The 72,089-nt window shown below is 41.6% G+C and overlaps 10 non-coding genes across 10 annotated transcripts; all 10 read left to right on the forward strand.

Annotated features, from left to right (window-relative positions):
- Window positions 1-8,658: 8,658 nt before the first annotated feature.
- On the forward strand, window positions 8,659-8,731 carry TRNAV-CAC (transfer RNA valine (anticodon CAC)). Its single transcript has one exon. It is a non-coding gene; the product is annotated as a tRNA-Val (tRNA).
- A 2,441-nt stretch (window positions 8,732-11,172) lies between these two features.
- Window positions 11,173-11,245, forward strand: TRNAI-AAU (transfer RNA isoleucine (anticodon AAU)). Its single transcript has one exon. It is a non-coding gene; the product is annotated as a tRNA-Ile (tRNA).
- Window positions 11,246-38,359: 27,114 nt separating this feature from the next.
- On the forward strand, window positions 38,360-38,432 carry TRNAV-AAC (transfer RNA valine (anticodon AAC)). The gene has a single exon. It is a non-coding gene; the product is annotated as a tRNA-Val (tRNA).
- Window positions 38,433-57,635: 19,203 nt separating this feature from the next.
- TRNAV-AAC (transfer RNA valine (anticodon AAC)) lies at window positions 57,636-57,708 on the forward strand. Its single transcript has one exon. It is a non-coding gene; the product is annotated as a tRNA-Val (tRNA).
- Window positions 57,709-58,605: 897 nt separating this feature from the next.
- Window positions 58,606-58,678, forward strand: TRNAV-UAC (transfer RNA valine (anticodon UAC)). The gene has a single exon. It is a non-coding gene; the product is annotated as a tRNA-Val (tRNA).
- A 1,780-nt stretch (window positions 58,679-60,458) lies between these two features.
- TRNAV-UAC (transfer RNA valine (anticodon UAC)) lies at window positions 60,459-60,531 on the forward strand. Its single transcript has one exon. It is a non-coding gene; the product is annotated as a tRNA-Val (tRNA).
- Window positions 60,532-60,947: 416 nt separating this feature from the next.
- TRNAV-AAC (transfer RNA valine (anticodon AAC)) lies at window positions 60,948-61,020 on the forward strand. The gene has a single exon. It is a non-coding gene; the product is annotated as a tRNA-Val (tRNA).
- Window positions 61,021-63,170: 2,150 nt separating this feature from the next.
- Window positions 63,171-63,243, forward strand: TRNAV-AAC (transfer RNA valine (anticodon AAC)). The gene has a single exon. It is a non-coding gene; the product is annotated as a tRNA-Val (tRNA).
- A 1,907-nt stretch (window positions 63,244-65,150) lies between these two features.
- On the forward strand, window positions 65,151-65,223 carry TRNAL-CAA (transfer RNA leucine (anticodon CAA)). Its single transcript has one exon. It is a non-coding gene; the product is annotated as a tRNA-Leu (tRNA).
- A 3,987-nt stretch (window positions 65,224-69,210) lies between these two features.
- TRNAL-CAA (transfer RNA leucine (anticodon CAA)) lies at window positions 69,211-69,283 on the forward strand. The gene has a single exon. It is a non-coding gene; the product is annotated as a tRNA-Leu (tRNA).
- The last annotated feature ends 2,806 nt before the right edge of the window (window positions 69,284-72,089 follow it).

The raw sequence follows: 72,089 nt of genomic DNA on the forward strand, positions 1-72,089 counted from the left end.
CAAAACATTGTTCCCATTGCAAAGGAGTGGGTCTCCTGTCGTTGTAATGCCCATTCTGAAAGAATGGTCGAAAAAATTTATCACTGGGGGTATACCTGAAACAACCGCCTAACTATTGTAACGGTCATCATGATGGCGCATGAGGAGAAGGAGGAGCAGTCCAGCGATTAGCCAAAGTCCAGAAGTGTGTTACCATGGGTGAGTGGAGGTACATGGCAAATTCCCGTTACAAACTTTAAATTTCGCTGTCATTTGCTGGTGGTGTGGTGAAGTCTTGCCCAATCCAACCCTTGTTCATCTTGATCAGAGTCAGCCTGTCAGCATTTACAGTTGACAGGCAGGTGCGTTTATCTGTAATGATTCCACCTGCGGCACTAAAAACACGCTCTGACAAAACGCTAGCGGCAGGGCAGGCCAGGACTTCCAAGGCGTAGAGAGCCAATTCATGCCACGTGTCCAGCTTGGATACCCATTAATTGTAAGGCACAGAGGAATGTCGGAGTACAGTTGTTTGATCTGCAAGGTACTCCTTGAGCATCTGGGCAAACTTAGGATTTTTTGTGGCACTACCCCGCACCTCAGGGGCTGTGGTATGTGAGGGCCTGAGAAAACTGTCCCACATCTTAAAGACTGTTCCCCTACCTCTGGCGGATTGGACTTGTGCCCCTCTCGGCTTTACGGCTTGGTTGTCCACTGATTCCTGACCTATGCCGCTAGCGTTTTTTGAGGGTAATGCTTTGCCTACTTCCGTGACTATGGCCTTCTGGAACTGCTGCATTTTGCCAGACCTCTTCACCTCGGGAATAAGAGACATAAAGTTCTCCTTGTAGCGTGGGTCTAACAGTGTTACCAACCAGTAATGATTGTCGGCAAAGATGTTCTTAACACGAGGGTCACGAGACAGGCAGCTTACCATAAAGTCAGCCATGTGTGCCAGACTCTTAACAGCCATCACTTCAGTATCCTGACCAACACGATGACTGAACATGCTGTCCTCCTCCTCCTCCTCCTCATCTACCCTGTCCTCTGGCCAGCCACGCTGAACCGAGGATATGACTGCATGTCATATCCTCAATTTGGCCAGAGAGTTGCTCCATGTCTTCATCCTCCTCCTCGTCATAGTCCTCCACTGCACGTTGTGATGAGACGAGGCTGGGCTGTGTGTTATCACCCACACCCACTACTGTTTCTTGCTCAAACTCATCGCGCTCCGCCTGCAATGCATCATGGTTGTTTCTTGAGCAGAGACCATTTTAGAAGGCAGAGAAGCGGTATGGTGACGCTAATAATGTCATCATCGCCGCTCACCATCTTGGTGGAGTCCTCAAACTTTTGGCGGATGGTACATAGGTCGGACATCCATCTCCACTTCTCAGGTGTTATGTGTGGAGTTTGACCCATTTCCCGACGGCTTAGGTGATGCAGGTACTCAACAACTGCCCTCTTCTGCTCACATATCATGACCAACATGTGCAGAGTTGAATTCCAACATGTGGGGACATCACACACCAGTCTGTGAGCCGGAAGATGCAAATGGCGCTGAAAGCCGGCAAGGCCGGCTGAAGCAGTAGGTGACTTTCGAAAATGTGCAGACAGGCGGCGAACGTTTACCAGCAGATCAGACAGCTCTGGGTATGACTTTAGAAACCGCTGAACCACGAGGTTGAGCACATGGGCCACGCATGGAACATGTGTCAGCTGGCCTCGCCTCAAAGCTGCCACCAGGTTCCGGCCATTGTCACACACAACCTTTCCTGGCTTTAGGTTCAGAGGTGTGAGCCAGTGATCTGCCTGCTGTTTCAGAGCTGTCCACACCTCTTCTGCATTGTGGGGTTTGTCACCTATGCAGATTAGCTTCAGCACAGCCTGTTGCCGCTTCGCCGAGGCAGTGCTGCAGTGCTTCTGTGTCGCCCTGGACAAGCCAGGGGCCACAGAGCACAACACTTACACACCCCACACTCCCTGCAGGCATATCATAGTCAAAACACCAAATCCTTGTTGCCTTCCCCAGGGGCTGTTGTCCACACCAGGGGGTGGAGCCAGGCAGTTGGTCTCCACCCACCAAGGAGGAGGGAAAACACAGGCAGTGAGAGTTAAGCTAAGGAAGTGGAAGGAGGAAAGTAGTAGAGAGGAGAAAAGTGACAGCAAAGAGCCTGAAGTTGGTCCGGGTGTGTGGCCCGGACAGGACAGCAAAGTTGGCAGGATGTGGTGACCGTCTGCAGTGGAGGCCGATTGGAGTCTGCCGTAAGGACCGTGGACGGGTGGTGACCCGGCCGTACCGGACCGGTATACAAAGAGAAGACAGCACCATTGGCAGGGGTCTTTCGGATCCCGGCAAGGCTTGGTGTCGCCGTGAATTTGCCAAATCCGTTAGTGAAGGGGACCTCAGGGTTTCCAAACAGCCAAGTCACGATAGAAGGCAACCGTCCAACCGTAAAGGGGAGACACCGCCACCGCCAAGGGCAACCGTCTCCCAGGGCCAGCGCCTGTGGGCAAAAGGGGCTCCTCCGGCCCATATCCAGGTCGGGGAGCGGGTTACCGGTGGGAAACCATCACTACCAACACTGAACTTAGGTGCAGGGAGAGACAGTCATCACTAACCTGCAGGGAGGAACATCCGCAGCCGTCCGAGGGACCCGTCCATCCAGCCACTTGTTTTACCGTGAACTGTGTCATCATCATTGGGCTGAGTGAGTACCTCCGTGCCGTGCGGCACAGCGCTGCCCCTGCGACCCTGCACCTCATCAGGCCCCGCAACCCGCCTGTCATCCATCTCTACCCCATCACCGGGCCCCGGGACAACCAACCCCCCTACCCACGGAGGGGAGAAATAACAACAAAGCTGCTCCCTGTCACAGGCTCCCGGGATCCACGTCCAGAGCAGCGGTGGTGTCCACACAATCACCACAACCGTGGGTGGCGTCACGGACAATATCCCCAAAACCCAAACCACCCCTTTTCAATCACGGGCGAGGAGCGCCGCTCGAGCCACCGGGATCCGGCCATCGCTCGAGCCACCGAGCAGCAGCAGCCGTAGAGCAGCGGCAGCCGGACCCGAGCTGTGAGAGAGCGCAGCGTCCCCTCCTCCGCCCGCGACACTTACAGCTTGGGACTGGTGTGGAGGGTAAAGTGGATGAGGATGCACAGGAGGAGGAGGAGGCTGAGGAGCATGACATTCCGGAGCTGTAGAGTGTGGGTGAAACCCTGACTGAGGTAGGGCCTGCAAAACTTGGTGTGTGAAGGACGTGTTCCGTCCCTCGCTCAGACTGGGTCCCAGCTTCCACAATATTAACCCAGTGTGACGTCAACGAGATGTAGCGGCCTTGCCCACATGCACTTGTCCACGTGCCTGTGGTTAGGTGGACTTTGGGTGAAACAGCGTTGTTCAGGGCACGTGTGATGTTTTGTGACACGTGGTTATGCAATGCGGGGACGGCACACCGGGAGAAATAGTGGCGGCTGGGGACCGAGTAACGTGGGACAGCTGCCACCATCAGGTCGCGGAATGCTTCTGTCTCAACCAGCCTAAAAGGCAACATTTCCAGCGCAAGCAGTCGCGAAATGTTAGCATTTAGAAGTGTGGCATGTGGGGCGTTGGCAGTGTATTTGCGCCTGCGTTCAAAGGTTTGCTGAATGGATAACTGAACGCTGCGCTGGGACAAGGACGTGCTTGATGATGGTGTTATTTCTGCGTGGGCAACTGCAGGTGCAGGGCCGGAGGAGGCTTGTTTGCGGGCAGCATGGACAGGGGATTGGCTCGCATGCACAACAAGTGAAGATGTAGCAGTGACATCAGCAAGCACTGCTCCTCGACTCCGTTGTACATCCCACAAAGTCGGGTGCTTGGCTGACATGTGCCTGATCATTCTGGTGGTGGTCAGGCTGCTAGTTTTGGTACCCCTGCTGATGCTGGCACGGCAGGTGTTGCAAATGGCCTTTTTAGAATCATCTGGAGCCAACTTAAAAAACTGCCAGACTCGGGAAGACCTAACATTTGTACAGGCACCTTGTGTCGTGTTGTTCCGGGGAACAGTTACCTGACGTCTGCCTGGGGCCACCACCCTGCTTCTTACTGCCTGTTGGGATGCTACGCCTCCCTCCCCCTGTGCACTGCTGTCCTCGCTCTGCATATCCTCCTGCCAGGTTGGGTCAGTTACTGGATCATCCACCACGTCGTCTTCCTCTTCCGCACCCTGCTCCTCCTGACTTCCTGACAATTGTGTCTCATCATCGTCCACCCCTTGTTGAGACACGTTGCCAACTTCGTGAGAAAATGGCTGCTCAAATATTTGGGCATCTGTACATACAATCTCGTCATGGCCCACTTCAACAGGAGCTGGCGAGAGGCCAGAATGTGTGAATGGAAACGTGAACGAACAGCTCTTCCGAGTGTCCAAGTGTGGGATCAGTAATGTCCGTGGACGTGTACTCGGCCTGGTGGTAGGAAGGAGGATCAGGTTCGAAAATGTGCGGTGCAGTATCACGGCTACTGACACTTGACCGTGTGGAAGACAGAGTGTTTGTGGTGGTGCCAATCTGACTGGAAGCATTATCCGCTATCCAACTAACAACCTGTTGACACTGGTCTTGGTTCAAGAGCGGTGTACTGCTGCGGTCCCCAAGAATTTGGGACAGGGCGTGCGAGCGAGTAGATGTGGCCCTTTGTTGTGGTGAAATTAGAGCTTGCACACGACCTCGGTCTCCGCCTGCACCACCATCACGTCCACTTCCTTGTTCGTTGCCAACGCCCTTGCGCATTTTGCAATGCTGTGCTGATGTGTATTCACTAGACTTGTGCGTTATATCCAAGTTTTTGCAAAACGCACACAAGTGCAGCGGAAAGCTGCCACCAACAGGCACACACGTGCGGTTTTTAAATGCAAGCACGGAGGCACTAAGAACCTAACAGGTCTCTATCCAGGGACAACGTGGAGCCTCCCAATTTTTGGCTGCCCTGCCAAAGGGCTATACTACAATAGACCCACTTCCTTACAATGGGCACTTCAGGTTTACAGGCCCTCATGCACGTCTCTATCTAGGGACAATGTGGCGCCTCCCAATTTTTGGCTGCCCTGCCAAAGGGCTATACTACAATAGACCCACTTTCTTACAATGGGCACTTCAGGTTTACAGGCCCTCATGCACGTCTCTATCTAGGGACAACGTGGCGCCTCCCAATTTTTGGCTGCCCTGCCAAAGGGCTATACTACAATAGACCCACTTCCTTACAATGGGCACTTCAGGTTTACAGGCCCTCATGCACGTCTCTATCTAGGGACAATGTGGCGCCTCCCAATTTTTGGCTGCCCTGCCAAAGGGCTATACTACAATAGACCCGCTTCCTTACAATGGGCACTTCAGGTTTACAGGCCCTCATGCACGTCTGTATGCAGGGGCATTGGTGAACCTCCCAATTTTTGGCTGCCCTGCCAAAGGAAAATACTACAAAGACTCACTTCCTCAAAATGGGCACATTAGACTCAAGAGGCCTTCATGTACGTCTCTTCTCAGGGACATCGGAGTGCCACACAATGTTTTACGTAAAATCTTTCATGTATTAATCTCAAAAAGTAACATACACCAGCTCTATCTCACTATTGGGTATGTGCCCTTAACATTTCTGCCATGAAAAATCATTTTGGGGTCATTTTGGAAGGTTTTCTGGTGAGTCCGTAAAAATGGCGTAAAACGCGGACAAAATTGTTCACAGCTGTTACTTTTGAGTGATAAATGCTTCAAGGGGTCTTCCCCATGCTGTTGCCATGTCATTTGAGCACTCTTCTGAGACTTTTGTGACATTTTTAGGGTTTCTCCATGCTGCCGGGGGTCATTTCACAAAAATACTCGGGTCTCCCATAGGATAACATTGGGCTCGTTGCTCGGGCCGAGTACACGAGTATCTTGGGATGCTCGGCCCGAGCCTCGAGCACCCGAGCTTTTTAGTACTCGCTCATCGCTAGTCATCACGTCTACTTCACATGCAGAAGGTTCTGGGCTCAATCCCCAGGAAAAACAAGCCGTTTTCGCTGTTGAAGTAATTTGCTATCAACCTGTAATATATGAAATTCTTGGTTTTGTTGCCAACTGATAATATATTTTGGCTTCCCTCACCAAGAGAACTACGATTTTAGGTTTCTTTTTTATTGACCATTTTAGCAGAAAACATAATCCCATATTATAAAAATCCTGTTTGTTTCCAAATATATAGTTCCTTTAAATACAAAAGCAAACAACTAAACTATGTGGAAAAAAGTAACACATTCAATGTAAGCTTCCTTTTAAGCAAAATCCCTTTGTAGGAATAAAACTGGTTAAATATGTAATAAAAATTGTAAATGTTTCATTAACCAAAAATACTTTCCTTCAGCAATAAAAAGGCCCCGTCAGTCACAATTGTGCTCTGCTAGCCAATACACAAAAACTTTCCATCGGATTTCATAGAGTTGTGGTCATCACGTCTGCTTAACACGCAGAAGGTCCTGCGTTCTATCCCCAGTAAAACCAATCTGTTCTTGGTGTTAAAATAATACTCAATTAAACTACAATATATGAAGTTCTTGGCTTTGTTGCTGAAGGATAGGATGTTTTGGCTTCCATCCCCAACAGAGCTACGAATTTGTTTTTTTTTTCCCTGGCGGTCAAAACTCGTCTCTAATTGCCATTACTTTGCAGGCTTTCAAAGGTTTCATAGTGTAGTGGAAATCACGTCTGCTTTACACACAGAAGGTCCTGGGTTCAATCCCCAGTGAAACCCATGTGTTCTTGTGTTGAAATAATCCCCTATCAACCTGCAGTATATAAAGTTCTTGGCTTTGTTGCCGAATAACTGGATGTTTTAGCTTCCATCACCAACAGAGCTACAAATTTGTTTTTTTTTCCCCTGGCGATCAAAACTCGTCTCTAATTGCCATTACTTTGCAGGATTTCAAAGGTTTCATAGTGTAGTGGCCATCACGTCTGCTTCACACGCAGAAGGTCCTGGGTTCAATCCCCAGTGAAACCAATTTGTTTTTGGTGTTGAAATAATTTCCTATCGACTTGTAATATGTGAAATTCTTGGTTTCGTTGCCAAATGACAATACATTTTGGCTTCCATCACAAAGAGAACTACGATTTTGGGTTTCTTTTTTATTGACCATTTTAGCAGAAAACATAATCCCATATTATAAAAATCCTATTTGTTTCAAAATATATAGTTCCCATAAATACAAAAGCAAAAGACCAAACTATGGAGAAAAAAGTAACACATTCAATATAAACTTCAATTTAAGCAAAATCCCTTTGTAGGAATAAAACTGGTAAAATATGTAATAATAATTGTAAATGTTTCATTAACCAAAAATACTTTCCTTCAGCAATAAAAAGGCCCCGCCAGTCACAATTCTGCTCTGCTAGCCAATACACAGTAACTTTTCGGCAGGTTTCATAGTGTAGTGGTCATCACGTCTGCTAAACACGCAGAAGGTCCTGGGTTCAATCCCCAGTGAAACCAATCTGTTCTTAGTGTTAAAATAATACGCTATCCAACTCCAATATATGAAGTTCTCGGCTTTGTTGCCGAATGACGGGATGTTTTGGCTTCCATCACAAACAGAACTACAAATTATTTTTTTTTTCCCCTGGCGGTCAAAACTCGTCTCTAAATGCCATTACTTTGCAGGATTTCACAGGTTTCATAGTGGAGTCGTCATCACGTCTACTTCACACGCAGAAGGTCCTGGGTTCAATCCCCAGTAAAATCAAGCCGTTTTCACTGTTGAAGTAATTTGCTATCAACCTCTAACATATGAAATTCTTTGTTTTGTTGCCAACTGATAATATATTTTGGCTTCCATCACCAAGAGAACTACGATTTTGGGTTTCTTTTTTATTGACCATTTTAGCAGAAAACATAATCCTATTTTAAAAAAATCCTGTTTGTTTCAAAATATATAGTTCCTTTAAATGCAAAAGCAAACAACTAAACTATGTGGAAAAAAGTAACACATTCAATGTAAACTTCCTTTTAAGCAAAATCCCCTTGTAGGAATAAAACTGGTAAAATATGTAATAAAAATTGTAAATGTTTCATTAACCAAAAATACTTTCCTTCAGCAATAAAAAGGCCCCGTCAGTCACAATTCTTCTCTGCTAGCCAATACACAGTAACTTTCCATCAGGTTTCATAGAGTAGTGGTCATCACGTCTGCTTAACACGCAGAAGGTCCTGCATTCAATCCCCAGTAAAACCAATCTGTTCTTGGTGTTGAAATAATACTCAATTAAACTACAATATATGAAGTTCTTGGCTTTGTTGCTGAATGATGGGATGTTTTGGCTTCCATCCCCAACAGAGCTACGAATTTGTTTTTTTTTTCCCCTGGCGGTCAAAACTCGTCTCTAATTGCCATTACTTTGCAGGCTTTCAAAGGTTTCATAGTGTAGTGGAAATCACGTCTGCTTTACACGCAGACGGTCCTCGGTTCAATCCCCAGTGAAACCCATGTGTTCTTGGTGTTGAAATAATCCTTTATCAACCTGCAGTATATAAAGTTCTTGGCTTTGTTGCCGAATAACGGGATGTTTTAGCTTCCATCACCAACAGAGCTACGAATTTGTTTTTTTTCCCCTGGCGGTTAAAACTCGTCTCTAATTGCCATTACTTTGCAGAATTTCAAAGGTTTCATAGTGTAGTGGTTATCACGTCTGCTTCACACGCAGAAGGTCCTGGGTTCAATCCCCAGTGAAACCAATCTGTTTTTGGTGTTGAAGTAATTTCCTATCGACTTGTAATATGTGAAATTCTTGGTTTCGTTGCCAAATGACAATACATTTTGGCTTCCATCACAAAGAGAACTACGATTTTGGGTTTCTTTTTTATTGACCATTTTAGCAGAAAACATAATCCCATATTATAAAAATCCTATTTGTTTCAAAATATTTAGTTCCCATAAATACAAAAGCAAAAGACCAAACTATGGAGAAAAAAGTAACACATTCAATATAAACTTCAATTTAAGCAAAATCCCTTTGTAGGAATAAAACTGGTAAAATGTGTAATAATAATTGTAAATGTTTCATTAACCAAAAATACTTTCCTTCAGCAATAAAAAGGCCCCGTCAGTCACAATTCTGCTCTGCTAGCCAATTCACAGCAACTTTTCATCAGGTTTCATAGTGTAGTGGTCATCATGTCTGCTTAACACGCAGAAGGTCCTGGGTTCAATCCCTAGTGAAACCAATCTGTTCTTAGTGTTGAAATAATACGCTATCCAACTACAATATATGAAGTTCTCGGCTTTGTTGCCATATGACGGGATGTTTTGGCTTCCATCACAAACAGAACTACAAATTATTATTTTTTTTCCCCTGGTGGTCAAAACTCGTCTCTAAATGCCATTACTTTGCAGGATTTTACAGGTTTCATAGTGAAGTCGTCATCACGTCTACTTCACACGCAGAAGGTCCTGTTTTCAATCCCCAGTAAAAACAAGCCGTTTTCGCTGTTGAAGTAATTTGCTATCAACCTGTAACATATGAAATTCTTTGTTTTGTTGCCAACTGATAATATATTTTGGCTTTTATCCCCAAGAGAACTACGATTTTGGGTTTCTTTTTTATTGACCATTTTAGCAGAAAACATAATCCCATATTATAAAAATCCTGTTTGTTTCAAAATATATAGTTCCTTTAAATACAAAAGCAAACAACTGAACTATGTGGAAAAAAGTAACACATTCAATGTAAACTTCCTTTTAAGCAAAATCCCTTTGTAGGAATAAAACTGGTAAAATTTGTAATAAAAATTGTAAATGTTTCAATAACAAAAAATACTTTCCTTCAGCAATAAAAAGGCCCCGTCAGTCACATTTCTGCTCTGCTAGCCAATACACAGTAACTTTCCATCAGGTTTCATAGAGTAGTGGTCATCACGTCCGCTTAACACGCAGAAAGACCTGCGTTCAATCCCCAGTTAAACCAATCTGTTCTTGGTGTTAAAACAATACTCAATTAAACTACAATATATGAAGTTCTTGGCTTTGTTGCCGAATGATGGGAAGTAATTTGCTATTAACCTATAACATATGAAATTCTTTCGTTTGTTGCCAACTGATAATATATTTTGGCTTCCATCACCAAGAGAACTACGATTTTGGGTTTCTTTTTTATTGACCATTGTAGCAGAAAACATAATCCCATATTATAAAAATCCTGTTTGCTTCAAAATATATAGTTCCTTTAAATACAAAATCAAACAACTAAACTATGTGGAAAAAAGTAACACATTCAATGTAAACTTCCTTTTAAGCAAAATCCCTTTGTAGGAATAAAACTGGTAAAATATGTAATAAAAATTGTAAATGTTTCATTAACCAAAAATACTTTCCTTCAGCAATAAAAAGGCCCCGTCAGTAACAATTCTGCTCTGCTAGCCAATACACAGTAACTTTCCATCAGGTTTCATAGAGTAGTGATCATCACGTCTGCTTAACACGCAGCAGGTCCTGAGTTCAATCCCCAGTGAAAGCCATGTGTTCTTGGTGTTGAAATAATCCCCTATCAACCTGCAGTATATAAAGTTCTTGGCTTTGTTGCCGAATAACGGGATGTTTTAGCTTCCATCACCAACAGAGCTACGAATTTGTTTTTTTCCCCTGGCGGTCAAAACTCGACTCTAATTGCCATTACTTTGCAGGATTTCAAAGGTTTCATAGTGTAGTGGTCATCATGTCTGCTTCACACGCTGAAGGTCCTGGGTTCAATCCCCAGTGAAACCAATCTGTTTTTGGTGTTGAAGTAATTTCCTATCGACTTGTAATATGTGAAATTCTTGGTTTCGTTGCCAAATGACAATACATTTTGGCTTCCATCACAAAGAGAACTACGATTTTGGGTTTCTTTTTTATTGACCATTTTAGCAGAAAACATAATCCCATATTATAAAAATCCTATTTGTTTCAAAATATTTAGTTCCCATAAATACAAAAGCAAAAGCCCAAACTATGGAGAAAAAGTAACACATTCAATATAAACTTCAATTTAAGCAAAATCCCTTTGTAGGAATAAAACTGGTAAAATGTGTAATAATAATTGTAAATGTTTCATTAACCAAAAATACTTTCCTTCAGCAATAAAAAGGCCCCGTCAGTCACAATTCTGCTCTGCTAGCCAATTCACAGCAACTTTTCATCAGGTTTCATAGTGTAGTGGTCATCATGTCTGCTTAATACGCAGAAAGTCCTGGGTTCAATCCCCAGTGAAACCAATCTGTTCTTAGTGTTGAAATAATATGCTATCCAACTACAATATATGAAGTTCTCGGCTTTGTTGCCGTATGACGGGATGTTTTGGCTTCCATCACAAACAGAACTACAAATTATTATTTTTTTTCCCCTGGTGGTCAAAACTCGTCTCTAAATGCCATTACGTTGCAGGATTTTACAGGTTTCATAGTGAAGTCGTCATCACGTCTACTTCACACGCAGAAGGTCCTGTTTTCAATCCCCAGTAAAAACAAGCCGTTTTCGCTGTTGAAGTAATTTGCTATCAACCTGTAACATATGAAATTCTTTGTTTTGTTGCCAACTGATTATATATTTTGGCTTTTATCCCCAAGAGAACTACGATTTTGGGTTTCTTTTTTATTGACCATTTTAGCAGAAAACATAATCCCATATTATAAAAATCCTGTTTGTTTCAAAATATATAGTTCCTTTAAATACAAAAGCAAACAACTAAACTATGTGGAAAAAAGTAACACATTCAATGTAAACTTCCTTTTAAGCAAAATCCCTTTGTAGGAATAAAACTGGTAAAATTTGTAATAAAAATTGTAAATGTTTCAATAACAAAAAATACTTTCCTTCAGCAATAAAAAGGCCCCGTAAGTCACATTTCTGCTCTGCTAGCCAATACACAGTAACTTTCCATCAGGTTTCATAGAGTAGTGGTCATCACGTCCGCTTAACACGCAGAAAGACCTGCGTTCAATCCCCAGTTAAACCAATCTGTTCTTGGTGTTAAAACAATACTCAATTAAACTACAATATATGAAGTTCTTGGCTTTGTTGCCGAATGATGGGAAGTAATTTGCTATTAACCTGTAACATATGAAATTCTTTCGTTTGTTGCCAACTGATGATATATTTTGGCTTCCATCACCAAGAGAACTACGATTTTGGGTTTCTTTTTTATTGACCATTTTAGCAGAAAACATAATCCCATATTATAAAAATCCTGTTTGCTTCAAAATATATAGTTCCTTTAAATACAAAATCAAACAACTAAACTATGTGGAAAAAAGTAACACATTCAATGTAAACTTCCTTTTAAGCAAAATCCCTTTGTAGGAATAAAACTGGTAAAATATGTAATAAAAATTGTAAATGTTTCATTAACCAAAAATACTTTCCTTCAGCAATAAAAAGGCCCCGTCAGTAACAATTCTGCTCTGCTAGCCAATACACAGTAACTTTCCATCAGGTTTCATAGAGTAGTGGTCATCACGTCTGCTTAACACGCAGAAGGTCCTGGGTTCAATCCCCAGTGAAACCCATGTGTTCTTGGTGTTGAAATAATCCCCTATCAACCTGCAGTATATAAAGATCTTGGCTTTGTTGCCGAATAACGGGATGTTTTAGCTTCCATCACCAACAGAGCTACGAATTTGTTTTTTTCCCCTGGCGGTCAAAACTCGACTCTAATTGCCATTACTTTGCAGGATTTCAAAGGTTTCATAGTGTAGTGGTCATCACGTCTGCTTCACACGCAGAAGGTCATGGGTTCAATCCCCAGTGAAACCAATCTGTTTTTGGTGTTGAAGTAATTTCCTATCGACTTGTAATATGTGAAATTCTTGGTTTCGTTGCCAAATGACAATACATTTTGGCTTCCATCACAAAGAGAACTACGATTTTGGGTTTCTTTTTTATTGACCATTTTAGCAGAAAACATAATCCCATATTATAAAAATCCTATATGTTTCAAAATATATAGTTCCCATAAATACAAAAGCAAAAGTCCAAATTATGGAGAAAAAAGTAACACATTCAATATAAACTTCAATTTAAGCAAAATCCGTTTGTAGGAATAAAACTGGTAAAATATGTAATAATAATTGTAAATGTTTCATTAACCAAAAATACTTTCCTTCAGCAATAAAAAGGCCCCGTCAGTCACAATTCTGCTCTGCTAGCCAATACACAGTAACTTTTCGTCAGGTATCATAGTGTAGTGGTCATCATTTCTGCTTAACACGCAGAAGGTCCTGGGTAGAGTTGAGCGCAGTTCGAGGTTCTCTAGTTCTAGGCTCGAGTGATTTTGGGGGCTGTTCGAGATTTAACTAGAACTCGAGCTTTTTGCAAAAGCTCGATAGCTCTAGATACGTTCGAGAACGGTTCTAGCAGCAAAAAGCAGGGCTTTTTACAGCTATAGTGTGCAGGAGCCATCGCTGGCAGCCTGCCACAAGCTGGTAACCAAGATATACATCGGGTATCCAACCAAAGCGCTTTGGTTAGTAACCCGATGTTTATCCTAGTTACGTGCAGGAAGCCCACACTTCCCCGCTCAGCTCGCTCCGCCCCCTCCTGCCCGCGGCATGTACACACGTACACACGTATACACACACACACACACACACACGGTCCTGCTCGGCTTACCTGCGGTCGGCCCGGGGGCAGCAGTCCTTGGCACTGGAAACTGTGGCTGCCGGCCCTTTAAGGCCCGCAGGCCACAGCGTTCACTGTGTTCTCCTGCATTGAGCATCATCTGTGGGCGGAGCTACCGCCCGGCGTCCTGCTCGGTCGCACAGATGAAGGAGTCACAGTGCCAGCCAGCGACCCCCAGCACATCGCTTCCCTCCGGCGCTGTGTGGGCCCCATCTGCACCGTGACCTGATCAGTATGTGGGACATCACTCCCTCCCCGCCCCTCCCTGTCCCCCCTTGCGTGTGTGGGCCCCGCAGAGCCGTGTGTGTGGCCCCCGGAGCCACGTGTGTGGGCCCCGCAGAGCAAGGTGTGTGTTTGTATGTATGCATGCAGCAGAGCAGTATGCGTGTCTATATGTATGTATATATGCAGCAGAGCAGTATGCGTGTATGTATGTATGTATGTATATATGCAGTAGAGCAGTATGCTTGTCTGTATGTATGTATATATGCAGCAGAGCAGTATGCGTGTCTGTATGTACGCATGTATATATGCAGCAGAGCACTTTACGTGTCTGTATGTATGTATATATATGCAGCAGAGCAGTATACGTGTCTGTATGTATGTATGTATATATGCAGCAGAGCAGTATGCGTGTCTGTATGTATGTATATATGCAGCAGAGCAGTATGCGTGTCTGTATGTATGTATGTATATATGTAGCAGAGTAGTATGCGTGTCTGTATGTATGTATATATATATATATATATGCAGCAGAGCAATATGCGTGTCTGTCTGTATGTATGCATGTATGTATGTATGCAGCAGAGCAGTATACGTGTCTGTATGTATGTATATATGTAGCAGAGTAGTATGCGTGTCTGTATGTATATATATGCAGCAGAGCAATATGCGTGTCTGTCTGTATGTATGCATGTATGTATGCAGCAGAGCAGTATGCGTATCTGTATGTATGTATGTATATATGCAGCAGAGCAGTATGCGTGTCTGTATGTATGTATATATGCAGCAGAGCAGTATGCGTGTCTGTATGTATGTATGTATGTATATATGTAGCAGAGTAGTATGCGTGTCTGTATGTATGTATATATATATGCAGCAGAGCAATATGCGTGTCTGTCTGTATGTATGCATGTATTTATGCAGCAGAGCAGTATACGTGTCTGTATGTATGTATATATGTAGCAGAGTAGTATGCGTGTCTGTATGTATATATATATGCAGCAGAGCAATATGCGTGTCTGTATGTATGCATGTATGTATGCAGCAGAGCGGTATACGTGTCTGTATGTATGTATATATGTAGCAGAGCAGTATGCATGTCTGTATGTATGTATGTATGTATATATGCAGCAGAGCAGTATGCGTGTATGTATGTATATATGCAGCAGAGCAGTATGCGTGTCTGTATGTATGTATGTATATATGTAGCAGAGTAGTATGCGTGTCTGTATGTATATATATATGCAGCAGAGCAATATGCGTGTCTGTCTGTATGTATGCATGTATGTATGCAGCAGAGCAGTATACGTTTCTGTATGTATGTATATATGTAGCAGAGCAGTATGCGTGCATGTATATATATATATGCAGCAGAGCAGTATGCGTGTCTGTATATATGTATGTATATATGTAGCAGAGTAGTATGCGTGTCTGTATGTATGTATATATATATGCAGCAGAGCAATATGCGTGACTGTCTGTATGTATGCATGTATGTATGCAGCAGAGCAGTATGCGTGTCTGTATGTATGCATGCAGAGCAGTATGCGTGTCTTTCTGTATGTATGTATGTATGCAGAAGAGCAGTATGCGTGTCTGTTTGTATGTATGTATGCATGTATGTATGCAGCAGAGCAGTATGCGTGTCTGTCTTTATGTATGTATGCAGCAGAGCAGTGTGTGTGTGTGTCTGTATGTATGTATGCAGCAGAGCAGTATGTGTGTGTCTGTCTATATGTATGTATGTAGCAGAGCAGTGTGTGTGTGTCTGTCTATATGTATGTATGCATGCAGAGCAGTATGTGTGTGTCTGTATGTATGTATATATGCAGCATAGAGAGAGGGGAGCCAGCACGATCTGAAAATGGCATGCATCATATAAAAAGTGCAAATTCACAGATTTATTCCAACTGTACTGTAATATAAATGAGATTTTTAGCAAATAATTGATCAATTCTTTGAGCCACCCCTGCCAACGTCACGGCAAATCTCAATAGGGGGGTCCTACTCTATATTCTGTATTTCATGTGCCATGCGGCCTCCTAGATAAAGTTAAAAGCAGAACCATAATGGAGCACACATACCTGTAACCTGTATATATAACCGCTTCTATGTTGCAAAAGAGGCAAGTGTGTATAGAGGCCAGCCCAGGTCCCAGCATGTGGAGCAAGCTCTACACATACCAGGACTATATCAGAACTGACCCTCCCAGTGCCAGAGAGCAACCATTGATAAAGGCGGACCAGATCCAAGTATGGTGCTTAATTAGCAATGCCTGTGGAAAGGGTGAGGCAACTGAATGTGTACAGCTACCAACAGGAGGAATATATTGCAAACCAAGATCAGGCGTGCATAGCATGGTGGTGACCAGCCACCAGACATTTGTAGCATAACTACAACCAAACAGAGAGAGAGGGGAGCCAGCACGATCTGAAAATGGCATGCATCATATAAAAAGTGCAAATTCACAGATTTATTCCAACTGTACTGTAATATAAATGAGATTTTTAGCAAATAATTGATCAATTCTTTGAGCCACCCCTGCCAACGTCACGGCAAATCTCAATAGGGGGGTCCTACTCTATATTCTGTATTTCATGTGCCATGCGGCCTCCTAGATAAAGTTAAAAGCAGAACCATAATGGAGCACACATACCTGTAACCTGTATATATAACCGCTTCTATGTTGCAAAAGAGGCAAGTGTGTATAGAGGCCAGCCCAGGTCCCAGCATGTGGAGCAAGCTCTACACATACCAGGACTATATCAGAACTGACCCTCCCAGTGCCAGAGAGCAACCATTGATAAAGGCGGACCAGATCCAAGTATGGTGCTTAATTAGCAATGCCTGTGGAAAGGGTGAGGCAACTGAATGTGTACAGCTACCAACAGGAGGAATATATTGCAAACCAAGATCAGGCGTGCATAGCATGGTGGTGACCAGCCACCAGACATTTGTAGCATAACTACAACCAAACAGAGAGAGAGGGGAGCCAGCACGATCTGAAAATGGCATGCATCATATAAAAAGTGCAAATTCACAGATTTATTCCAACTGTACTGTAATATAAATGAGATTTTTAGCAAATAATTGATCAATTCTTTGAGCCACCCCTGCCAACGTCACGGCAAATCTCAATAGGGGGGTCCTACTCTATATTCTTTATTTCATGTGCCATGCGGCCTCCTAGATAAAGTTAAAAGCAGAACCATAATGGAGCACACATACCTGTAACCTGTATATATAACCGCTTCTATGTTGCAAAAGAGGCAAGTGTGTATAGAGGCCAGCCCAGGTCCCAGCATGTGGAGCAAGCTCTACACATACCAGGACTATATCAGAACTGACCCTCCCAGTGCCAGAGAGCAACCATTGATAAAGGCGGACCAGATCCAAGTATGGTGCTTAATTAGCAATGCCTGTGGAAAGGGTGAGGCAACTGAATGTGTACAGCTACCAACAGGAGGAATATATTGCAAACCAAGATCAGGCATGCATAGCATGGTGGTGACCAGCCACCAGACATTTGTAGCATAACTACAACCAAACAGAGAGAGAGGGGAGCCAGCACGATCTGAAAATGGCATGCATCATATAAAAAGTGCAAATTCACAGATTTATTCCAACTGTACTGTAATATAAATGAGATTTTTAGCAAATAATTGATCAATTCTTTGAGCCACCCCTGCCAACGTCACGGCAAATCTCAATAGGGGGGTCCTACTCTATATTCTGTATTTCATGTGCCATGCGGCCTCCTAGATAAAGTTAAAAGCAGAACCATAATGGAGCACACATACCTGTAACCTGTATATATAACCGCTTCTATGTTGCAAAAGAGGCAAGTGTGTATAGAGGGCAGCCCAGGTCCCAGCATGTGGAGCAAGCTCTACACATACCAGGACTATATCAGAACTGACCCTCCCAGTGCCAGAGAGCAACCATTGATAAAGGCGGACCAGATCCAAGTATGGTGCTTAATTAGCAATGCCTGTGGAAAGGGTGAGGCAACTGAATGTGTACAGCTACCAACAGGAGGAATATATTGCAAACCAAGATCAGGCGTGCATAGCATGGTGGTGACCAGCCACCAGACATTTGTAGCATAACTACAACCAAACAGAGAGAGAGGGGAGCCAGCACGATCTGAAAATGGCATGCATCATATAAAAAGTGCAAATTCACAGATTTATTCCAACTGTACTGTAATATAAATGAGATTTTTAGCAAATAATTGATCAATTCTTTGAGCCACTCCTGCCAACGTCACGGCAAATCTCAATAGGGGGGTCCTACTCTATATTCTGTATTTCATGTGCCATGCGGCCTCCTAGATAAAGTTAAAAGCAGAACCATAATGGAGCACACATACCTGTAACCTGTATATATAACCGCTTCTATGTTGCAAAAGAGGCAAGTGTGTATAGAGGCCAGCCCAGGTCCCAGCATGTGGAGCAAGCTCTACACATACCAGGACTATATCAGAACTGACCCTCCCAGTGCCAGAGAGCAACCATTGATAAAGGCGGACCAGATCCAAGTATGGTGCTTAATTAGCAATGCCTGTGGAAAGGGTGAGGCAACTGAATGTGTACAGCTACCAACAGGAGGAATATATTGCAAACCAAGATCAGGCGTGCATAGCATGGTGGTGACCAGCCACCAGACATTTGTAGCATAACTACAACCAAACAGAGAGAGAGGGGAGCCAGCACGATCTGAAAATGGCATGCATCATATAAAAAGTGCAAATTCACAGATTTATTCCAACTGTACTGTAATATAAATGAGATTTTTAGCAAATAATTGATCAATTCTTTGAGCCACCCCTGCCAACGTCACGGCAAATCTCAATAGGGGGGTCCTACTCTATATTCTGTATTTCATGTGCCATGCGGCCTCCTAGATAAAGTTAAAAGCAGAACCATAATGGAGCACACATACCTGTAACCTGTATATATAACCGCTTCTATGTTGCAAAAGAGGCAAGTGTGTATAGAGGCCAGCCCAGGTCCCAGCATGTGGAGCAAGCTCTACACATACCAGGACTATATCAGAACTGACCCTCCCAGTGCCAGAGAGCAACCATTGATAAAGGCGGACCAGATCCAAGTATGGTGCTTAATTAGCAATGCCTGTGGAAAGGGTGAGGCAACTGAATGTGTACAGCTACCAACAGGAGGAATATATTGCAAACCAAGATCAGGCGTGCATAGCATGGTGGTGACCAGCCACCAGACATTTGTAGCATAACTACAACCAAACAGAGAGAGAGGGGAGCCAGCACGATCTGAAAATGGCATGCATCATATAAAAAGTGCAAATTCACAGATTTATTCCAACTGTACTGTAATATAAATGAGATTTTTAGCAAATAATTGATCAATTCTTTGAGCCACCCCTGCCAACGTCACGGCAAATCTCAATAGGGGGGTCCTACTCTATATTCTGTATTTCATGTGCCATGCGGCCTCCTAGATAAAGTTAAAAGCAGAACCATAATGGAGCACACATACCTGTAACCTGTATATATAACCGCTTCTATGTTGCAAAAGAGGCAAGTGTGTATAGAGGCCAGCCCAGGTCCCAGCATGTGGAGCAAGCTCTACACATACCAGGACTATATCAGAACTGACCCTCCCAGTGCCAGAGAGCAACCATTGATAAAGGCGGACCAGATCCAAGTATGGTGCTTAATTAGCAATGCCTGTGGAAAGGGTGAGGCAACTGAATGTGTACAGCTACCAACAGGAGGAATATATTGCAAACCAAGATCAGGCGTGCATAGCATGGTGGTGACCAGCCACCAGACATTTGTAGCATAACTACAACCAAACAGAGAGAGAGGGGAGCCAGCATGATCTGAAAATGGCATGCATCATATAAAAAGTGCAAATTCACAGATTTATTCCAACTGTACTGTAATATAAATGAGATTTTTAGCAAATAATTGATCAATTCTTTGAGCCACCCCTGCCAACGTCACGGCAAATCTCAATAGGGGGGTCCTACTCTATATTCTGTATTTCATGTGCCATGCGGCCTCCTAGATAAAGTTAAAAGCAGAACCATAATGGAGCACACATACCTGTAACCTGTATATGTAACCGCTTCTATGTTGCAAAAGAGGCAAGTGTGTATAGAGGCCAGCCCAGGTCCCAGCATGTGGAGCAAGCTCTACACATACCAGGACTATATCAGAACTGACCCTCCCAGTGCCAGAGAGCAACCATTGATAAAGGCGGACCAGATCCAAGTATGGTGCTTAATTAGCAATGCCTGTGGAAAGGGTGAGGCAACTGAATGTGTACAGCTACCAACAGGAGGAATATATTGCAAACCAAGATCAGGCGTGCATAGCATGGTGGTGACCAGCCACCAGACATTTGTAGCATAACTACAACCAAACAGAGAGAGAGGGGAGCCAGCACGATCTGAAAATGGCATGCATCATATAAAAAGTGCAAATTCACAGATTTATTCCAACTGTACTGTAATATAAATGAGATTTTTAGCAAATAATTGATCAATTCTTTGAGCCACCCCTGCCAACGTCACGGCAAATCTCAATAGGGGGGTCCTACTCTATATTCTGTATTTCATGTGCCATGCGGCCTCCTAGATAAAGTTAAAAGCAGAACCATAATGGAGCACACATACCTGTAACCTGTATATATAACCGCTTCTATGTTGCAAAAGAGGCAAGTGTGTATAGAGGCCAGCCCAGGTCCCAGCATGTGGAGCAAGCTCTACACATACCAGGACTATATCAGAACTGACCCTCCCAGTGCCAGAGAGCAACCATTGATAAAGGCGGACCAGATCCAAGTATGGTGCTTAATTAGCAATGCCTGTGGAAAGGGTGAGGCAACTGAATGTGTACAGCTACCAACAGGAGGAATATATTGCAAACCAAGATCAGGCGTGCATAGCATGGTGGTGACCAGCCACCAGACATTTGTAGCATAACTACAACCAAACAGAGAGAGAGGGGAGCCAGCACGATCTGAAAATGGCATGCATCATATAAAAAGTGCAAATTCACAGATTTATTCCAACTGTACTGTAATATAAATGAGATTTTTAGCAAATAATTGATCAATTCTTTGAGCCACCCCTGCCAACGTCACGGCAAATCTCAATAGGGGGGTCCTACTCTATATTCTGTATTTCATGTGCCATGCGGCCTCCTAGATAAAGTTAAAAGCAGAACCATAATGGAGCACACATACCTGTAACCTGTATATATAACCGCTTCTATGTTGCAAAAGAGGCAAGTGTGTATAGAGGCCAGCCCAGGTCCCAGCATGTGGAGCAAGCTCTACACATACCAGGACTATATCAGAACTGACCCTCCCAGTGCCAGAGAGCAACCATTGATAAAGGCGGACCAGATCCAAGTATGGTGCTTAATTAGCAATGCCTGTGGAAAGGGTGAGGCAACTGAATGTGTACAGCTACCAACAGGAGGAATATATTGCAAACCAAGATCAGGCGTGCATAGCATGGTGGTGACCAGCCACCAGACATTTGTAGCATAACTACAACCAAACAGAGAGAGAGGGGAGCCAGCACGATCTGAAAATGGCATGCATCATATAAAAAGTGCAAATTCACAGATTTATTCCAACTGTACTGTAATATAAATGAGATTTTTAGCAAATAATTGATCAATTCTTTGAGCCACCCCTGCCAACGTCACGGCAAATCTCAATAGGGGGGTCCTACTCTATATTCTGTATTTCATGTGCCATGCGGCCTCCTAGATAAAGTTAAAAGCAGAACCATAATGGAGCACACATACCTGTAACCTGTATATATAACCGCTTCTATGTTGCAAAAGAGGCAAGTGTGTATAGAGGCCAGCCCAGGTCCCAGCATGTGGAGCAAGCTCTACACATACCAGGACTATATCAGAACTGACCCTCCCAGTGCCAGAGAGCAACCATTGATAAAGGCGGACCAGATCCAAGTATGGTGCTTAATTAGCAATGCCTGTGGAAAGGGTGAGGCAACTGAATGTGTACAGCTACCAACAGGAGGAATATATTGCAAACCAAGATCAGGCGTGCATAGCATGGTGGTGACCAGCCACCAGACATTTGTAGCATAACTACAACCAAACAGAGAGAGAGGGGAGCCAGCATGATCTGAAAATGGCATGCATCATATAAAAAGTGCAAATTCACAGATTTATTCCAACTGTACTGTAATATAAATGAGATTTTTAGCAAATAATTGATCAATTCTTTGAGCCACCCCTGCCAACGTCACGGCAAATCTCAATAGGGGGGTCCTACTCTATATTCTGTATTTCATGTGCCATGCGGCCTCCTAGATAAAGTTAAAAGCAGAACCATAATGGAGCACACATACCTGTAACCTGTATATATAACCGCTTCTATGTTGCAAAAGAGGCAAGTGTGTATAGAGGCCAGCCCAGGTCCCAGCATGTGGAGCAAGCTCTACACATACCAGGACTATATCAGAACTGACCCTCCCAGTGCCAGAGAGCAACCATTGATAAAGGCGGACCAGATCCAAGTATGGTGCTTAATTAGCAATGCCTGTGGAAAGGGTGAGGCAACTGAATGTGTACAGCTACCAACAGGAGGAATATATTGCAAACCAAGATCAGGCGTGCATAGCATGGTGGTGACCAGCCACCAGACATTTGTAGCATAACTACAACCAAACAGAGAGAGAGGGGAGCCAGCACGATCTGAAAATGGCATGCATCATATAAAAAGTGCAAATTCACAGATTTATTCCAACTGTACTGTAATATAAATGAGATTTTTAGCAAATAATTGATCAATTCTTTGAGCCACCCCTGCCAACGTCACGGCAAATCTCAATAGGGGGGTCCTACTCTATATTCTGTATTTCATGTGCCATGCGGCCTCCTAGATAAAGTTAAAAGCAGAACCATAATGGAGCACACATACCTGTAACCTGTATATATAACCGCTTCTATGTTGCAAAAGAGGCAAGTGTTTATAGAGGCCAGCCCAGGTCCCAGCATGTGGAGCAAGCTCTACACATACCAGGACTATATCAGAACTGACCCTCCCAGTGCCAGAGAGCAACCATTGATAAAGGCGGACCAGATCCAAGTATGGTGCTTAATTAGCAATGCCTGTGGAAAGGGTGAGGCAACTGAATGTGTACAGCTACCAACAGGAGGAATATATTGCAAACCAAGATCAGGCGTGCATAGCATGGTGGTGACCAGCCACCAGACATTTGTAGCATAACTACAACCAAACAGAGAGAGAGGGGAGCCAGCACGATCTGAAAATGGCATGCATCATATAAAAAGTGCAAATTCACAGATTTATTCCAACTGTACTGTAATATAAATGAGATTTTTAGCAAATAATTGATCAATTCTTTGAGCCACCCCTGCCAACGTCACGGCAAATCTCAATAGGGGGGTCCTACTCTATATTCTGTATTTCATGTGCCATGCGGCCTCCTAGATAAAGTTAAAAGCAGAACCATAATGGAGCACACATACCTGTAACCTGTATATATAACCGCTTCTATGTTGCAAAAGAGGCAAGTGTGTATAGAGGCCAGCCCAGGTCCCAGCATGTGGAGCAAGCTCTACACATACCAGGACTATATCAGAACTGACCCTCCCAGTGCCAGAGAGCAACCATTGATAAAGGCGGACCAGATCCAAGTATGGTGCTTAATTAGCAATGCCTGTGGAAAGGGTGAGGCAACTGAATGTGTACAGCTACCAACAGGAGGAATATATTGCAAACCAAGATCAGGCGTGCATAGCATGGTGGTGACCAGCCACCAGACATTTGTAGCATAACTACAACCAAACAGAGAGAGAGGGGAGCCAGCACGATCTGAAAATGGCATGCATCATATAAAAAGTGCAAATTCACAGATTTATTCCAACTGTACTGTAATATAAATGAGATTTTTAGCAAATAATTGATCAATTCTTTGAGCCACCCCTGCCAACGTCACGGCAAATCTCAATAGGGGGGTCCTACTCTATATTCTGTATTTCATGTGCCATGCGGCCTCCTAGATAAAGTTAAAAGCAGAACCATAATGGAGCACACATACCTGTAACCTGTATATATAACCGCTTCTATGTTGCAAAAGAGGCAAGTGTGTATAGAGGCCAGCCCAGGTCCCAGCATGTGGAGCAAGCTCTACACATACCAGGACTATATCAGAACTGACCCTCCCAGTGCCAGAGAGCAACCATTGATAAAGGCGGACCAGATCCAAGTATGGTGCTTAATTAGCAATGCCTGTGGAAAGGGTGAGGCAACTGAATGTGTACAGCTACCAACAGGAGGAATATATTGCAAACCAAGATCAGGCGTGCATAGCATGGTGGTGACCAGCCACCAGACATTTGTAGCATAACTACAACCAAACAGAGAGAGAGGGGAGCCAGCACGATCTGAAAATGGCATGCATCATATAAAAAGTGCAAATTCACAGATTTATTCCAACTGTACTGTAATATAAATGAGATTTTTAGCAAATAATTGATCAATTCTTTGAGCCACCCCTGCCAACGTCACGGCAAATCTCAATAGGGGGGTCCTACTCTATATTCTGTATTTCATGTGCCATGCGGCCTCCTAGATAAAGTTAAAAGCAGAACCATAATGGAGCACACATACCTGTAACCTGTATATATAACCGCTTCTATGTTGCAAAAGAGGCAAGTGTGTATAGAGGCCAGCCCAGGTCCCAGCATGTGGAGCAAGCTCTACACATACCAGGACTATATCAGAACTGACCCTCCCAGTGCCAGAGAGCAACCATTGATAAAGGCGGACCAGATCCAAGTATGGTGCTTAATTAGCAATGCCTGTGGAAAGGGTGAGGCAACTGAATGTGTACAGCTACCAACAGGAGGAATATATTGCAAACCAAGATCAGGCGTGCATAGCATGGTGGTGACCAGCCACCAGACATTTGTAGCATAACTACAACCACGTTGGCAGGGGTGGCTCAAAAAATTGATCAATTATTTGCTAAAAATCTCATTTTTTTATTATAGTACAGTTGGAATAAATTTGTGAATTTTCACTTTTTATATGATGCATGCCAATTTCAGATCGTGCTGGTTCCCTTTTTTTTATATATGCAGCATAGCAGTGTGTGTCTCTGTATGTATGCATGTATGATGTGTATCTATGTATGTCAGTGTATATGACTGTATAGATTTGTCTGTTTATATGTGTTTTTGTGTGTTTGTCTTTAAATATGTATATGTACGTGTATGTATCTGTGTATGTGTGTGTGTCTGCGTGTTTATTGGGCCCACTGGGACTCTTCCGCCCGGGGCCCACAAAAACCTGGAGCCGGCCCTGCCTGCGGTGATGAAGTCCCGCCATCCCAACCTCAGCGCTGTCACTGTCCTTCATGGCCGCCGCTTGTCACATCACCTTCTCTCGCTTCCGACCCGAGACTGACTAGCGGTGACGTCACGGGCCTCTCGCGATTCTTGGCTGTGAAGGCGGCGGTCATTGAACTCAGTGACAGGGGCTGTCAGTGTGCTGGAGATCAGCGCAGGTAATGTACCTCGCTGACAGCAGCACTTGTCATCCCCTGCAGTGACCTGGGCTGACCCATTGATGTTAGCTCAGGTCACTGCACTGCTCTCCCAGCCAATGGGGAACATCCTGCTCTTCATTAACTGGGACAGTGTGGATCGTCATGGCAACCCCTTGGATTACACCAGACCTGGATTTGTTTTTCATTCTAATAAATTGGTTAAAGAGGGAATGTTTTGGGGAGTGTTTTTTCAAATAAAAATGTGTTTGTCGTCTATTTTTTTTTATTACTGACTGGGTTGGTGATGTCGGGTATCTGATAGACGCCTGACCTCACCAACCCCAGGGCTTAATGCCAGGTGACATTACACATCTGGTATTAACCCCATATATTACCCCGTTTGCCACCGCACCAGGGCGCGGGATGAGCTGGGGCGAAGCACCAGGATTGGCGCATCTAATGGATGCGCCACTTCTGGGGAGGCTGCGGCCTGCTATTTTTAGGCTGCGGAGAGTCCAATAACCATGGACCTCCCTAGTCTGAGAATATCAGGCCTCAGCTGTCTGCTTTACCTTGGCTGGTGATCCAATTTTGGGGGACCCCTACGTGTTTTTTTTTTTAATTATTTATTTAATTTAAAATAACAGCATGGGGTGCCTTCAGTTTTGGATTACCAGCCAAGGTGAGGTTGGCAGCTGTGGCCTGCAGGCTGCAGCCGTCTGCTTTACCCTAGCTGGCTACAAAACTAGGGGGAACCCTACGTCATTTTGTTTTCATTTTTTTGGCTAAATACAAAGCGAAGCACCCCTTAGTGCCACATGAAAGGCACCAAAGGGTGCTTCACTTTTTCTCCACTTTTTCTCCACTTCTTCTCCACTTCTTCTCCACTTCTTCTCCACTTTTTCTCCACTTTTTATCCATTTTTTTCTCCACTTTTTATCCATTTTTTTCTCCACTTTTTCTCCACTTTTTCTCCACTTTTTCTTCACTTTTTCTCCACTTTTTATCCATTTTTTCTCCACTTTTTCTCCACTTTTTCTCCATTCTTTTTCTATAATCGGTCTACCCATTAGCTCTGCCATGCATACTGTAGCTCTACACCTACTGCACATGTTACTTTATGATTGACATCTTTTTCGTACCAGAGCTGTCTAAGCCTACTCTGACCCCATATTTGTCATTACTATATTGTCCTTGTACTGTATTATGACATTTGTATCATGTGTTTCATTTCTTGCTGTGTTGCAATTTTTTTGCTACATCCCAATTGTACCTCTACATTGTTCGAGTTTATGTTATTGTTCTCTCACTCTTATGTGATACTGATTATTGTCATTTTTCATGATTACATGCAGATAAGTCCAATCTGACGAAGGCTCAGGCCGAAACGTGATTTGTAACTTGTTTTGGACAAAAACATATATGCTTATGAAAAATTTTTTTTTCTTAATACGGACCAATAAAGAGTGATTTTGCATTACTATCCGTTGTGACTTACTGACTTAGTCTGGGAGATTTAGAGTGCCGAGGCTACTCACTAATTTTATCTATTATTACCTCTGAGCACCTATATACCAGTGAGCAGAGCTTCTTCTACAGTAGTTCTCCTGATTAGGCATGCCCTTACCTCATGAGCAGGGCATTGCAGCTTTGGTAGCAACCATTACGACATGGACTCTGCTGCTGTGGACCCGGGGAGAGTGAGTGCAGATTCATCGCACCCACACTCCTCACAAGAAGGGTCCGCACTCCTAGAAAATGGGGGATACGTTCCCTGAGTGTCTCCCCCCCATATTCTAGACGGTCCAGAGTCGTCGTGGGACCCCTTTATTTTTTTTCTTACAATAAATTGGTGAAAGAGGAAATGTTTTGGGGACTGTTTTTTCAAATAAATTTCTTTTGTCGATTTTTTTTTTTTGTTAGTACTGACAGTTTATGATAACAAAACATAACTCACATAAAGAGCCATTAATTTATGGGCACCAAGCCTGCCAAAATTAAGCAGGGGAGATGCCAGCACTACTCATTATGAGAATAATAAACAGGAGAACAAGAGTAAAGTGCAAAAGGTACATAATTTTTATTGAATACACAACAAGAAAAAGGTTATAATTAAAATGGTACACTACCAATAATTCCTAGGGATATCAATAATTAGGACTAAACCAGTTTCAATAGCCTATCCAGTGGATCAAAAGATTAACTAGTAGTTATCTATATAAAAGGCGGCTATAGGCCTGGGAAGGTCCAGGTAGTTGGTATGAATATTCAGGAAATGGGGGGGCTGCTTTATAAGATATAAGGCATAGTCAGATCAAAACCATGGTTTCCCACCAGGTGTGGGTAGGAACTCGTGGTGATCCTGCTGGCAACGCTGTTGCTGAATACCAGTGCACAGCAGAATAGGAGATAACATACAATAACCATGTAACACAAGTGTGCAGGATAAGGGAATTCTCTTACCTAAGGTGCTGAAGTGCAATGCAAGCCAGTCCAGGGCAGCCAGCCACGATAAAAAGCAGTCCCAATGAGATTAGGAAAATATCCCTAAGAGAAGCCAAAGGTCTCCATCCGACGCGCGTTTCGCGAGGATAGCTTTATCAAGGTGGAAAACCGAGGTAATAACCCCATGACCTACATGCCTCCTATATATCCCCCTCCTAATGTGGAATCAAACAGCTGGGTGGCTGGGAGTGACGTAGAAACCGGAAGTGACCTATCACACCTTGACAACAAGCTTTGATTAACACCATACCTCAAGGTGGTTAAAACCTGTTCAGTCTAATCATCCATGGTGCGTCCAGGCTAATCTCTATTAAGCCGCTAGGTATTTAAGCCCAGAAGCCATAAACCAGATAAGCAGTATCGCTATCAGAGCTCCAGCCCGGTCTGTATGGTAACTACGGACGCACTTCCTGATAATAACAGGAAGTCATCATAAGTCCCTGGAGTGGCTTCTCACTAGCGCCGAATGATTGACGTACAGGTTAGCCAATAGCAATCAAGTTAAAGATTTGTGCGGATTACCATACAGAGGGAAGATTCCACATGAACGCTGTGGGCGCGTCAGCCCCACAGACACGCCTCACCAGTCCCGGTCGATAGGAATAAAACCAAAAGCCACAAAAATATTCGTGATGTATCATACCATATAGACCTAACCTACACGATCAGGGCTGCTAACGAAAATGCCACCCAATTAGCATGGTAACTAGGGACGCTATTTATAGGTAGGGCCGGAAGTAGTAATGAGATCTAGAACGTACTTCTCCCGAGATTTAAATGCTACACAATTCAATCACTGATGGTCCAAAAGGAAAAATATATATCATCATCGGCCTTCATACCTGATGGAAAGGTCCCACGTGATTACTGGGGACGCGTCAACCCCACAACCACGCCCCACCATTCCCAATCAGGACGACAGAACCAAAAGGGACCAGGAAACCCCCCGTTGCGTCCTGAGCCCTGTCCCCACCAGCCACCTGGTCCGAGGGACGCGTATCCCCGGAGACAGAGTGTGCATGTGTGTCAGACAGGTGCCAAAGAACGCCCTGGGGGAATAATATAAATCCGAGCAATTAAAGTAGTTCACGATACATATCACAATATTGTTATTGTACAATTGAAAAGTGCCAAAGCTCAGGTAGATAATACCACATAAAAAATGAGGATCAGATGGAAGAGTGGTACAATTAAAATTACTCAAAAAGCCACTTGAGGACGTGCAGATAATTCTTCGATTTTTCTGAATCTTGAACGCGAAAAAGACCACCGGGGCTTGAAGATCGTAAAATTTTCGCCATAAGAGGATGGAATGATGATTCTTCAGGTATCCCAAATATGATATGTCCGGCGGAATTCCAAGTCGTAGACCAGCCAAACAACAATTAATCACCCAAACAGCATAGAGGAGGGATAGGTCTAAAAAGTAATGTATCAATAATTAATATCAGGTCAGAGATCACTACAAGGGTGAGCAAGGCATTGCTCATAGTAGTGCAAGGATAAAAATATAGATGACAAAACAATTAAAAACAACACTCATGAAAAACACAAACGATAAGGTTAAAAATAGGAATTACAGAAAAGGGAGACGAGAGGAGATTATGACGCTAAAAAGATATCAAATTATAGGAAGGACACGAAGCTAATGTTCTCATTGAGTCCATTAGGGGCCAAGGTGTCCAAAGTGGAGATCCATCGAGCCTCAACCTGAGCTAATCGTTTTTTCAAATCACCGCCACGAGACCCACCACGAACATGATCGATGCCCCGTATCTTAAGTCCAGACGGGTTACTCCCATGGAACTTATAAAAATGCCTAGGGAGTGTTTTCAGCGTGGTAGGATCAATGGTATCCTTAGCAGCACTGATGTCCCGCACATGCTCCCTCGTGCGTACCCTTAACTCACGTGAAGTGAGACCGACATACACGAGGGAGCACGGACACGTGGCGTAGTAGATAACATATGTAGTAGCACACGTAATATAACACCTGATGTCGAATGTCCTAGTGCCATTGGATGACATAAATGTGGAAGTGCGGATGATATTCTGGCAGGCCAAACACCGACCACATGGGAAACACCCAACCAAGGGGCCACGGGTACTGAAAGGGTTACGAATAGGTGGTACGTAATGGCTCCTTACCAGAATATCTCGAAGGTTTTTAGAACGACGAGCCGTCATAAGAGGACCAGGAGGGAGGACATCAGCCAGGACAGGATCTGATCGAAGAACAGGCCAGTGCTTGCTTAAAATTTCTCGCATGGTCTGCCAGTGGTCGTTGTGAGTGCCTATAAAACGAATAGGGGGATCAGTTTTTTGAGATTTAGAAGTATACTGAAGCAACTGCTGACGGGGGGTCCGCTTAGCACGTAAATATCCCTTCCGGACACAGCGATTGCTGTATCCTCGATCCCTGAATCGACCTCTGAGGACGGCCGATTGTGACTCAAATGTCTCATCAGTGGAACAAATCCGCCTCGTTCTTAGGAACTGGCCAGTCGGGATGGCGCGTATTGTGGAAGATGTATGGGCAGATGATGCATGCAGCAGGGCATTGACTGAAGTGGATTTGCGATGGACACTAGTCTGAATCATCGACATAGGGTCCACCTCGATGTTAATATCCAAAAAGTCAATGCACCTGCTGCTATGCTTGTATGTTAATTTGATGTTAAATTTATTAGTATTCAAATGCCCCATAAATTCATCGAGCTGCTCCACTGTGCCCTGCCAAAAAAACAAAACGTCATCAATATATCTGAGCCAGCACTGCACATGGGAGCTAAGCCTGGTGCCACCCTCGCCGAACACCAACCTCTCCCACATGCCGAGGAAGAGGTTGGCATACGCGGGGGCACAGGCCGCCCCCATGGCAGTGCCGCGCTGCTGCAGATAAAATTGGTCCTTAAAAATAAAAAAATTATGTGTAAGGACAAAGTGGAGCAGCTCAAGGATAAATTTATTGAGTTCGCCATCCCGACTGCCCATCTCCAGAAAAAGGCGGGTGGCCTCCAAACCATCAAGGTGGGAAATGCAAGTGTACAGGCTCTCCACATCAGCCGTAACAATCAGCATGTTATGATCCATAAAGATGCCGTCGATCCGCCGGAGCACGTCAGTCGTGTCGCGGACATAGGAGGGCAAGGTTTCTACTAGGGGCATCAGATGGTAATCGATGAATTTGCAGATGGGGTCACAGAAGCCTCCTATGCCGGACACGATGGGGCGCCCCGGAGGGCAGAGGGCATCTTTATGGATTTTCGGTAACAAATAAAAAGTGGGTATCTTAGGATATTTGGTGGAGAGCCCGCACGCTATTTTGTTAGTAATTAGGCCGACCTCAGATGCCGACTCAAGGATCTTGGATAGGTCAAGAGAAAAGGACTGCACAGGATTGTATGATAACTTAGAATAAGTACTCCTGTCGCGCAGCTGCCTCAAAGCCTCCTTCTCATAATTTTCTACTGCCCAGATCACAATGTTTCCCCCCTTGTCCGCTGGTTTTATTACTATATCCGATATATTGTTTAGCTCCTCTAGCGCTAGTCTCTGTCTATAAGTGAGATTATCATGCCGTCTCCGCGATGGAAGTTGTTTAAGGTCACTAGACACTAGGCGGGTGAAAATCTCAATAGCTGGACAAAGAGACAAGGGGGGAAAACTTGTGGATCTGGGCAGTAGTGATCTGGGAAACACACCTACTGTAGCACTGGACTGTTCTTCAAGCAGGTCCTCCAGTACCTGCAGAGCCTCCCTCTCCGCGGGACTATCCAAGCCCGTGTTGTCCCGTCTGTGGTGAAGTTTCTTAAGTATCAGCTTGCGTGCAAAAAGGTGGGTATCTTTTAAAGCTGTAAAGAAATCAAAATTGTTGACAGGGGAAAAGGTTAGACCCCTTGATAATACCTCCAACTGATCATTGGAGAGTACATGTGTAGAGAGGTTAATCACCTGGAGTCTATTCCTTCCCCCCTGTCTGGTGGCCTGTTGCTTGTTGCGGGTAGTTTTTACTCGGGCACCAACAATTGATTCAGCCTCACTACCGCCGCCCGATGCCTCCGATGACTCGCCAAGCGAAGTGAGGGATGACAGGGAAGCGGACTGACCGCGAGAAATGGTTCTACCTCGAGGGCCTGTTCTGGATCTGGTCTGCCATCTGTATGCAGTGGAACCGGCATAGTCGCCCAAATCTCTGTTGAATTTTTTCAATTTTTGACCACAGACCTCTTTCTCCAGTTTGGACAGCTCTTTTTCAATTTCGGCCTCCATCCCAAGGACAGCATCAGCTGTACATTTACTCTTAATGGTTTTCTCAAGCTCCTCTAATTCAACCTCCATAGTGGAGAGAGTTGTTGTATTATGTTCCTTCAACAGAGACAAAAATCCCAAGGAGCATGTTTGGGCCAGACACTCCCACCTCTCAAGGAAGGAAGGGTCTTCCACCGGAAAGGATGGGAATATCTGAACCCGCAGGCCCTGAGGGATCATGTCTCTATCAAGGTATTTAGAGAGCAATGCACGGTTCCAACAGATTCTCAATCTCCTTTTCAGTAATTCCTTATATTTAAAAATCAAAATATCACAATTGGGCGAATTGACATCATTAGTGGTATCCTTGTTGTGGTCATTCAGAACATTATCGAAATGTACTGACCAGGCCCGATCACGGGCGCGAAAATCCATGCTTGAATGCGAGTAATCTGTGAGAAGCACAGGAACACATATTAACAAAACATAACTCACATAAAGAGCCATTAATTTATGGGCACCAAGCCTGCCAAAATTAAGCAGGGGAGATGCCAGCACTACTCATTATGAGTAATCTTTAACTTGATTGCTATTGGCTAACCTGTACGTCACTCATTCGGCGCTAGTGAGAAGCCACTTCAGGGACTTATGACGACTTCCTGTTATTATCAGGAAGTGCGTCCGTAGTTACCATACAGACCGGGCTGGAGCTCTGATAGCGATACTGCTTATCTGGTTTATGGCTTCTGGGCTTAAATACCTAGTGGCTTAATAGAGATTAGCCTGGACGCACCATGGATGATTAGATTGAACAGGTTTTAACCACCTTGAGGTATGGTGTTAATCAAAGCTTGTTGTCAAGGTGTGATAGGTCACTTCCGGTTTCTACGTCACTCCCAGCCACCCAGCTGTTTGATTCCACATTAGGAGGGGGATATATAGGAGGCATGTAGGTCATGGGGTTATTACCTCGGTTTTCCACCTTGATAAAGCTATCCTCGCGAAACGCGCGTCGGATGGAGACCTTTGGCTTCTCTTAGGGATATTTTCCTAATCTCATTGGGACTGCTTTTTATCGTGGCTGGCTGCCCTGTACTGGCTTGCATTGCACTTCAGCACCTTAGGTAAGAGAATTCCCTTATCCTGCACACTTGTGTTACATGGTTATTGTATGTTATCTCCTATTCTGCTGTGCACTGGTATTCAGCAACAGCGTTGCCAGCAGGATCACCATGAGTTCCTACCCACACCTGGTGGGAAACCATGGTTTTGATCTGACTATGCCTTATATCTTATAAAGCAGCCCCCCCATTTCCTGAATATTCATACCAACTACCTGGACCTTCCCAGGCCTATAGCCGCCTTTTATATAGATATCTACTAGATAATCTTTTGATCCACTGGATAGGCTATTGAAACTGGTTTAGTCCTAATTATTGATATCCCTAGGAATTATTGGTAGTGTGCCATTTTAATTATAACCTTTTTCTTGTTGTGTATTCAATAAAAATTATGTACCTTTTGCACTTGACAGTTTATAATGTTGGGTATCTAATAGACGCCATAACATCACAAACTGCTGGGCTTGATCTCAGGTGACTTTACAGCTAGTATCAACCCGATTTATTACCCCGTTTGCCACTGCACCAGGGCACGGGATGAGCTGGGGTGAAGCGCCAGGATTGGCGCATCTAGTGGATGCGCCACGTCTGGGGTGCCTGCGGCCTGCTATTTTTAGGCTGTGAAGGCCCAATAACTATGTACCTTCCCACCCTGAGAATACCAGACCACAGCTGTCCGCTTTACCTTGGCTGGTGATCCAATTTGGGGGGGACCCTACTTTTATTGTGTAATTATTAATATTTATAAAATAATTATAAAAAAGAGCCTGAGGGGACCTCCACATTGGATCCCCAACCACGGTAAAGCTGCCAGCTGTGGTTTTCAGGCTACAGCCGTCTGCTTTACCCTAGCTGGCTATCAAAAATGGGGGGACCCAACGTCATTTTTTTTTTAACTATTTTTTAAATAGAAAAAATTAATGGGCTTCCCTGTATTTTGATTGCCAACCAAGGTAACGGCAGGCAGACTGGGGTGGCAACCCATAGCTGTCTGCTTTATCTGCGCTGAGAATCAAAAATACCGCGGAGCGCTACGTCATTTTTTTAAAGATTTATTTTTACAGCACTGTGATGTCCAGCAATCAAAATACAGGGAAGCCCATTTTGTTTTTAGTTAATTAAATAAATAATTAAAAAAATATATATGGGCTCCCGCTGCATTTTTTGTATTGCTAGGTAAGGGTAATCCAAGCAGCTACTGGCTGCTAACCCCCACTGCTTGGTGTTACCTTCACTGGCAATGGAAAATGTGCTGCGGATTCCAATCCCCAGCTGCCTAGTTGTACCTGGCTGGACACAAAAATGGGGCGAAGCCTACGTCATTTGTTTTCTAATTATTTAATGAAATTCATGAAATAATAAAAAAAGGGCTTCCCTTTATTTTTGGTTCCCAGCCGGGTACAAATAGGCAACTGGGGGTTAAGGGCAGCCGTACCTGCCTGCTGTACCTGGCTAGCATACAAAAATATGGCGAAGCCCACATAATTTTTTCAGGGGGCAAAAAACTTCTGCATACAGTCCTGGATGGAGTATGCTGAGCCTTGTAGTTCTGCAGCTGCTGTGTGTCTGTATGAAGAAGAGCAGACAGCAGCTGCAGAACTACAAGGCTCAGCGTACTCCATCCAGGACTTTATGCAGAATTTTTTTGCCCACCAAAAAAATGACGTGGGCTTCGCCATATTTTTGTATGCTAGCAAGGTACAGCAGGCAGCCACGGGCTGCCTCCAACCCCCAGTTGCCTATTTGTACCCGGCTGGGAACCAAAAATATAGGGAAGCCCCTTTTTTTTAATTATTTCACTTATTTCATGAAATAATTAAAAAACAAATGACGTGGGCTTCGCCCCATTTTTTGTGTCCAGCCGGGTACAACTAGGCAGCTGGGGATTGGAATCCGCAGCACAGGTTAGCCCGAGGTTTCTGGGCGCCTCTGCTGCGAATTTCAGTCCGCAGTCGTCCCAGAAAATGGCGCTCTCATAGAAGCGCCATCATCTGGCGCTGTATCCAACTCTTCCAACAGCCCTGAAGCCGGGTGGCTTGTTGGGTAATCATGAGTTAATACTGGCTTTGTTTTACTAGCCAGTATTAAGCCAGAGATTCTTAATGTCAGGCACGTTTGACCCGGCCATTAAGAATCTCCAATAAAGGGTTAAAAAAAAACACCACACAGAGAAAAAAATACTTTAATAGAAATAAATACACAGACACATTAGAGACTCCATCTTTATTACCCCCTGTCAGCCCTCCATGATCCTGCTCTTCTGTCTTCTTTCTTTCTAGTGTAGTAGTAGTGACGACTGTAGTGAGGATGAGGTTCACCAGCTCATCACTTGGGGCTGAGGAACCTCATCCTCACTACAATCCTCACTAGTGTAGTAGTAGTGACGATTGTAGTGAGGATGAGTTTACCCAGCTCATCACTTTGGGCTGAGAAACCTCATCCTCACTACAATCCTCACTACAATCGGGAAGAAGCGTGCAGCCTTCACTCCGTGAGTGATCAGTGCTGGCTGTCACCGGTAACAGCGGTAACACTGACAGACGCATTACCATAGCAACGGTGCTCTCGGAGCCGCGGTTAGCGGTGACGTCACCGCTAACTGCGTTGCTATGGCAACGTTGATCTCCGTTAATGACCGGCTGTGTCAGCCGGTCCCTAACGGAACGGGGAGTCGACCGTGTGCTAGAGCATGTCGCCGGTACACGGCGATACACATATGTGCACCGTGTACCGGAGAGATGCACTCGCAGGTCCTACATGACGCGTCATAGTCATGTGACCAGACTATAGCCAATGAGATAATAGCCACGTGACTGGTCACATGGCTATTTTGACGTCATGATAGGTCCTGCATCTCTGCTGGCAGTGCTGGTCACGGGGAGGATTCAGCAATCATCGGATGGAATAGCGGCAGGAGACAGAGTACAGGAGGGATCGCGGGGACCGGTAAGTGTTATGGCAATGTTTATTAACTGTTTGTGTACATTTATAATTCATTTTTATGTGTTTGTGATTGCCTCCCATTATAGCCTATTGGTTCGAGTTCGGTTCGTCGAACGTTCGACGAACCGAACTCGAACGGGACCCTCGTTCGGCGAACCGACTCGAGCCGAACCGCGACCGGTTCGCTCATCTCTAGTCCTGGGTTCAATCCCCAGTGAAACCAATCTGTTCTTAGTGTTGAAATAATACGCTATCCAACTACAATATATGAAGTTCTCGGCTTTGTTGCCGAATGACGGGATGTTTTGGCTTCCATCCCCAACAGAGCTACGAATTTGTTTTTTTTTTCCCTGGCGGTCAAAACTCGTCTCTAATTGCCATTACTTTGCAGGCTTTCAAAGGTTTCATAGTGTAGTGGAAATCACGTCTGGTTAACACGCAGACGGTCCTGGGTTCAATCCCCAGTGAAACCCATGTGTTCATGGTGTTGAAATAATCCCCTATCAACCTGCAGTATATAAAGTTCTTGGCTTTGTTGCTGAATAACTGGATGTTTTAGCTTCCATCACCAACAGAGCTACGAATTTGTTTTTTTTTCCCCTGGCGGTCAAAACTCGTCTCTAATTGCCATTACTTTGCAGGTTTTCAAAGGTTTCATAGTGTAGTGGTCATCACATCTGCTTCACACGCAGAAGGTCCTGGGTTCAATCCCCAGTAAAAACAAGCCGTTTTCGCTGTTCAAGCAATTTTCTATCAACCTGTAACATATGAAATTCTTTGTTTTGTTGCCAACTGATAATATATTTTGGCTTCCATCACCAAGAGAACTACGATTTTGGGTTTCTTTTTTATTGACCATTTTAGCAGAAAACATAATCCCATATTATAAAAATCCTGTTTGTTTCAAAATATATAGTTCCTTTAAATACAAAAGCAAACAACTAAACTATGTGGAAAAAAGTAACACATTCAATGTAAACTTCCTTTTAAGCAAAATCCCTTTGTAGGAATAAAACTGGTAAAATATGTAATAAAAATTGTAAATGTTTCATTAACCAAAAATACTTTCCTTCAGCAATAAAAAGGCCCCGTCAGTCACAATTCTGCTCTGCTGGCCAATACACAGTAACTTTCCATCAGGTTTCATAGAGTAGTGGTCATCACGTCTGCTTAACACGCAGAAGGTCCTGCGTTCAATCCCCAGTAAAACCGATCTTTTCTTGGTGTTGAAATAATACTCAATTAAACTACAATATATGAAGTTCTTGGCTTTGTTGCCGAATGATGGGATGTTTTGGCTTCCTTCACTAACAGAGCTACGAATTTGTTTTTTTTTTCCCTGGCGGTCAAAACCCGTCTCTAATTGCCATTACTTTGCAGGGTTTCAAAGGTTTCATAGTGTAGTGGAAATCACGTCTGCTTTACACGCAGAAAGTCCTGGGTTCAATCCCGAGTGAAACCCATGTGTTCTTGGTGTTGAAATAATCCCCTATCAACCTGCAGTATATAAAGTTCTTGGCTTTGTTGCCGAATAACGGGATGTTTTTGCTTCCATCACCAACAGAGCTACGAATTTGTTTTTTTTCCCCTGGCGGTCAAAACTCGACTCTAATTGCCATTACTTTGCAGGATTTCAAAGGTTTCATAGTGTAGTGGTCATCACGTCTGCTTCACACGCAGAAAGTCCTGGGTTCAATCCCCAGTGAAACCAATCTGTTTTTGGTGTTGAAGTAATTTCCTATCGACTTGTAATATGTGAAATTCTTGGTTTCGTTGCCAAATGACAATACATTTTGGCTTCCATCACAAAGAGAACTACGATTTTGGGTTTCTTATTTATTGACCATTTTAGCAGAAAACATAATCCCATATTATAAAAATCCTATTTGTTTCAAAATATATAGTTCCCATAAATACAAAAGCAAAAGACCAAACTATGGAGAAAAAAGTAACACATTCAATATAAACTTCAATTTAAGCAAAATCCCTTTGTAGGAATAAAACTGGTAAAATATGTAATAATAATTGTAAATGTTTCATTAACCAAAAATACTTTCCTTCAGCAATAAAAAGGCCCCGTCAGTCACAATTCTGCTCTGCTAGCCAATACACAGTAACTTTTCGTCAGGTTTCATAGTGTAGTGGTCATCACGTCTGCTTAACACGCAGAAGGTTCTGGGTTCAATCCCCAGTGAAACCAATCTGTTCTTAGTGTTGAAATAATATGCTATCCAACTACAATATATGAAATTCTCGGCTTTGTTGCCGAATTACGGGATGTTTTGGCTTCCATCACAAACAGAACTACAAATTATTTTTTTTTTTCCCCTGGCGGTCAAAACTCGTCTCTAAATGCCATTCCTTTGCAGGATTTCACAGGTTTCATAGTGGAGTCGTCATCACGTCTACTTCACACGCAGAAAGTCCTGGGTTCAATCCCCAGTAAAAACAAGTCGTTTTCGCTGTTGAAGTAATTTGCTATCAACCTGTAACAGATGGAATTCTTCGTTTTGTTGCCAACTGATAATATATTTTGGCTTCCATCACCAAGAGAACTACGATTTTGGGTTTATTTTTTATTGACCATTTTAGCAGAAAACATAATCCCATATTATAAAAATCCTGTTTGTTTCAAAATATATAGTTCCTTTAAATACAAAAGCAAACAACTAAACTATGTGGAAAAAAGTAACACATTCAATGTAATAAAAAAAATTTGTTTAAAAGAACTGAGAGTCCTCAGTGGTTGATACCTTTTAATGGCTAACTGAAAAGATGGTAATAATTGCAAGCTTTAGAGACTACTCAGGTCTCTTCATCAGGCATGGTATAACACAAAATCTGAAGAGTCACATATTTATACACAACAGGACATAGAATGGGGCAGTAAAAAAAAAAAGAACCAAAAAACAAGTTATATAAAACAGAACTGTCTCTATGGCAGGGGGCAAACTGTTGTGGCCATAAATTTTGCTGCAGTTCAGTGTGAAAGTTTTATTGTCCTCTGATAAGGGTCTGGTCCGGGCTGTGACACGCTCGGATGGTCAGAGGAGCACATCTTTTAACTGATGTAAAAAGACATGAATCCATGAGACACATTCATCCCTGCTCTGAATGTGTCAAAGGTCATCATAAGTTTGTATTCCCAAAGTCTCCTGTCTCTCTGGGACTTGAAGTTTCCTTTCAATACCAGCAATTTCATGTCCATGATGCTGTGGTCTGAGTTACAAAAATGTTTGGCCACAGGTAGATCCATCCTTTTTTCTCTAATTGTGTGGCGGTGAGAATTCATCCTTGTCCTGAGCTGTTGTCCTGTCTCCCCTACATACAGACCCCCAGTGGGACATTTGGTACATATAATTAAGTACACCACATTGGTTGTGGTGCAGCTGAAGGTACCTGGGATCTTGTAGTCCTGATGTGATCTGGGAATCTTTACCTTGTCCGTTGTCAATATTAATGGACAGGTCTTACATTTTTTCTGGTTGCAGGGAAATGTTCCTGTTGGTGTTGGAGAGGACAGGGAGCTTCTGACAATGATGCTTCTTAGATTTGGGGGCTGTCTAAAACACAGAAGTGGGGGGTCTGGAAAAATAGATTTTAACCGGGCATCTTTTTGCAGTAATGGTTGTAGTTTCCGTGCAGCTCCTCTAAACACCTCCAGATGTGGATTGTAGGTGACTACAAGAGGGACCCGGGTGTTTTCTTCTTTAGTTTTATAATGTAGGAGATGGTTTCTTGATATTCTGGTGGCTCTTGTAATCTGGTTTTCAATTGTTCTTGGGTGGTAGCCTTGATTCAGAAAGGTCTTTCTGAGGCCCTCAAGGTGATTGTCTCTATCTGTACTGTTGGAACATATCCGATTATACCTGATAGCCTGGCTGTATACAATAGAGTTTTTTATGTGTTTTGGATGAAAACTGTCCCATTTCAGGTATGTTGGACGGTCAATTGGCTTCTTGTACAGGGATGTCTCTATTTCATTGTTCCGTAGTTTAATGATGGTGTCCAAGAAGTTGATTTCCGTGCAGGAGTAGCTGAGTGTTAAGTTGATGGTGGGATGAAACTGATTAAACTGTTCATGGAAGGTCTTCAGCTGCTCCTCAGACTCTGTCCAGATGATTAAATTATCGTCAATGTAACGGTAGTAGGCCAGAGGCCTGATAGGACAAGAGGATAAAAAGTCACTCTCAAGCTTGGCCATGAAAAGATTTGCATATTGTGGTGCCATTTTGCTTCCCATTGCAGTCCCAGTCTCCTGTAGATATATGTCATTGTCAAATGCAAAGTAATTATGGGTGAGGATGAATTTTGTAAGCTTCACCACAGAATTGGCATCAGTTCCTGTATTTTCGAGGAAAATTTTGCAAGCATTTAATCCATCCTGGTGTGGAATGTTCGAGTACAAGGATTCCACATCCATGGTGGCAAGGATGGTTCCCTCTGGAAGAGGACCTATTGCTGATAGTTTTTTCAATAGGTCAGTAGTGTCCTGGATGTAGCTGGTTGTATCCCTTACCAAGGGTTTAAGGATACCCTCTACCCATCCAGAGACTTGTTCAGTGAGGGTGCCCACACATGAAATGATGGGTCTTCCTGGGTTTCCAGATTTGTGAATTTTGGGAAGCATGTAGAATGTGCCTATTCTTGGACTCACCGGTATCAGTTCATCAGTTCTTATGGATATGTCAGGCAGACAAGAGGCCAACTTGTTAAGTTCCTTGTAATAGTCCTGTGTGGGGTCAGACTCCAATTTCTTATAGTAGCGTGTGTCCATCAGTTGTCTGTGTGCTTCCTTCATGTAGTCTGATCTGTTCATCATGACTATTGCACCCCCCTTGTCTGCAGGTTTAATGATGATTTCTTTGTTGGGTTTCAAAGATTTTATGGCCCTTCTCTCCTGGGCACTGATGTTGGATGGTTGCCTCCTGTGTGTGTCTAGGAAAGTGGATTTTACCAAATGTCTGAAAGTGTTTATATAGTTATCCAGATGAGGGTTGCGTCCTGGTGGAGGTGTCCAATCTGATCTTTTCTTGGTTGTCAAGATCCGTCTTCCTTCAGTCTGGGTGGATTCTGAAACATCTGCATCGCTAAAATATTCCCTTAGACGTAGTCTCCTGAAGTAATCTTCCATGTCGCTGCAGAGTTCAATTTTGTCTAGAGCTTTAGTAGGACAAAATGAGAGTCCTTTAGAAAGCACAGCAAGTTCCACTTTGTTTGGTTTGTAATCCGAGAGATTGATAACACAGTTAGATGCATTTTTGCCTTGAATGGAGTGGTTGTTCAAGTTGTCAGATTTTGGCTTTGTTCTCCACCTGTTTGTATTAAGTCCTGAGTTGAGGCGCAGTCTATGTAGCTTCTTTTCCTTGTTGTGGATCAGAAGGGTTCGTAGTCTGTAATAGTATTGTTGTACTTTTTGTTCTGTGCTTTCTGGTAGTGTCTTCCTTTGTGTTTCAAATTCTCTCTGGATTTTACTCTTGATGCTGTAGAAGACATGCAAAAGGTGGTTCCTTAGTCTCTCAGAAGTCCTGTGACAAAGGTTTTGTGCATAATGGGTATTGTAGGTATGTAGAATTGGGTTTGTAATCCAGAGTCCTTTGGGGATCAGATTCTCCTTTTTGCATTTGGATAAGAAAAATATGTCGCTGTCCAGTTGTGCGCGTTTCTTCAGAAGTGTCTTTAGTTCCATAAAGATGCGGTACATTCTGGTATCCTCCATTTTGATACAAGTAAAATATATCTTTGTACCGTGTTAGCCAGTAGAGATAAAAAAAATTTGTTTAAAAGAACTGAGAGTCCTCAGTGGTTGATACCTTTTAATGGCTAACTGAAAAGATGGTAATAATTGCAAGCTTTCGAGACTACTCAGGTCTCTTCATCAGGCATGGTATAACACAAAATCTGAAGAGTCACATATTTATACACAACAGGACATAGAATGGGGCAGTAAAAAAAAAAGAACCAAAAAACAAGTTATATAAAACAGAACTGTCTCTATGGCAGGGGGCAAACTGTTGTGGCCATAAATTTTGCTGCAGTTCAGTGTGAAAGTTTTATTGTCCTCTGATAAGGGTCTGGTCCGGGCTGTGACACGCTCGGATGGTCAGAGGAGCACATCTTTTAACTGATGTAAAAAGACATGAATCCATGAGACACATTCATCCCTGCTCTGAATGTGTCAAAGGTCATCATAAGTTTGTATTCCCAAAGTCTCCTGTCTCTCTGGGACTTGAAGTTTCCTTTCAATACCAGCAATTTCATGTCCATGATGCTGTGGTCTGAGTTACAAAAATGTTTGGCCACAGGTAGATCCATCCTTTTTTCTCTAATTGTGTGGCGGTGAGAATTCATCCTTGTCCTGAGCTGTTGTCCTGTCTCCTCTACATACAGACCCCCAGTGGGACATTTGGTACATATAATTAAGTACACCACATTGGTTGTGGTGCAGCTGAAGGTACCTGGGATCTTGTAGTCCTGATGTGATCTGGGAATCTTTATCTTGTCCGTTGTCAATATTAATGGACAGGTCTTACATTTTTTCTGGTTGCAGGGAAATGTTCCTGTTGGTGTTGGAGAGGACAGGGAGCTTCTGACAATGATGCTTCTTAGATTTGGGGGCTGTCTAAAACACAGAAGTGGGGGGTCTGGAAAAATAGATTTTAACCGGGCATCTTTTTGCAGTAATGGTTGTAGTTTCCGTGCAGCTCCTCTAAACACCTCCAGATGTGGATTGTAGGTGACTACAAGAGGGACCCGGGTGTTTTCTTCTTTAGTTTTATAATGTAGGAGATGGTTTCTTGATATTCTGGTGGCTCTTGTAATCTGGTTTTCAATTGTTCTTGGGTGGTAGCCTTGATTCAGAAAGGTCTATCTGAGGCCCTCAAGGTGATTGTCTCTATCTGTACTGTTGGAACATATCCGATTATACCTGATAGCCTGGCTGTATACAATAGAGTTTTTTATGTGTTTTGGATGAAAACTGTCCCATTTCAGGTATGTTGGACGGTCAATTGGCTTCTTGTACAGGGATGTCTCTATTTCATTGTTCCGTAGTTTAATGATGGTGTCCAAGAAGTTGATTTCCGTGCAGGAGTAGCTGAGTGTTAAGTTGATGGTGGGATGAAACTGATTAAAGTGTTCATGGAAGGTCTTCAGCTGCTCCTCAGACTCTGTCCAGATGATTAAAATATCGTCAATGTAACGGTAGTAGGCCAGAGGCCTGATAGGACAAGAGGATAAAAAGTCACTCTCAAGCTTGGCCATGAAAAGATTTGCATATTGTGGTGCCATTTTGCTTCCCATTGCAGTCCCAGTCTCCTGTAGATATATGTCATTGTCAAATGCAAAGTAATTATGGGTGAGGATGAATTTTGTAAGCTTCACCACAGAATTGGCATCAGTTCCTGTATTTTCGAGGAAAATTTTGCAAGCATTTAATCCATCCTGGTGTGGAATGTTCGAGTACAAGGATTCCACATCCATGGTGGCAAGGATGGTTCCCTCTGGAAGAGGACCTATTGCTGATAGTTTTTTCAATAGGTCAGTAGTGTCCTGGATGTAGCTGGTTGTATCCCTTACCAAGGGTTTAAGGATACCCTCTACCCATCCAGAGACTTGTTCAGTGAGGGTGCCCACACATGAAATGATGGGTATTCCTGGGTTTCCAAATTTGTGAATTTTGGGAAGCATGTAGAATGTGCCTATTCTTGGACTCACCGGTATCAGTTCATCAGTTCTTATGGATATGTCAGGCAGACAAGAGGCCAACTTGTTAAGTTCCTTGTAATAGTCCTGTGTGGGGTCAGACTCCAATTTCTTATAGTAGCGTGTGTCCATCAGTTGTCTGTGTGCTTCCTTCATGTAGTCTGATCTGTTCATCATGACTATTGCACCCCCCTTGTCTGCAGGTTTAATGATGATTTCTTTGTTGGTTTTCAAAGATTTTATGGCCCTTCTCTCCTGGGCACTGATGTTGGATGGTTGCCTCCTGTGTGTGTCTAGGAAAGTGGATTTTACCAAATGTCTGAAAGTGTCTATATAGTTATCCAGATGAGGGTTGCGTCCTGGTGGAGGTGTCCAATCTGATCTTTTCTTGGTTGTCAAGATCCGTCTTCCTTCAGTCTGGGTGGATTCTGAAACATCTGCATCGCTAAAATATTCCCTTAGACGTAGTCTCCTGAAGTAATCTTCCATGTCGCTGCAGAGTTCAATTTTGTCTAGAGCTTTAGTAGGACAAAATTAGAGTCCTTTAGAAAGCACAGCAAGTTCCACTTTGTTTGGTTTGTAATCCGAGAGATTGATAACACAGTTAGATGCTTTTTTGCCTTGAATGGAGTGGTTGTCCAAGTTGTCAGATTTTGGCTTTGTTCTCCACCTGTTTGTATTAAGTCCTGAGTTGAGGCGCAGTCTATGTAGCTTCTTTTCCTTGTTGTGGATCAGAAGGGTTCGTAGTCTGTAATAGTATTGTTGTACTTTTTGTTCTGTGCTTTCTGGTAGTGTCTTCCTTTGTGTTTCAAATTCTCTCTGGATTTTACTCTTGATGCTGTAGAAGACATGCAAAAGGTGGTTCCTTAGTCTCTCAGAAGTCCTGTGACAAAGGTTTTGTGCATAATGGGTATTGTAGGTATGTAGAATTGGGTTTGTAATCCAGAGTCCTTTGGGGATCAGATTCTCCTTTTTGCATTTGGATAAGAAAAATATGTCGCTGTCCAGTTGTGCGCGTTTCTTCAGAAGTGTCTTTAGTTCCATAAAGATGCGGTACATTCTGGTATCCTCCATTTTGATACAAGTAAAATATATCTTTGTACCGTGTTAGCCAGTAGAGATAAAAAAAATTTGTTTAAAAGAACTTAGAGTCCTCAGTGGTTGATACCTTTTAATGGCTAACTGAAAAGATGGTAATAATTGCAAGCTTTCGAGACTACTCAGGTCTCTTCATCAGGCATGGTATAACACAAAATCTGAAGAGTCACATATTTATACACAACAGGACATAGAATGGGGCAGTAAAAAAAAAAAGAACCAAAAAACAAGTTATATAAAACAGAACTGTCTCTATGGCAGGGGGCAAACTGTTGTGGCCATAAATTTTGCTGCAGTTCAGTGTGAAAGTTTTATTGTCCTCTGATAAGGGTCTGATCCGGGCTGTGACACGCTCGGATGGTCAGAGGAGCACATCTTTTAACTGATGTAAAAAGACATGAATCCATGAGACACATTCATCCCTGCTCTGAATGTGTCAAAGGTCATCATAAGTTTGTATTCCCAAAGTCTCCTGTCTCTCTGGGACTTGAAGTTTCCTTTCAATACCAGCAATTTCATGTCCATGATGCTGTGGTCTGAGTTACAAAAATGTTTGGCCACAGGTAGATCCATCCTTTTTTCTCTAATTGTGTGGCGGTGAGAATTCATCCTTGTCCTGAGCTGTTGTCCTGTCTCCCCTACATACAGACCCCCAGTGGGACATTTGGTACATATAATTAAGTACACCACATTGGTTGTGGTGCAGCTGAAGGTACCTGGGATCTTGTAGTCCTGATGTGATCTGGGAATCTTTATCTTGTCCGTTGTCAATATTAATGGACAGGTCTTACATTTTTTCTGGTTGCAGGGAAATGTTCCTGTTGGTGTTGGAGAGGACAGGGAGCTTCTGACAATGATGCTTCTTAGATTTGGGGGCTGTCTAAAACACAGAAATGGGGGGTCTGGAAAAATAGATTTTAACCGGGCATCTTTTTGCAGTAATGGTTGTAGTTTCCGTGCAGCTCCTCTAAACACCTCTAGATGTGGATTGTAGGTGACTACAAGAGGGACCCGGGTGTTTTCTTCTTTAGTTTTATAATGTAGGAGATGGTTTCTTGATATTCTGGTGGCTCTTGTAATCTGGTTTTCAATTGTTCTTGGGTGGTAGCCTTGATTCAGAAAGGTCTTTCTGAGGCCCTCAAGGTGATTGTCTCTATCTGTACTGTTGGAACATATCCGATTATACCTGATAGCCTGGCTGTATACAATAGAGTTTTTTATGTGTTTTGGATGAAAACTGTCCCATTTCAGGTATGTTGGACGGTCAATTGGCTTCTTGTACAGGGATGTCTCTATTTCATTGTTCCGTAGTTTAATGATGGTGTCCAAGAAGTTGATTTCCGTGCAGGAGTAGCTGAGTGTTAAGTTGATGGTGGGATGAAACTGATTAAAGTGTTCATGGAAGGTCTTCAGCTGCTCCTCAGACTCTGTCCAGATGATTAAAATATCGTCAATGTAACGGTAGTAGGCCAGAGGCCTGATAGGACAAGAGGATAAAAAGTCACTCTCAAGCTTGGCCATGAAAAGATTTGCATATTGTGGTGCCATTTTGCTTCCCATTGCAGTCCCAGTCTCCTGTAGATATATGTCATTGTCAAATGCAAAGTAATTATGGGTGAGGATGAATTTTGTAAGCTTCACCACAGAATTGGCATCAGTTCCTGTATTTTCGAGGAAAATTTTGCAAGCATTTAATCCATCCTGGTGTGGAATGTTCGAGTACAAGGATTCCACATCCATGGTGGCAAGGATGGTTCCCTCTGGAAGAGGACCTATTGCTGATAGTTTTTTCAATAGGTCAGTAGTGTCCTGGATGTAGCTGGTTGTATCCCTTACCAAGGGTTTAAGGATACCCTCTACCCATCCAGAGACTTGTTCAGTGAGGGTGCCCACACATGAAATGATGGGTCTTCCTGGGTTTCCAGATTTGTGAATTTTGGGAAGCATGTAGAATGTGCCTATTCTTGGACTCACCGGTATCAGTTCATCAGTTCTTATGGATATGTCAGGCAGACAAGAGGCCAACTTGTTAAGTTCCTTGTAATAGTCCTGTGTGGGGTCAGACTCCAATTTCTTATAGTAGCGTGTGTCCATCAGTTGTCTGTGTGCTTCCTTCATGTAGTCTGATCTGTTCATCATGACTATTGCACCCCCCTTGTCTGCAGGTTTAATGATGATTTCTTTGTTGGGTTTCAAAGATTTTATGGCCCTTCTCTCCTGGGCACTGATGTTGGATGGTTGCCTCCTGTGTGTGTCTAGGAAAGTGGATTTTACCAAATGTCTGAAAGTGTTTATATAGTTATCCAGATGAGGGTTGCGTCCTGGTGGAGGTGTCCAATCTGATCTTTTCTTGGTTGTCAAGATCCGTCTTCCTTCAGTCTGGGTGGATTCTGAAACATCTGCATCGCTAAAATATTCCCTTAGACGTAGTCTCCTGAAGTAATCTTCCATGTCGCTGCAGAGTTCAATTTTGTCTAGAGCTTTAGTAGGACAAAATGAGAGTCCTTTAGAAAGCACAGCAAGTTCCACTTTGTTTGGTTTGTAATCCGAGAGATTGATAACACAGTTAGATGCATTTTTGCCTTGAATGGAGTGGTTGTTCAAGTTGTCAGATTTTGGCTTTGTTCTCCACCTGTTTGTATTAAGTCCTGAGTTGAGGCGCAGTCTATGTAGCTTCTTTTCCTTGTTGTGGATCAGAAGGGTTCGTAGTCTGTAATAGTATTGTTGTACTTTTTGTTCTGTGCTTTCTGGTAGTGTCTTCCTTTGTGTTTCAAATTCTCTCTGGATTTTACTCTTGATGCTGTAGAAGACATGCAAAAGGTGGTTCCTTAGTCTCTCAGAAGTCCTGTGACAAAGGTTTTGTGCATAATGGGTATTGTAGGTATGTAGAATTGGGTTTGTAATCCAGAGTCCTTTGGGGATCAGATTCTCCTTTTTGCATTTGGATAAGAAAAATATGTCGCTGTCCAGTTGTGCGCGTTTCTTCAGAAGTGTCTTTAGTTCCATAAAGATGCGGTACATTCTGGTATCCTCCATTTTGATACAAGTAAAATATATCTTTGTACCGTGTTAGCCAGTAGAGATAAAAAAAATTTGTTTAAAAGAACTGAGAGTCCTCAGTGGTTGATACCTTTTAATGGCTAACTGAAAAGATGGTAATAATTGCAAGCTTTCGAGACTACTCAGGTCTCTTCATCAGGCATGGTATAACACAAAATCTGAAGAGTCACATATTTATACACAACAGGACATAGAATGGGGCAGTAAAAAAAAAAAGAACCAAAAAACAAGTTATATAAAACAGAACTGTCTCTATGGCAGGGGGCAAACTGTTGTGGCCATAAATTTTGCTGCAGTTCAGTGTGAAAGTTTTATTGTCCTCTGATAAGGGTCTGGTCCGGGCTGTGACACGCTCGGATGGTCAGAGGAGCACATCTTTTAACTGATGTAAAAAGACATGAATCCATGAGACACATTCATCCCTGCTCTGAATGTGTCAAAGGTCATCATAAGTTTGTATTCCCAAAGTCTCCTGTCTCTCTGGGACTTGAAGTTTCCTTTCAATACCAGCAATTTCATGTCCATGATGCTGTGGTCTGAGTTACAAAAATGTTTGGCCACAGGTAGATCCATCCTTTTTTCTCTAATTGTGTGGCGGTGAGAATTCATCCTTGTCCTGAGCTGTTGTCCTGTCTCCTCTACATACAGACCCCCAGTGGGACATTTGGTACATATAATTAAGTACACCACATTGGTTGTGGTGCAGCTGAAGGTACCTGGGATCTTGTAGTCCTGATGTGATCTGGGAATCTTTATCTTGTCCGTTGTCAATATTAATGGACAGGTCTTACATTTTTTCTGGTTGCAGGGAAATGTTCCTGTTGGTGTTGGAGAGGACAGGGAGCTTCTGACAATGATGCTTCTTAGATTTGGGGGCTGTCTAAAACACAGAAGTGGGGGGTCTGGAAAAATAGATTTTAACCGGGCATCTTTTTGCAGTAATGGTTGTAGTTTCCGTGCAGCTCCTCTAAACACCTCCAGATGTGGATTGTAGGTGACTACAAGAGGGACCCGGGTCTTTTCTTCTTTAGTTTTATAATGTAGGAGATGGTTTCTTGATATTCTGGTGGCTCTTGTAATCTGGTTTTCAATTGTTCTTGGGTGGTAGCCTTGATTCAGAAAGGTCTTTCTGAGGCCCTCAAGGTGATTGTCTCTATCTGTACTGTTGGAACATATCCGATTATACCTGATAGCCTGGCTGTATACAATAGAGTTTTTTATGTGTTTTGGATGAAAACTGTCCCATTTCAGGTATGTTGGACGGTCAATTGGCTTCTTGTACAGGGATGTCTCTATTTCATTGTTCCGTAGTTTAATGATGGTGTCCAAGAAGTTGATTTCCGTGCAGGAGTAGCTGAGTGTTAAGTTGATGGTGGGATGAAACTGATTAAAGTGTTCATGGAAGGTCTTCAGCTGCTCCTCAGACTCTGTCCAGATGATTAAAATATCGTCAATGTAACGGTAGTAGGCCAGAGGCCTGATAGGACAAGAGGATAAAAAGTCACTCTCAAGCTTGGCCATGAAAAGATTTGCATATTGTGGTGCCATTTTGCTTCCCATTGCAGTCCCAGTCTCCTGTAGATATATGTCATTGTCAAATGCAAAGTAATTATGGGTGAGGATGAATTTTGTAAGCTTCACCACAGAATTGGCATCAGTTCCTGTATTTTCGAGGAAAATTTTGCAAGCATTTAATCCATCCTGGTGTGGAATGTTCGAGTACAAGGATTCCACATCCATGGTGGCAAGGATGGTTCCCTCTGGAAGAGGACCTATTGCTGATAGTTTTTTCAATAGGTCAGTAGTGTCCTGGATGTAGCTGGTTGTATCCCTTACCAAGGGTTTAAGGATACCCTCTACCCATCCAGAGACTTGTTCAGTGAGGGTGCCCACACATGAAATGATGGGTCTTCCTGGGTTTCCAGATTTGTGAATTTTGGGAAGCATGTAGAATGTGCCTATTCTTGGACTCACCGGTATCAGTTCATCAGTTCTTATGGATATGTCAGGCAGACAAGAGGCCAACTTGTTAAGTTCCTTGTAATAGTCCTGTGTGGGGTCAGACTCCAATTTCTTATAGTAGCGTGTGTCCATCAGTTGTCTGTGTGCTTCCTTCATGTAGTCTGATCTGTTCATCATGACTATTGCACCCCCCTTGTCTGCAGGTTTAATGATGATTTCTTTGTTGGGTTTCAAAGATTTTATGGCCCTTCTCTCCTGGGCACTGATGTTGGATGGTTGCCTCCTGTGTGTGTCTAGGAAAGTGGATTTTACCAAATGTCTGAAAGTGTTTATATAGTTATCCAGATGAGGGTTGCGTCCTGGTGGAGGTGTCCAATCTGATCTTTTCTTGGTTGTCAAGATCCGTCTTCCTTCAGTCTGGGTGGATTCTGAAACATCTGCATCGCTAAAATATTCCCTTAGACGTAGTCTCCTGAAGTAATCTTCCATGTCGCTGCAGAGTTCAATTTTGTCTAGAGCTTTAGTAGGACAAAATGAGAGTCCTTTAGAAAGCACAGCAAGTTCCACTTTGTTTGGTTTGTAATCCGAGAGATTGATAACACAGTTAGATGCATTTTTGCCTTGAATGGAGTGGTTGTTCAAGTTGTCAGATTTTGGCTTTGTTCTCCACCTGTTTGTATTAAGTCCTGAGTTGAGGCGCAGTCTATGTAGCTTCTTTTCCTTGTTGTGGATCAGAAGGGTTCGTAGTCTGTAATAGTATTGTTGTACTTTTTGTTCTGTGCTTTCTGGTAGTGTCTTCCTTTGTGTTTCAAATTCTCTCTGGATTTTACTCTTGATGCTGTAGAAGACATGCAAAAGGTGGTTCCTTAGTCTCTCAGAAGTCCTGTGACAAAGGTTTTGTGCATAATGGGTATTGTAGGTATGTAGAATTGGGTTTGTAATCCAGAGTCCTTTGGGGATCAGATTCTCCTTTTTGCATTTGGATAAGAAAAATATGTCGCTGTCCAGTTGTGCGCGTTTCTTCAGAAGTGTCTTTAGTTCCATAAAGATGCGGTACATTCTGGTATCCTCCATTTTGATACAAGTAAAATATATCTTTGTACCGTGTTAGCCAGTAGAGATAAAAAAAATTTGTTTAAAAGAACTGAGAGTCCTCAGTGGTTGATACCTTTTAATGGCTAACTGAAAAGATGGTAATAATTGCAAGCTTTCGAGACTACTCAGGTCTCTTCATCAGGCATGGTATAACACAAAATCTGAAGAGTCACATATTTATACACAACAGGACATAGAATGGGGCAGTAAAAAAAAAAAGAACCAAAAAACAAGTTATATAAAACAGAACTGTCTCTATGGCAGGGGGCAAACTGTTGTGGCCATAAATTTTGCTGCAGTTCAGTGTGAAAGTTTTATTGTCCTCTGATAAGGGTCTGGTCCGGGCTGTGACACGCTCGGATGGTCAGAGGAGCACATCTTTTAACTGATGTAAAAAGACATGAATCCATGAGACACATTCATCCCTGCTCTGAATGTGTCAAAGGTCATCATAAGTTTGTATTCCCAAAGTCTCCTGTCTCTCTGGGACTTGAAGTTTCCTTTCAATACCAGCAATTTCATGTCCATGATGCTGTGGTCTGAGTTACAAAAATGTTTGGCCACAGGTAGATCCATCCTTTTTTCTCTAATTGTGTGGCGGTGAGAATTCATCCTTGTCCTGAGCTGTTGTCCTGTCTCCTCTACATACAGACCCCCAGTGGGACATTTGGTACATATAATTAAGTACACCACATTGGTTGTGGTGCAGCTGAAGGTACCTGGGATCTTGTAGTCCTGATGTGATCTGGGAATCTTTATCTTGTCCGTTGTCAATATTAATGGACAGGTCTTACATTTTTTCTGGTTGCAGGGAAATGTTCCTGTTGGTGTTGGAGAGGACAGGGAGCTTCTGACAATGATGCTTCTTAGATTTGGGGGCTGTCTAAAACACAGAAGTGGGGGGTCTGGAAAAATAGATTTTAACCGGGCATCTTTTTGCAGTAATGGTTGTAGTTTCCGTGCAGCTCCTCTAAACACCTCCAGATGTGGATTGTAGGTGACTACAAGAGGGACCCGGGTCTTTTCTTCTTTAGTTTTATAATGTAGGAGATGGTTTCTTGATATTCTGGTGGCTCTTGTAATCTGGTTTTCAATTGTTCTTGGGTGGTAGCCTTGATTCAGAAAGGTCTTTCTGAGGCCCTCAAGGTGATTGTCTCTATCTGTACTGTTGGAACATATCCGATTATACCTGATAGCCTGGCTGTATACAATAGAGTTTTTTATGTGTTTTGGATGAAAACTGTCCCATTTCAGGTATGTTGGACGGTCAATTGGCTTCTTGTACAGGGATGTCTCTATTTCATTGTTCCGTAGTTTAATGATGGTGTCCAAGAAGTTGATTTCCGTGCAGGAGTAGCTGAGTGTTAAGTTGATGGTGGGATGAAACTGATTAAAGTGTTCATGGAAGGTCTTCAGCTGCTCCTCAGACTCTGTCCAGATGATTAAAATATCGTCAATGTAACGGTAGTAGGCCAGAGGCCTGATAGGACAAGAGGATAAAAAGTCACTCTCAAGCTTGGCCATGAAAAGATTTGCATATTGTGGTGCCATTTTGCTTCCCATTGCAGTCCCAGTCTCCTGTAGATATATGTCATTGTCAAATGCAAAGTAATTATGGGTGAGGATGAATTTTGTAAGCTTCACCACAGAATTGGCATCAGTTCCTGTATTTTCGAGGAAAATTTTGCAAGCATTTAATCCATCCTGGTGTGGAATGTTCGAGTACAAGGATTCCACATCCATGGTGGCAAGGATGGTTCCCTCTGGAAGAGGACCTATTGCTGATAGTTTTTTCAATAGGTCAGTAGTGTCCTGGATGTAGCTGGTTGTATCCCTTACCAAGGGTTTAAGGATACCCTCTACCCATCCAGAGACTTGTTCAGTGAGGGTGCCCACACATGAAATGATGGGTATTCCTGGGTTTCCAAATTTGTGAATTTTGGGAAGCATGTAGAATGTGCCTATTCTTGGACTCACCGGTATCAGTTCATCAGTTCTTATGGATATGTCAGGCAGACAAGAGGCCAACTTGTTAAGTTCCTTGTAATAGTCCTGTGTGGGGTCAGACTCCAATTTCTTATAGTAGCGTGTGTCCATCAGTTGTCTGTGTGCTTCCTTCATGTAGTCTGATCTGTTCATCATGACTATTGCACCCCCCTTGTCTGCAGGTTTAATGATGATTTCTTTGTTGGTTTTCAAAGATTTTATGGCCCTTCTCTCCTGGGCACTGATGTTGGATGGTTGCCTCCTGTGTGTGTCTAGGAAAGTGGATTTTACCAAATGTCTGAAAGTGTCTATATAGTTATCCAGATGAGGGTTGCGTCCTGGTGGAGGTGTCCAATCTGATCTTTTCTTGGTTGTCAAGATCCGTCTTCCTTCAGTCTGGGTGGATTCTGAAACATCTGCATCGCTAAAATATTCCCTTAGACGTAGTCTCCTGAAGTAATCTTCCATGTCGCTGCAGAGTTCAATTTTGTCTAGAGCTTTAGTAGGACAAAATGAGAGTCCTTTAGAAAGCACAGCAAGTTCCACTTTGTTTGGTTTGTAATCCGAGAGATTGATAACACAGTTAGATGCTTTTTTGCCTTGAATGGAGTGGTTGTCCAAGTTGTCAGATTTTGGCTTTGTTCTCCACCTGTTTGTATTAAGTCCTGAGTTGAGGCGCAGTCTATGTAGCTTCTTTTCCTTGTTGTGGATCAGAAGGGTTCGTAGTCTGTAATAGTATTGTTGTACTTTTTGTTCTGTGCTTTCTGGTAGTGTCTTCCTTTGTGTTTCAAATTCTCTCTGGATTTTACTCTTGATGCTGTAGAAGACATGCAAAAGGTGGTTCCTTAGTCTCTCAGAAGTCCTGTGACAAAGGTTTTGTGCATAATGGGTATTGTAGGTATGTAGAATTGGGTTTGTAATCCAGAGTCCTTTGGGGATCAGATTCTCCTTTTTGCATTTGGATAAGAAAAATATGTCGCTGTCCAGTTGTGCGCGTTTCTTCAGAAGTGTCTTTAGTTCCATAAAGATGCGGTACATTCTGGTATCCTCCATTTTGATACAAGTAAAATATATCTTTGTACCGTGTTAGCCAGTAGAGATAAAAAAAATTTGTTTAAAAGAACTGAGAGTCCTCAGTGGTTGATACCTTTTAATGGCTAACTGAAAAGATGGTAATAATTGCAAGCTTTCGAGACTACTCAGGTCTCTTCATCAGGCATGGTATAACACAAAATCTGAAGAGTCACATATTTATACACAACAGGACATAGAATGGGGCAGTAAAAAAAAAAAGAACCAAAAAACAAGTTATATAAAACAGAACTGTCTCTATGGCAGGGTGCAAACTGTTGTGGCCATAAATTTTGCTGCAGTTCAGTGTGAAAGTTTTATTGTCCTCTGATAAGGGTCTGATCCGGGCTGTGACACGCTCGGATGGTCAGAGGAGCACATCTTTTAACTGATGTAAAAAGACATGAATCCATGAGACACATTCATCCCTGCTCTGAATGTGTCAAAGGTCATCATAAGTTTGTATTCCCAAAGTCTCCTGTCTCTCTGGGACTTGAAGTTTCCTTTCAATACCAGCAATTTCATGTCCATGATGCTGTGGTCTGAGTTACAAAAATGTTTGGCCACAGGTAGATCCATCCTTTTTTCTCTAATTGTGTGGCGGTGAGAATTCATCCTTGTCCTGAGCTGTTGTCCTGTCTCCCCTACATACAGACCCCCAGTGGGACATTTGGTACATATAATTAAGTACACCACATTGGTTGTGGTGCAGCTGAAGGTACCTGGGATCTTGTAGTCCTGATGTGATCTGGGAATCTTTATCTTGTCCGTTGTCAATATTAATGGACAGGTCTTACATTTTTTCTGGTTGCAGGGAAATGTTCCTGTTGGTGTTGGAGAGGACAGGGAGCTTCTGACAATGATGCTTCTTAGATTTGGGGGCTGTCTAAAACACAGAAGTGGGGGGTCTGGAAAAATAGATTTTAACCGGGCATCTTTTTGCAGTAATGGTTGTAGTTTCCGTGCAGCTCCTCTAAACACCTCTAGATGTGGATTGTAGGTGACTACAAGAGGGACCCGGGTGTTTTCTTCTTTAGTTTTATAATGTAGGAGATGGTTTCTTGATATTCTGGTGGCTCTTGTAATCTGGTTTTCAATTGTTCTTGGGTGGTAGCCTTGATTCAGAAAGGTCTTTCTGAGGCCCTCAAGGTGATTGTCTCTATCTGTACTGTTGGAACATATCAGATTATACCTGATAGCCTGGCTGTATACAATAGAGTTTTTTATGTGTTTTGGATGAAAACTGTCCCATTTCAGGTATGTTGGACGGTCAATTGGCTTCTTGTACAGGGATGTCTCTATTTCATTGTTCCGTAGTTTAATGATGGTGTCCAAGAAGTTGATTTCCGTGCAGGAGTAGCTGAGTGTTAAGTTGATGGTGGGATGAAACTGATTAAAGTGTTCATGGAAGGTCTTCAGCTGCTCCTCAGACTCTGTCCAGATGATTAAAATATCGTCAATGTAACGGTAGTAGGCCAGAGGCCTGATAGGACAAGAGGATAAAAAGTCACTCTCAAGCTTGGCCATGAAAAGATTTGCATATTGTGGTGCCATTTTGCTTCCCATTGCAGTCTCAGTCTCCTGTAGATATATGTCATTGTCAAATGCAAAGTAATTATGGGTGAGGATGAATTTTGTAAGCTTCACCACAGAATTGGCATCAGTTCCTGTATTTTCGAGGAAAATTTTGCAAGCATTTAATCCATCCTGGTGTGGAATGTTCGAGTACAAGGATTCCACATCCATGGTGGCAAGGATGGTTCCCTCTGGAAGAGGACCTATTGCTGATAGTTTTTTCAATAGGTCAGTAGTGTCCTGGATGTAGCTGGTTGTATCCCTTACCAAGGGTTTAAGGATACCCTCTACCCATCCAGAGACTTGTTCAGTGAGGGTGCCCACACATGAAATGATGGGTCTTCCTGGGTTTCCAGATTTGTGAATTTTGGGAAGCATGTAGAATGTGCCTATTCTTGGACTCACCGGTATCAGTTCATCAGTTCTTATGGATATGTCAGGCAGACAAGAGGCCAACTTGTTAAGTTCCTTGTAATAGTCCTGTGTGGGGTCAGACTCCAATTTCTTATAGTAGCGTGTGTCCATCAGTTGTCTGTGTGCTTCCTTCATGTAGTCTGATCTGTTCATCATGACTATTGCACCCCCCTTGTCTGCAGGTTTAATGATGATTTCTTTGTTGGGTTTCAAAGATTTTATGGCCCTTCTCTCCTGGGCACTGATGTTGGATGGTTGCCTCCTGTGTGTGTCTAGGAAAGTGGATTTTACCAAATGTCTGAAAGTGTTTATATAGTTATCCAGATGAGGGTTGCGTCCTGGTGGAGGTGTCCAATCTGATCTTTTCTTGGTTGTCAAGATCCGTCTTCCTTCAGTCTGGGTGGATTCTGAAACATCTGCATCGCTAAAATATTCCCTTAGACGTAGTCTCCTGAAGTAATCTTCCATGTCGCTGCAGAGTTCAATTTTGTCTAGAGCTTTAGTAGGACAAAATGAGAGTCCTTTACATTCAATGTAAACTTCCTTTTAAGCAAAATCCCTTTGTAGGAATAAAACTGGTAAAATATGTAATAAAAATTGTAAATGTTTCATTAACCAAAAATACTTTCCTTCAGCAATAAAAAGGCCCCGTCAGTCACAATTCTGCTCTGCTAGCCAATACACAGTAACTTTCCATCAGGTTTCATAGAGTAGTGGTCATCACGTCTGCTTAACACGCAGAAGGTCCTGCGTTCAATACCCAGTAAAACCAATCTGTTCTTGGTGTAGAAATAATACTCAATTAAACTACAATATATGAAGTTCTTTGCTTTGTTGCCGAATAACGGGATGTTTTAGCTTCCATCACCAACAGAGCTACGAATTTGTTTTTTTTTCCCCTGGCAGTCAAAACTCGTCTCTAATTGCCTTTATTTTGCAGGATTTCAAAGGTTTCATAGTGTAGTGGTCATCACGTCTGCTTCACACGCAGAAAGTCCTGGGTTCAATCCCCAATGAAACTAATCTGTTTTTGGTGTTGAAGTAATTTCCTATCGACTTGTAATATGTGAAATTCTTGGTTTCGTTGCCAAATGACAATACATTTTGGCTTCCATCACAAAGAGAACTACGATTTTGGGTTTCTTTTTTATTGACCATTTTAGCAGAAAACATAATCCCATATTATAAAAATCCTATTTGATTCAAAATATATAGTTCCCATAAATACAAAAGCAAAAGACCAAACTATGGAGAAATAAGTAACACATTCAATATAAACTTCAATTTAAGCAAAATCCCTTTGTAGGAATAAAACTGGTAAAATATGTAATAATAATTGTAAATGTTTCATTAACCAAAAATACTTTCCTTCAGCAATAAAAAGGCCCCGTCAGTCACAATTCTGCTCTGCTAGCCAATACACAGTAACTTTTCGTCAGGTTTCATAGTGTAGTGGTCATCACGTCTGCTTAACATGCAGAAGGTCCTGGGTTCAATCCCCAGTGAAACCAATCTGTTCTTAGTGTTGAAATAATACGCTATCCAACTACAATATATGAAGTTCTCGGCTTTGTTGCCGAATGACGGGATGTTTTGGCTTCCATCACAAACAGAACTACAAATTATTTTTTTTTTTCACCTGGCGGTCAAAACTCGTCTCTAAATGCCATTACTTTGCAGGATTTCACAGGTTTCATAGTGGAGTGGTCATCACGTCTACTTCACATGCAGAAGGTTCTGGGTTCAATCCCCAGTAAAAACAAGCCGTTTTCGCTGTTGAAGTAATTTGCTATCAACCTGTAATATATGAACTTCTTGGTTTTGTTGCCAACTGATAATATATTTTGGCTTCCCTCACCAAGAGAACTACGATTTTGGGTTTCTTTTTTATTGACCATTTTAGCAGAAAACATAATCCCATATTATAAAAATCCTGTTTGTTTCAAAATATATAGTTCCTTTAAATACAAAAGCAAACAACTAAACTATGTGGAAAAAAGTAACACATTCAATGTAAACTTCCTTTTAAGCAAAATCCCTTTGTAGGAATAAAACTTGTAAAATATGTAATAAAAATTGTAAATGTTTCATTAACCAAAAATACTTTCCTTCAGCAATAAATAGGCCTCGTCAGTCACAATTCTGCTCTGCTAGCCAATAAACAGTAACTTTCTATCTGATTTCATAGAGTAGTGGTCATCACGTCTGCTTAACACGCAGAAGGTCCTGCGTTCAATCCCCAGTAAAACCAATCTGTTCTTGGTGTTGAAATAATACTCAAATAAACAGCTTTGTTGCTGAATGATGGGATCTTTTGGCTTCCGTCCCCAACAGAGCTACGAATTTGTTTTTTTTTCCCTGGCGGTCAAAACTCGTCTCTAATTGCCATTACTTTGCAGGCTTTCAAAGGTTTCATAGTGTAGTGGAAATCACGTCTGCTTTACACGCAGAAGGTCCTGGGTTCAATCCCCAGTGAAACCCATGTGTTCTTGGTGTTGAAATAATCCCCTATCAACCTGCAGTATATAAAGTTCTTGGCTTTGTTGCCGAATAACTGGATGTTTTAGCTTCCATCACCAACAGAGCTACGAAAATATATAGTTCCTTTAAATACAAAACCAAACAACTAAACTATGTAGAAAAAAAGTAACACATTCAATGTAAACTTCCTTTTAAGCAAAATCCCTTTGTAGGAATAAAACTGGTAAAATATGTAATAAAAATTGTAAATGTTTCATTAACCAAAAATACTTTCCTTCAGCAATAAAAAGGCCCTGTCAGTCACAATTCTGCTCTGCTAGCCAATACACAGTAACTTTCCATCAGGTTTCATGGAGTAGTTGTCATCACGTCTGCTTAACACGCAGAAGGTCCTGCGTTCAGTCCCCAGTAAAACCAATCTGTTCTTGGTGTTGAAATAATACTCAACTAAACTACAATATATGAAGTTCTTGGCTTTGTTGCCGAATGATGGGATGTTTTGGCTTCCATCCCCAACAGAGCTACGAATTTGGTTTTTTTTTCCCTGGCGGTCAAAACTCGTCTCTAATTGCCATTACTTTGCAGGTTTTCAAAGGTTTCATAGTGTAGTGGAAATCACGTCTGCTTTACACGCAGAAGGTCCTGGGTTCAATCATCAGTGAAACCCATGTGTTCCTGGTGTTGAAATAATCCCCTATCAACCTGCAGCATATAAAGTTCTTGGATTTGTTGCCGAATAACGGGATGTTTTAGCTTCCATCACCAACAGAGCTACGAATTTGTTTTTTTTCCCCTGGCGGTCAAAACTCGTCTCTAATTGCAATTAATTTGCAGGATTTCAAAGGTTTCATAGTGTAGTGGATTTAAGCAAAATCCCTTTGTAGGAATAAAACTGGTAAAATATGTAATAATAATTGTAAATGTTTCATTAACCAAAAATACTTTTTTGGTTAAAAACATAATCCCATATTATGAAAATCCTATTTGTTTCAAAATATATAGTTCCCATAAATACAAAAGCAAAAGACCACACTATGGAGAAAAAAGTAACACATTCAATATAAACTTCAATTTAAGCAAAATCCATTAGTAGGAATAAAACTGGTTTCATAGTGTAGTGGAAATCACGTCTGCTTTACACGCAGAAGGTCATGGGTTAAATCCCCAGTGAAACCCATGTGTTCTTGGTGTTGAAATAATCCCCAATTCTCAAGAGAACTACGATTTTGGGTTTCTTTTTTATTGACCATTTTAGCAGAAAACATAATCCCATATTATAAAAATCCTGTTTGTTTCCAAATATATAGTTCCTTTAAATACAAAAGCAAACAACTAAACTATGTGGAAAAAAGTAACACATTCAATGTAAACTTCCTTTTAAGCAAAATCCCTTTGTAGGAATAAAACTGGTAAAATATGTAATAAAAATTGTAAATGTTTCATTAACCAAAAATACTTTCCTTCAGCAATAAAAAGGCCCCGTCAGTCACAATTCTGCTCTGCTGGCCAATACACAGTAACTTTCCATCAGGTTTCATAGAGTAGTGGTCATCACGTCTGCTTAACACGCAGAAGGTCCTGCGTTCAATCCCCAGTAAAACCAATCTGTTCTTGGTGTTAAAATAATACTCAATTAAACTACAATATATGAAGTTCTTGGCTTTGTTGCCGAATGATGGGATGTTTTGGCTTCCTTCCAAAACAGAGCTACGAATTTGGTTTTTTTTTCCCTGGCGGTCAAAACTCGTCTCTAATTGCCATTACTTTGCAGGCTTTCAAAGGTTTCATAGTGTAGTGGAAATCACTTCTGCTTTACACGCTGAAGGTCCTGGGTTCAATCCCCAGTGAAACCAATCTGTTTTTGGTGTAGAAGTAATTTCCTATCGACTTGTAATATGTGAAATTCTTGGTTTCGTTGCCAAATGACAATACATTTTGGCTTCCATCACAAAGAGAACTACGATTTTGGGTTTCTTTTTTATTGACCATTTTAGCAGAAAACATAATCCCATATTATAAAAATCCTATTTGATTCAAAATATATAGTTCCCATAAATACAAAAGCAAAAGACCAAACTATGGAGAAAAAAGTAACACATTCAATATAAACTTCAATTTAAGCAAAATCCTTTTGTAAGAATAAAACTGGTAAAATATGTAATAATAATTGTAAATGTTTCATTAACCAAAAATACTTTCCTTCAGCAATAAAAAGGCCCCGTCAGTCACAATTCTGCTCTGCTAGCCAATACACAGTAACTTTTCATCAGGTTTCATAGTGTAGTGGTCATCACGTCTGCTTAACACGCAGAAGGTCCTGGGTTCAATCCCCAGTGAAACCAATCTGTTCTTAGTGTTGAAATAATACGCTATCCAACGACAATGTATGAAGTTCTCGACATTGTTGCCGAATGACGGTATGTTTTGGCTTCCATCACAAACAGAACTACAAATTATTTTTTTTTTTTCCCCTGGCGGTCAAAACTCGTCTCTAAATGCCATTACTTTGAAGGATTTCACAGGTTTCATAGTGGAGTGGTCATCACGTCTACTTCACACGCAGAAGGTCCTGGGTTCAATCCCCAGTAAAAACAAGCCGTTTTCGCTGTTGATGTAATTTGCTATCAACATGAAATATATGAAATTCTTGGTTTTGTTGCCAACTGATAATATATTTTGGCTTCCCTCACCAAGAGAACTACGATTTTGGGTTTCTTTTTTATTGACCATTTTAGCAGAAAACATAATCCCATATTATAAAAATCCTATTTGTTTCAAAATATATAGTTCCAATAAATACAAAAGCAAAAGACCAAACTATGGAGAAAAAAGTAACACCTTCAATATAAACTTCAATTTAAGCAAAATCCCTTTGTAGGAATAAAACTGGTAAAATATGTAATAATAATTGTAAATGTTTCATTAACCAAAAATACTTTCCTTCAGCAATAAAAAGGCCCCGTCATTCACAATTCTGCTCTGCTAGCCAATACACTGTAACTTTTCGCCAGTTTTTATAGTGTAGTGGTCATCACGTCTGCTTAACACGCAGAAGGTCCTTGGTTCAATCCCCAGTGAAACCAATCTGTTCTTAGTGTTGAAATAATACGTTATCCAACTACAATATGTGAAGTTCTCGGCATTGTTGCCGAATGACAGTATGTTTTGGCTTCCATAACAAACAGAACTACAAATTATTTTATTTTTTTCCCTTGGCGGTTAAAACTCGTCTCTAAAAGCCATTACTTTGCAGGATTTCACAGGTTTCATAGTGGAGTGGTCATCACGTCTACTTCACACGCAGAAGGTCCTGAGTTCAATCCCCAGTAAAAACAAGCCGTTTTCGCTGTTGAAGTTATTTGCTATCAACCTGTAATACGTGAAATTCTTGGTTTTGTTGCCAACTGATAATATATTTTGGCTTCCCTCACCAAGAGAACTACGATTTTGAGTTTCTTTTTTATTGACCATTTTAGCAGAAAACATAATCCCATATTATAAAAATCCTGTTTGTTTCAAAATATATAGTTCCTTTAAATACATAAGCAAACAACTAAACTATGTGGAAAAAAGTAACACATTTAATGTAAACTTCCTTTTAAGCAAAATCCCTTTGTAGGAATAAAACTGGTAAAATATGTAATAAAAAATGTAAATGTTTCATTAACCAAAAATACCTTCCTTCGGCAATAAAAAGGCCCTGTCAGTCACAATTCTGCTCTGCTAGCCAATACACAGTAACTTTCCATCAGGTTTCATAGAGTAGTGGTCATCACGTCTGCTTGACACGCAGCAGGTCCTGCGTTCAATCCCCAGTAAAACCAATCTGTTCTTGGTGTTGAAATAATACTCAATTAAACTACAATATATGAAGTTCTTGGCTTTGTTGCCGAATGATGGGATATTTTGGCTTCCATCCCCAACAGAGCTACGAATTTGTTTTTTTTTTTTCGCTGGCGGTCAAAACTCGTCTCTAATTGCCATTACTTTGCAGGCTTTCAAAGGTTTCATAGTGTAGTGGAAATCACGTCAGCTTTACACGCAGAAGGTCCTGGGTTCAATCCCCAGTGAAACCCATGTGTTCTTGGTGTTGAAGTAATTTCTTATCGACCTGTAGTATGAGAAATCCTTGGTTTCGTTGCCAAATGACAATACATTTTGGCTTCCATCACAAAGAGAACTACGATTTTGGGTTTCTTTTTTATTGACCATTTTAGCAGAAAACATAATCCCATATTATAAAAATCCTATTTGTTTCAAAATATATAGTTCCCATAAATACAAAAGCAAAAGACCAAACTATGGAGAAAAAAGTAACACATTCAATCTAAACTTTAATTTAAGCAAAATCCCTTTGTAGGAATAAAACTGGTAAAATATGTAATAATAATTGTAAATGTTTCATTAACCAAAAATACTTTCCTTCAGCAATAAAAAGGCCCCGTCAGTCACAATTCTGCTCTGCTAGCCAATACACAGTAACTTTTCGTCAGGTTTCATAGTGTAGTGGTCATCACGTCTGCTTAACACGCAGAAGGTCCTGGGTTCAATCCCCAGTGAAACCAATCTGTTCTTAATTTTGAAATAATACGCTATCCAACTACAATATATGAAGGTCTCGGCATTGTTGCCGAATGACGGTGTGCTTTGGCTTCCATCACAAACAGAACTACAAATTATTTTTTTTTTTCCCCTGGCGGTCAAAACTCGTCTCTAAATGCCATTACTTCGGAGGATTTCACAGGTTTCATAGTGGAGTCGTCATCACGTCTACTTCACACGCAGAAGGTCCTGGGTTCAGTCCCCAATAAAAACAAGCCGTTTTCGCTGTTGTAGTAATTTGCTATCAACCTGTAATATATGAAAATCTTGGTTTTGTTGCCAACTGATAATATATTTTGGCTTCCCTCACCAAGAGAACTACGATTTTGTGTTTCTTTTTTATTGACCATTTTAGCAGAAAACATAATCCCATATTATAAAAATCCTGTTTGTTTAAAAATATATAGTTCCTTTAAATAAAAAAGCAAACAACTAAACTATGTGGAAAAAAGAAACACATTTAATGTAAACTTCCTTTTAAGCAAAATCCCTTTGTAGGAATAAAACTGGTAAAATATGTAATAAAAATTGTAAATGTTTCATTAACCAAAAATACTTTCCTTCAGCAATAAAAAGGCCCCGTCAGTCACAATTCTGCTCTGCTAGCCAAATACACAGTAACTTTTCGTCAGGTTTTATAGAGTAGGGGTCATCACGTCTGCTTAACACGCAGAAGGTCCTGGGTTCAATCCCCAGTGAAACCAATCTGTTCTTAGTGTTGAAATAATACGCTATCCAACTACAATATATGAAGTTCTCGGCTTTGTTGTTGAATGACGGGATGTTTTGGCTTCCATCACAACCAGAACTACAAATTATTTTTTTTTTTCCCCTGGCGGTCAAAACTCGTCTCTAAATGCCATTACTTTGCAGTATTTCACAGGTTTCATAGTGGATTCGTCATCACATCTACTTCACACGCAGAAGGTCCTGGGTTCAATCCCCAGTCAAAACAAGCCATTTTCGCTGTTGAAGTAATTTGCTATCAACCTGTAACATATGAAATTCTTTGTTTTGTTGCCAACTGATAATATATTTTGGCTTCCATCACCAAGAGAACTACGATTTTGGGTTTCTTTTTTATTGACCATTTTAGCAGAAAACATAATCCCATATTATAAAAATCCTGTTTGTTTCAAAATATATAGTTCCTTTAAATACAAAAGCAAACAACTAAACTATGTGGAAAAAAGTAACACATTCAATGTAAACTTCCTTTTAAGCAAAATCCCTTTGTAGGAATAAAACTGGTAAAATATGTAATAAAAATTGTAAATGTTTCATTAACCAAAAATACTTTCCTTCAGCAATAAAAAGGCCCCGTCAGTCACAATTCTGCTCTGCTAGCCAATACACAGTAACTTTCCATCAGGTTTCATAGAGTAGTGGTCATCACGTCTGCTTAACACGCAGAAGGTCCTGCGTTCAATCCCCAGTAAAACCAATCGGTTCTTGGCGTTGAAATAATACTCAATTAAACTACAATATATGAAGTTCTTGACTTTGTTGCCGAATGATGGGATGTTTTGGCTTCCATCCCCAACAGAGCTACGAATTTGTTTTTTTTTTCCCTGGCGGTCAAAACTCGTCTCTAATTGCCATTACTTTGCAGGCTTTCAAAGGTTTCATAGTGTAGTGGAAATCACGTCTGCTTTTCACGCAGAAGGTCCTGGGTTCAATCCTTAGTGAAACCCATGGGTTCTTGGTGTTGAAATAATCCCCTATCAACCTGCAGTATATAAAGTTCTTGGCTTTGTTGCTGAATAATGGGATGTTTTAGCTTCCATCACCAACAGAGCTACGAATTTGTTTTTTTTCCCCTGGCGGTCAAAACTCGTCTCTAATTGCCATTACTTTGCAGGATTTCAAAGGTTTCTTAGTGTAGTGGTCATCTCGTCTGCTTCAAACGCAGAAGGTCCTGGGTTCAATCCCTAGTGAAACCAAGCTGTTTTTGGTGTTGAAGTAATTTCCTATCGACTTGTAATATGTGACATTCTTGGTTTTGTTGCCAAATGACAATTCATTTTGGCTTCCATCACAAAGAGAACTACGATCAATATAAACTTCAATTTAAGCAAAATCCCTTTGTAGGAATAAAACTGGTAAAATATGTAATAATAATTGTAAATGTTTCATTAACCAAAAATACTTTCCTTCAGCAATAAAAAGGCCCCGTCAGTCACAATTCTGCTCTGCTAGCCAATACACAGTAACTTTTTGTCAGGTTTCATAGTGTAGTGGCTATCACGTCTGATTAACATGCAGAAGGTCCTGGGTTCAATCCCCAGTGAAACCAATCTGTTCTTAGTAATGAAATAATACGCTATCCAGCTACAATATATGAAGTTCTCGGCTTTGTTGCCGAATGACGGGATGTTTTGGCTTCCATCACAAACAGAACTACAATTTATTTATTTTTTTTTTTTCCCCTGGCGGTCAAAACTCGTTTCTAAATGCCATTACTTTGCAGGATTTAACAGGTTTCATAGTGGAGTCGTCGTCACGTCTACTTCACACGCAGAAGGTCCTGAGTTCAATCCCCAGTAAAAACAAGCCGTTTTTGCTGTTGAAGTAATTTGCTATCAACCTGTAACATATGAAATTCTTGGTTTTGTTGCCAACTGAGAATATATTTTGGCTTCCATCACCAAGAGAACTACGATTTTGGGTTTCTTTTTTATTGACCATTTTAGCAGAAAACAAAATCCCATATTATAAAAATCCTGTTTGTTTCAAAATATATAGTTCCTTTAAATACAAAAGCAAACAACTAAACTGTGGGGAAAAAAGTAACACATTCAATGTAAACTATTTTTTAAGCAAAATCCCTTTGTAGGAATAAAACTGGTAAAATATGTAATAAAAATTGTAAATGTTTCATTAACCAAAAATACTTTCCTTCAGCAATAAAAAGGCCCCGTCAGTCACAATTCTGCTCTGCTAGCCAATACACAGTAACTTTCCATCAGGTTTCATAGAGTAGTGGTCATTACGTCTGCTTAACACCCAGAAGGTCCTGCGTTCAATCCCCAGTAAAACCAATCTGTTCTTGGCATTGAAATAATACTCAATTAAACTACAATATATGAAGTTCATGGCTTTGTTGCGGAATGATGGGATGTTTTAGCTTCCATCACCAACAGAACTACAAATTATTTTTTTTCCCCTGGCGGTCAAAACTCGTCTCTAAATGCCATTACTTTGCAGGATTTCACAGCTTTCATAGTTGAGTGGTCATCACGTCTACTTCACACGCAGTAGGTCCTTGGTTCAATCACCAGTAAAAACAATCCGTTTTCGCTGTTGAAGTAATTTGCTATCAACCTGTAATATATGAAATTCTTTGTTTTGTTGCCAACTGATAATATATTTTGGCTTCCATCACCAAGAGAACTACGATTTTGGGTTTCTTTTTTATTGACCATTTTAGCAGAAAACATATTCCCATGTTATAAAAATCCTGTTTGTTTCAAAATATATAGTTCCCATAAATACAAAAGCAAAAGACCAAACTATGGAGAAAAAAGTAACACATTCAATATAAACTTCAATTTAAGCAAAATCCCTTTGTAGGAATAAAACTGGTAAAATATGTAATAACAATTGTAAATGTTTCATTAACCAAAAATACTTTCCTTCAGCAATAAAAAGGCCCCGTCAGTCACAATTCTGCTCTGCTAGCCAATACACAGTAAATTTCCATCAGGTTTCATAGAGTAGTGGTCATCACGTCTGCTTAACACGCAGAAGATCCTGGGTTCAATCCCCAGTAAAAACAAGCCGTTTTTGCTGTTGAAGTAATTTGCTATCAACCTGTAACATATGAAATTCTTGGTTTTGTTGCCAACTGAGAATATATTTTGGCTTCCATCACCAAGAGAACTACGATTTTGGGTTTCTTTTTTATTGACCATTTTAGCAGAAAACAAAATCCCATATTATAAAAATCCTGTTTGTTTCAAAATATATAGTTCCTTTAAATACAAAAGCAAACAACTAAACTGTGGGGAAAAAAGTAACACATTCAATGTAAACTATTTTTTAAGCAAAATCCCTTTGTAGGAATAAAACTGGTAAAATATGTAATAAAAATTGTAAATGTTTCATTAACCAAAAATACTTTCCTTCAGCAATAAAAAGGCCCCGTCAGTCACAATTCTGCTCTGCTAGCCAATACACAGTAACTTTCCATCAGGTTTCATAGAGTAGTGGTCATCACGTCTGCTTAACACCCAGAAGGTCCTGCGTTCAATCCCCAGTAAAACCAATCTGTTCTTGGCATTGAAATAATACTCAATTAAACTACAATATATGAAGTTCTTGGCTTTGTTGCGGAATGATGGGATGTTTTAGCTTCCATCACCAACAGAACTACAAATTATTTTTTTTCCCCTGGCGGTCAAAACTCGTCTCTAAATGCCATTACTTTGCAGGATTTCACAGCTTTCATAGTTGAGTGGTCATCACGTCTACTTCACACGCAGTAGGTCCTTGGTTCAATCACCAGTAAAAACAATCCGTTTTCGCTGTTGAAGTAATTTGCTATCAACCTGTAATATATGAAATTCTTTGTTTTGTTGCCAACTGATAATATATTTTGGCTTCCATCACCAAGAGAACTACGATTTTGGGTTTCTTTTTTATTGACCATTTTAGCAGAAAACATATTCCCATGTTATAAAAATCCTGTTTGTTTCAAAATATATAGTTCCCATAAATACAAAAGCAAAAGACCAAACTATGGAGAAAAAAGTAACACATTCAATATAAACTTCAATTTAAGCAAAATCCCTTTGTAGGAATAAAACTGGTAAAATATGTAATAACAATTGTAAATGTTTCATTAACCAAAAATACTTTCCTTCAGCAATAAAAAGGCCCCGTCAGTCACAATTCTGCTCTGCTAGCCAATACACAGTAACTTTCCATCAGGTTTCATAGAGTAGTGGTCATCACGTCTGCTTAACACGCAGACGGTCCTGCGTTCAATCTCCAGTAAAACCAATCTGTTCTTGGTGTTGAAAAAAAATACCCAATTAAACTACAATATTTGAAGTTCTTGGCTTTGTTGGCGAATGATGGGATGTTTTGGCTTCCATCACCAACAGAGCTACGAATTTGGTTTTTTTTTCCCTGGCGGTCAAAACTCGTCTCTAATTGCCATTACTTTGCAGACTTTCAAAGGTTTCATAGTGTAGTGGAAATCACGTCTGCTTTACACGCAGAAGGTCCTATGTTCAATTCCCAGTGAAACCCATGTGTTCTTGGTGTTGAAATAATCCCCTATCAACCTGCAGTATATAAAGTTCTTGGCTTTGTTGCTGAATAATGGGATGTTTTAGCTTCCATCACCAACAGAGCTACGAATTTGTTTTTTTTCCCCTGGCGGTCAAAACTCGTCTCTAATTGCCATTACTTTGCAGGATTTCAAAGGTTTCATAGTGTAGTGGAAATCACGTCTGCTTTTCACGCAGAAGGTCCTGGGTTCAATCCTTAGTGAAACCCATGGGTTCTTGGTGTTGAAATAATCCCCTATCAACCTGCAGTATATAAAGTTCTTGGCTTTGTTGCTGAATAATGGGATGTTTTAGCTTCCATCACCAACAGAGCTACGAATTTGTTTTTTTTCCCCTGGCGGTCAAAACTCGTCTCTAATTGCCATTACTTTGCAGGCTTTCAAAGGTTTCATAGTGTAGTGGAAATCACGTCTGCTTTTCACGCAGAAGGTCCTGGGTTCAATCCTTAGTGAAACCCATGGGTTCTTGGTGTTGAAATAATCCCCTATCAACCTGCAGTATATAAAGTTCTTGGCTTTGTTGCTGAATAATGGGATGTTTTAGCTTCCATCACCAACAGAGCTACGAATTTGTTTTTTTTCCCCTGGCGGTCAAAACTCGTCTCTAATTGCCATTACTTTGCAGGATTTCAAAGGTTTCTTAGTGTAGTGGTCATCTCGTCTGCTTCAAACGCAGAAGGTCCTGGGTTCAATCCCCAGTGAAACCAAGCTGTTTTTGGTGTTGAAGTAATTTCCTATCGACTTGTAATATGTGAAATTCTTGGTTTTGTTGCCAAATGACAATTCATTTTGGCTTCCATCACAAAGAGAACTACGATCAATATAAACTTCAATTTAAGCAAAATCCCTTTGTAGGAATAAAACTGGTAAAATATGTAATAATAATTGTAAATGTTTCATTAACCAAAAATACTTTCCTTCAGCAATAAAAAGGCCCCGTCAGTCACAATTCTGCTCTGCTAGCCAATACACAGTAACTTTTTGTCAGGTTTCATAGTGTAGTGGCTATCACGTCTGATTAACATGCAGAAGGTCCTGGGTTCAATCCCCAGTGAAACCAATCTGTTCTTAGTGTTGAAATAATACGCTATCCAGCTACAATATATGAAGTTCTCGGCTTTGTTGCCGAATGACGGGATGTTTTGGCTTCCATCACAAACAGAACTACAATTTATTTATTTTTTTTTTTTCCCCTGGCGGTCAAAACTCGTTTCTAAATGCCATTACTTTGCAGGATTTAACAGGTTTCATAGTGGAGTCGTCACCACGTCTACTTCACACGCAGAAGGTCCTGGGTTCAATCCCCAGTAAAAACAAGCCGTTTTTGCTGTTGAAGTAATTTGCTATCAACCTGTAACATATGAAATTCTTGGTTTTGTTGCCAACTGAGAATATATTTTGGCTTCCATCACCAAGAGAACTACGATTTTGGGTTTCTTTTTTATTGACCATTTTAGCAGAAAACAAAATCCCATATTATAAAAATCCTGTTTGTTTCAAAATATATAGTTCCTTTAAATACAAAAGCAAACAACTAAACTGTGGGGAAAAAAGTAACACATTCAATGTAAACTATTTTTTAAGCAAAATCCCTTTGTAGGAATAAAACTGGTAAAATATGTAATAAAAATTGTAAATGTTTCAATAACCAAAAATACTTTCCTTCAGCAATAAAAAGGCCCCGTCAGTCACAATTCTGCTCTGCTAGCCAATACACAGTAACTTTCCATCAGGTTTCATAGAGTAGTGGTCATTACGTCTGCTTAACACCCAGAAGGTCCTGCGTTCAATCCCCAGTAAAACCAATCTGTTCTTGGCGTTGAAATAATACTCAATTAAACTACAATATATGAAGTTCTTGGCTTTGTTGCGGAATGATGGGATGTTTTAGCTTCCATCACCAACAGAACTACAAATTATTTTTTTTCCCCTGGCGGTCAAAACTCGTCTCTAAATGCCATTACTTTGCAGGATTTCACAGCTTTCATAGTTGAGTGGTCATCACGTCTACTTCACACGCAGTAGGTCCTTGGTTCAATCACCAGTAAAAACAATCCGTTTTCGCTGTTGAAGTAATTTGCTATCAACCTGTAATATATGAAATTCTTTGTTTTGTTGCCAACTGATAATATATTTTGGCTTCCATCACCAAGAGAACTACGATTTTGGGTTTCTTTTTTATTGACCATTTTAGCAGAAAACATATTCCCATGTTATAAAAATCCTGTTTGTTTCAAAATATATAGTTCCCATAAATACAAAAGCAAAAGACCAAACTATGGAGAAAAAAGTAACACATTCAATATAAACTTCAATTTAAGCAAAATCCCTTTGTAGGAATAAAACTGGTAAAATATGTAATAACAATTGTAAATGTTTCATTAACCAAAAATACTTTCCTTCAGCAATAAAAAGGCCCCGTCAGTCACAATTCTGCTCTGCTAGCCAATACACAGTAACTTTCCATCAGGTTTCATAGAGTAGTGGTCATCACGTCTGCTTAACACGCAGAAGGTCCTGGGTTCAATCCCCAGTAAAAACAAGCCATTTTTGCTGTTGAAGTAATTTGCTATCAACCTGTAACATATGAAATTCTTGGTTTTGTTGCCAACTGAGAATATATTTTGGCTTCCATCACCAAGAGAACTACGATTTTGGGTTTCTTTTTTATTGACCATTTTAGCAGAAAACAAAATCCCACATTATAAAAATCCTGTTTGTTTCAAAATATATAGTTCCTTTAAATACAAAAGCAAACAACTAAACTGTGGGGAAAAAAGTAACACATTCAATGTAAACTATTTTTTAAGCAAAATCCCTTTGTAGGAATAAAACTGGTAAAATATGTAATAAAAATTGTAAATGTTTCATTAACCAAAAATACTTCCCTTCAGCAATAAAAAGGCCCCGTCAGTCACAATTCTGCTCTGCTAGCCAATACACAGTAACTTTCCATCAGGTTTCATAGAGTAGTGGTCATCACGTCTGCTTAACACCCAGAAGGTCCTGCGTTCAATCCCCAGTAAAACCAATCTGTTCTTGGCGTTGAAATAATACTCCATTAAACTACAATATATGAAGTTCTTGGCTTTGTTGCGGAATGATGGGATGTTTTAGCTTCCATCACCAACAGAACTACAAATTATTTTTTTTCCCCTGGCGGTCAAAACTCGTCTCTAAATGCCATTACTTTGCAGGATTTCACAGCTTTCATAGTTGAGTGGTCATCACGTCTACTTCACACGCAGTAGGTCCTTGGTTCAATCACCAGTAAAAACAATCCGTTTTCGCTGTTGAAGTAATTTGCTATCAACCTGTAATATATGAAATTCTTTGTTTTGTTGCCAACTGATAATATATTTTGGCTTCCATCACCAAGAGAACTACGATTTTGGGTTTCTTTTTTATTGACCATTTTAGCAGAAAACATATTCCCATGTTATAAAAATCCTGTTTGTTTCAAAATATATAGTTCCCATAAATACAAAAGCAAAAGACCAAACTATGGAGAAA

Source organism: Anomaloglossus baeobatrachus, chromosome 2, assembly GCF_048569485.1.
Source record: "Anomaloglossus baeobatrachus isolate aAnoBae1 chromosome 2, aAnoBae1.hap1, whole genome shotgun sequence".
NCBI lineage: Eukaryota > Metazoa > Chordata > Amphibia > Anura > Aromobatidae > Anomaloglossus > Anomaloglossus baeobatrachus.